The sequence below is a fragment of the Lepisma saccharinum genome, chromosome 9 (assembly GCF_977018435.1).
Source record: "Lepisma saccharinum chromosome 9, izLepSacc3.1, whole genome shotgun sequence".
Taxonomy (NCBI): domain Eukaryota; kingdom Metazoa; phylum Arthropoda; class Insecta; order Zygentoma; family Lepismatidae; genus Lepisma; species Lepisma saccharinum.
In genome coordinates, this window is record NC_139237.1 from 37,999,250 (window position 1) to 38,071,338 (window position 72,089).

The window sequence follows — 72,089 nt, forward strand, 5'->3', positions numbered from 1 at the left end:
GTCCCAGCGAGTCACGCATCCGCGCGCAAGTCAAGGTGAAATTGCTTTGTCTCGATCGTTTGAATTCAGGAAGTTGCGTTACGTGCACATGGCAGTGAAGAATAAGGTCAATACTCTGCTTATAACCCCCTCCCTTGAAAATGAATGTCAACCTAAAAAGTATATATTTCACACATAATTTAATTTAAGTCACGATAACTTACGTTAATTATTATGATGGTGTCGAAGAAACATGGTAATTTCAGACTGAAGAACTGTTTTTTGAGGGGGCATCACTTTTATGGGGAAAATATGCCTCCTTTGCCCCCCTGCAAAAAATTACCTTGCTTGCCCCTCCGTGGAAAAAATTCTGCGCACATCGATGGTACCCATGGTGCATAGGAAAGACAACTTTAGAACCGCAGAACGTGCGCTTGCTTTTGAGAATGTCTTCCTGCGAAGAGGCTGAAAGTAGTTTGTGATTTGCATCGCCTCAAGAACTATTTTCTTAGTACGATGACCCAAAAGCGTCTTAACTCTGTAGCACTGTGTGAAGTACATAAAAAACTGCATAATATTGACACTAAAGATATCAATGTTGTTTCCCTTAGTAAAAGTTGTGTAGAAGTTGAAAATATTCTATTATGCAATATATCACTGTTATATAGTTAATCAAGATTTACTATTTTTTTTACTTTTACCTGTAAACATGTGTGGGCTACTTCATACTGCATTGTTTCACATTTATATCACGCGTAACCAACGTTAGAAATAAAGTATTATGTTGCATAATTATAGTTTATCACAATGTAGTGATTTGTTGTAAAGCTAATCAAAATCGATGTACCTTGATATGTATAGCTATAATTATGTTTTCAAAGTAACTGTGATTACAGTTTTTCAAATGTTCACTCCAGTGTTTATTCTTAGGTCATTACCATTGATACACATTAAGTGCCAGACACCATTTCACAAATTTATTGTCCAGGGCCAGGTGATTTTTGAGACAAATATTAGTGTGTATAATATTTGATACACGCGGTCCCCTGAAATAAGTTTTTGTTATTAGAACTTTGTGAGGCCATGTGCATCAAAATTATACACATTGATTTTATTTATAATTACTTAATTTGCTTTCGTTCTTTTAATTTTTATTAAACAAAATTATAAAAAATGTAATAAACAGTATATACTGGTATTTTATACTAGTCTACTGATAGCAATAGATTATCTAAATTCAATGTAAAACATATACTTTACATGTATGGTTGTGTGAAAAGTATTGTTTTTATAAACAGTGCAAAAGAATGATAAAATCATCTGTCAAATATCAAACTTACAAAATAATATCATAAATGTGTTTTAGTGGCTACGCCAAGTGCTTTATAAAGAAACAGTCCAAACACATGAATTTCTCCTCCACACAGCCAGCACAGTTTGTGGTAACTTGCTTTGAATGTCTTGCTGCATATGATCGCCATTAGTTTCAGCAAACATCTTGTAGCATACAGAACAGCGTCCTCTATTACTTCCAGCTTCCTTCAGTACATGTGTACGTCCAGGAGAACTTCTCAGATCATTGTTTTGGTTTTGTGTGACGCCATAAATCAACGAAAGTGCCAAATTTTCACGGAAGTCTGTTATTTGTTCAACGCTTCCTGTTATCTTCTTGAAAATGATGTGGGCATTTACAACTGCTGTGTTGGTTAGTAGTTCAAATACAACTTTCCTATACCACTTCACAACCTTTCTTATTGTTGTTGCATAAGATGCCATCTGATCTGATACATCAATAAGCGATTTTTCTGCATTCTATTCCAAAATTGTTGATGGTTTTCTGGTTATTCCTTGTTTGTTGACCACCTCTATCATTTTTGGAACATCTTTAGTTGTAAGATAAAACACGTCTCTTTTGTCTCCCTATTTCCCAACAACAAGTTTTGTGTTGCTTTGCAAAGCTCTCATTTCACCCTTTTTCAATTCCGCTTGCACAACTGCTTTCGGATTTCCTTTTCTGGACATTCTCAATGCTCCAACAAGATACGTTTCTCTTTGAGCCAGAGAAAGATTAGTATAAAAATTGTCAGAATACAATGTTCTACCACTATAAAATAATGGAGCCAATATCTCCATAACTGCTCTTGCAGACATCTCTTCATATTTAGGGTATGTTAGTAGTATAGAAATACGATAAGCTCAATCGCTGCATGGGTGGTCTTTAATTTGCACGTACTTAGAACTAATTTGCACGTACTTAGAATTCATTTGCATGTACTTAGAACTAATTCGCACGTATGTAGAATATTTTACATTTATGTATTTGCATGTTTATAACTTTTTATGAATATATATTTATTTATTTTATGAAAAATATGTATATAGAAGGTAATTAGAGGTACTAAACGCTATGCATATGTTTTTATATTCATTACTGCAAAGTATGTAATGTATAAAATGTTAATATTAATGTTTATAGTATTGAAAATAAGTTTTCTATGGTTTATGAACCGCTTTGAATGGTGGTAATGGTACGAAAGAAGACGGTCCCGGTACTCGAACCCGCGATATGTAATATTATTAATTAGTACTATGTAATAATGTATGTTATTATGTTATAAAAGACGATGGTCTCAGACGCTAGACAGAATACTGTCTCCGAATCTCGACTCCGCTCTGATGCCAGACAGAGAGAATGAATTAATATTCCGCGCAGGTAGATGAGAAAGGAATTTGGGGGAAGTTATGGTCAAGGTCAAATGACGTCACAACGTCAGAACAAACAAAGAACCCGGTTGACCAATCAGAACCGATTTTTTCAAGGTTAACCAGTACGCAAGAACAGGGGAAAGCTATGCAATACTGTAGGGCAGGGGAGGGATTCAACCAGACAACAAAGAATGTCTGAGAATGCGCAGCAAGGGTCAAATCTCTGAAGCTATGCGTCGCTTGTAGAACCGGTTTCCGCCGCCAATTAATATTCCGCTCAGGTTTGCCTTCAAAGCACAGGACGCTTTAGCGCAGGTTTTTTTTATCTGTACTATGAAGAAGGGAGAGCTATTAGGGACGGGACCTACAGTTTTTACCATTTGCTTTTATCACGGGGTAACGAACCTAGGACCCTTTGATTATTGATTTAGGTAGTAAATGTATGTTACTGTGTGCTATTTAACTTAATTTTGAGTTTATTTTTTACCAAACTTTGACTTTGTCAAACATTTTCACAGCTTATTTTTATTTTTACAAAAATAACACTATTTGTACTATTCAGGCAACATTTTTTATTAAATTTTGGACTCGCAAAGATATTTTTACAACTTTTTAACTTATTATTTTACAATTTTATGTTAATTTTTTACCAAAATAACACTATTTGTACTATTCAGGCAACACTTTTATTAAATTTTGGACACAAAGACATTTTTTTCAACTTTTAACTTATTATTTTACAACTTTAAGTTAATTTTTTACCAAAATAACACTATTTGTACTATTCAAGCAACATTTTTTATTAAATTTTGGACTCACAAAGACATTTTTTTCTACGTCTAACTTATTATTTTACAACTTTATGTTAATTTTTACCAAAATAACACTATTTGTACTAATCAGGAAGGATTTGTTATTATATTTTGGATGCACAAAGAGATTTTTTCAACTTTTAATTTATTATTTACAAGTTTATGCCTATTTTTTTACTCAAATAACACAATTCTAACTGTTCAGGAAAGACTTTTAGTTATATTTTCGACACACAAAGTGTGTTTTTTCAACTTCTATCTGTTTATTTCACAAGTTTAGGCTTATTATTACCAAAATAATACAATTCAATCTGTTCAGGAAAGACTTTTAGTTCTCAGCTGCTATCTGTTTATTTCACAAGTCTAGGCTTATTATTACCAAAATAACACAATTCAGTCTGTTCAGGAAAGACTTGTAGTTACATTTTCGACACACTAAGTGTGTGTTCTCAACTTCTATTTGTTTATTTCACAAGTTTAGGCTTAATATTACTCAAATAACACAATTTAATCCAGTCAGGAAGGATTTGTTATTATATTTTGGATGCACAAAGAGATGTTTTCAACTTTTTTACTGAATTTTTCCAGGGTATGAATTAATAGTTATTTATTTTGTTTTGTATTATATATACATTTACAAATTTTTAACTTAGAGTTTAGTATTTATTTAAATCTTTTCAAAAACACTAAAGAAAAAGTACTTTTAGCTAAAATGTAAGCCACAGAATATATTATTATTATTATTATTATTAGGGTTTACTGATTTCCACTATGCTATTTTTGGTTCTGTATTTCTATATGTATTTATTTAGGTCAGGTTACGCCTGCTACCTAGGAAAGTTTGTTTATTTTAAAGTTTGCTGAGTATTTTGTTACTCTTATACCAGGTAAAGTTTCCTAAATATATCATGTAGGGCTCCATCCATATACTTTTGTTTTTGCTGTTTGGAGATGATGTGATCAGCATCACTCTCCATCTGCTTTTTATTTTATGTACCCAATATTATTTTGAGGCTTAGTGTATTCTAGAGCCTATTTATGCAGGAGAGAGGGCTTGAAAATTTTGATCTCAGATAACCCACAACTATTTGTCAAAGTATTTTAAACGATATTTTATATTTATTATGTGCCACTAGAATATCAAAGCTTGCTTAATTTTTATGTCTGTAACGCTGTTATTGTATTTCTAGCTAAGGCTTACTGGATAAAGTACACGAAATGTTTAACATTTCGACTATTTACCTTTATACGAGGCCAAATTTTTAGTGTAACGAAAATTATTGTGTGTCTATAAAGACTGAAATCCCTTTACCGATGGGTCCATAACTGGACGCTTACCAACATTGTTTTTTAAAAATATATAACCATTTATCAATATATTGACAATTCACAGGACAAGACGAAGTTCACAGACGACTGACTATATGAACCATAGGTCCACTTGCTAAAATTTTTTTCTATGCTAGAAGAATAATTTAGCCTTATAGCCTTTTTCAAGGTATTTTTGAAGTATTACTGGTTTTTTGGGTGCATCAACATTTGGGTTATTTCTATTTTCTTTATTATACGAGGCCACAATCACTATCTGAACACTGAAATTCTCTGATTGAAACTAAAACCTTAGGCTGTAACTAGGGATTTAGTATGTATATCGACAATTTATAGGACAACACGAACCTTACAAAGGATTATAGGTGATGTAGGCCCACACGCCAGAGCTTTGTTAACCTGCAAGAAGCATTTACAGCTAATGCTACGAGGAAATGAGGTTGATTTTTACTGTTTCACAAGAATGCTATTTTTTATACACCCAATATTTGCTTTTCAAGTAACTACATGTACCAGAAGCACTTACAGGCCAACTCTAACTAGACTTCGACTTATTCTATATCAGGTGCTAAATTTATAAAGAACTATGTGTATATTTCTGAGGAAGCACGGAAAAGCAGATTACCCGATTAAAGTATCTGAAAAACATATTTTTCTATGCAAGTATATTTTTATTGACTGGATTATTTAACAGATCAAACAGGAAGACTGCAAAATTCATTAAATGTAGTTCTATAGTATAGGTGGTTTCAGAGATATAAAAAGAACAAATATAAGATTTCGTTTTTTTTTTGCTTCTGAGGCTAATCGCGACGCTAAGGGTAAATGGCCAGGAAATGTAACGGAGGAGAAACAATCCCAAAAGTTATGGGCTGCATGTAAGTTAATACCACAGAGATATTACAGTAGGTGTAGGTTCTTCCACCAGAACATTTCTATCATAATAATACTGGTTATGCTGTACTGTTAGCTAAAGATGCTGATATTTGAGAAACTTAAAAGCTTACTCACGACTTACTGTTGCAAAAGATCGATGACAAAATTTAAAAATTGTTATCGTCCAGACAGGGACTCGAACCCTGGACAGATAGGTTAAAAGCCTAACGCTATACCAACTAAGCTATCTGGGCACAAGGTATTCTTTTTTGAAAAGTTAGTTATTTTAAGAAATATATTGAAACACTTGAGAACACTTTTGGTTTGGTTCGACAGACAAGGAGACAACATTTCTAAATTTTTACAGACTGGGTGTATTTTTCCACTATAGAGGCCTTCACTATATGTAATTCGAAACGCTAAAGTTCAGCTAGCTTCCAAAATTGAGGTAAAGATTGTGTTTGGGAGATTAACAAGTTACAATTATATCCAGTTACGGACAAATAAAGCTAAAACTCTTAGATTTACTGTACTAGCCAAGTTTTAGTAATATTTTCTTCACTTTAGTACAAATACCAAAGAAATAGGTATATTTTATTTATAATTTGACAAAATGTACTAGTATTTAATTTACAAAGTTAGGTAAAAAGCAGTATTTTTTAAAAATATTGTTACTGCCTTCAAATTTTATGTTATTTAGCCACTAACAACTGATTTACACTGTTTGGCATTCTTTAAATAGGAAAAGAAGGAATTATTTGTTTATTATTTTTACTTTATATTTATATTTATTTAAGAAAACAATTCTACAGTTTAACTTAATTTTAACAAATTGTTACTAATTTATATATCAAAGTTATGTTATTTAGAGTGTATCAAGGCGTATAAAGTTAATATTTGTACTTATCAGTTCAACTAACAATTATATTTTACACACAAAAGATGATGTTTACAGTTAAATTACTTGAATCAGAGAATAATATTTTACAGTAATTGATTCATTCAGCACTAGTCAGTACTTTTATGCTTCAGAAAGTTTTCTTAATTTTCTATTACGCATGCTATTTTGGGCTATTTTTAAAATGTATTTCTAAGGCAAACTGGTTTAATTTTCTGCTTATAATGCAAAGTTGACATAGTTTTCGCACAATGCATTGTACATTTGTTATATTCTCTACTTACAATTCAAATATTATGCTTATTTAATGTATAACTAACTAACTCTCTAGCCTTCTTAAACCCGAAGGTTCATGGCTGCAGCAACACATGCCTTTCATTTTTCTCTGTCCTGAGCAAGATCTATATACTCCTTTCCTTCCCTACCAATTTCCTTTTGGTCCATCTCTACATTATCCCTCCATTTTTGTTTTGGTCTTTCTATTGGTCTTTTACCATCAGGTTTCCCATCAAGAATCCTGTATACTCTTCTTTCCTCTCCATTTGTACCACAGGATCTACACACCTAAGTCTTTTTGATTTAATCATTCTAATAATATCTGGACATGAATACAAATTATGTACTTCCAAATTATGTAACCTTCTCCACTCATCTGTCTCCTCATCTGTTTTAGGTCCAAATATTTTCCTAAGGATTTTATTTTCAAATACTCTCAATTTATGTTCCTTTTTCAATGTAAGGGACCAAGTTTATTTACTGTATTTAACTTTTATTTTTTGTAATTAACAAAAATTAAAAGCTTATACTGTAGTTATTATATCTTTTTCTATCAGCTTATTTTGAAATTAATATTATTAGGTATAGTCTTTGATTTATAACTATATTGCTTTTTTTATCAATTTATCTAAGAGTACACGCAGACAAACACATGTGTTCACAATTTTATGTAAATAGATATGCCATTTTTCAATATTTTAGTATGAAGATTGCACTTTAGCTATTTAAGCAAGGGTAGGAAAGGTAGGATTTCTGAGAATTTGTTGCAGGATTTTGTTGTCCAAGTATAGATGAGAACTGAGCTGGGAGACTGTTTTGAACCTTTTCATGAGAGTTTGCATGTGAACTGTATGCAAATTGAGCACTATTGACTGTGCATGCTTCTAAGTTTTGCTGTTATTTTACATCAAGTCTGTGAGACTGTAGTCAGTTTTCCCATTTCAAGTAGTTTTTATTGATTGTATTTGTATATGTTGTGGGGACTTAGCAGTTTTATGTTATGAGTCAGTTTGTTGTAGAATATTTTTACATGATTGTTTTGAGATATTGAGTGTCTGCTGTTTTACTTGTAATTATTTTCCTTCTTGTGTTGTGTATTTGACTATATTTTGTCCAAGTTCGTAGTATTTAGAATAATTGTTATTGACTTGTAGATGTAGGGAGTAATAATCCTTTGCAAGATGCCCTAAACTTTAGTCTGAATATTATTCTTAGTGTTCACTTTTGAAGCCTTAGTATTCTGGTAGTATTATTAATGTAGAGGTAAATTAGGCTGAAACGTAGGCATTTTTTCTGATAAATTATACTCACTTAGTTGTTTCAGCAGGTAGAAGTTGCATGATGGTTTACTGCTGATGATGTTTATTTGCTCTTCTTATGTAGTACGTATGATGTAGCTTACTTGAGTAACTGGAATTTTCTACTGAAAAAAGAATTGCTTGTCTATTTTATTCCTATGTTGTTGAGTTTGTCCATAAGCAAGCCATGTTTTTTTACTCTATCCTATGTTTTGGAAGAATCTAGATATATTGTGTTTGCAGTTTTATGCTTCTCTAAGGTTTCAGTTATGTAGTTTTAAACTGTGCTATGGCTTAACTATTGATTTCTTTTTCTGGATGCCATGTTGGTTCTGTGTATTCCTTTTGCTGCTTGAATTTGACTTAGGTTGTTTGCTTTTTTTCTTAGATCTTTATTTGTTTATTTGTTCAGTATTTTTTATTTTTTAATATTTTTTTACATAAAAAATTCAAAGTACATTGTTAAAGTCAAAGTGTGTTAAAATTTAATTTTTCAAAGTTAAAGTTTTAAAAATACAATTTTCTAAAATTAAAAGTTATAATAGTACATTTTTGTTAGAAGAAGTTTTTATACTAGAGTAAATTATTTTGTTGTTAATTTAAAATTTGTTAGTTAATGTAAAATTAAAGTAATTAAAAATCAATTTTTCAAAGTTAAAGTTTTAAAAATACAATTTTCTAAAATTAAAAGTTATAATAGTACATTTTTGTTAGAAGAAGTTTTTATACTAGAGTAAATTCTTTTGTTGTTAAAGTAAAATATGTTAGTTAATGTAAAATTAAAGTAATTAAAATTCAAAAAAATAAAAAATACTGAACAAATAAACAAATAAAGATCTAAGAAAAAAAGCAAACAACCTAAGTCAAATTCAAGCAGCAAAAGGAATACACAGAACCAACATGGCATCCAGAAAAAGAAATCAATAGTTAAGCCATAGCACAGTTTAAAACTACATAACTGAAACCTTAGAGAAGCATAAAACTGCAAACACAATATATCTAGATTCTTCCAAAACATAGAATAGAGTAAAAAAACATGGCATGCTTATGGACAAACTCAACAACATAGGAATAAAATAGACAAGCAATTCTTTTTTCAGTAGAAAATTCCAGTTACTCAATTAAGCTACATCATACGTAGTACATAAGAAGAGCAAATGAACATCATCAGCAGTAAACCATCATGCAACTTCTACCTGCTGAAACAACTAAGTGAGTATAATTTATCAGAAAAAATGCCTACGTTTCAGCCTAATTTACCTCTACATTAATAATACTACCAGAATACTAAGGCTTCAAAAGTGAACACTAAGAATAATATTCAGACTAAAGTTTAGGGCATCTTGCAAAGGATTATTACTCCCTACATCTACAAGTCAATAACAATTATTCTAAATACTACGAACTTGGACAAAATATAGTCAAATACACAACACAAGAAGGAAAATAATTACAAGTAAAACAGCAGACACTCAATATCTCAAAACAATCATGTAAAAATATTCTACAACAAACTGACTCATAACATAAAACTGCTAAGTCCCCACAACATATACAAATACAATCAATAAAAACTACTTGAAATGGGAAAACTGACTACAGTCTCACAGACTTGATGTAAAATAACAGCAAAACTTAGAAGCATGCACAGTCAATAGTGCTCAATTTGCATACAGTTCACATGCAAACTCTCATGAAAAGGTTCAAAACAGTCTCCCAGCTCAGTTCTCATCTATACTTGGACAACAAAATCCTGCAACAAATTCTCAGAAATCCTACCTTTCCTACCCTTGCTTAAATAGCTAAAGTGCAATCTTCATACTAAAATATTGAAAAATGGCATATCTATTTACATAAAATTGTGAACACATGTGTTTGTCTGCGTGTACTCTTAGATAAATTGATAAAAAAAGCAATATAGTTATAAATCAAAGACTATACCTAATAATATTAATTTCAAAATAAGCTGATAGAAAAAGATATAATAACTACAGTATAAGCTTTTAATTTTTGTTAATTACAAAAAATAAAAGTTAAATACAGTAAATAAACTTGGTCCCTTACATTGAAAAAGGAACATAAATTGAGAGTATTTGAAAATAAAATCCTTAGGAAAATATTTGGACCTAAAACAGATGAGGAGACAGATGAGTGGAGAAGGTTACATAATTTGGAAGTACATAATTTGTATTCATGTCCAGATATTATTAGAATGATTAAATCAAAAAGACTTAGGTGTGTAGATCCTGTGGTACAAATGGGAGAGGAAAGAAGAGTATACAGGATTCTTGATGGGAAACCTGATGGTAAAAGACCAATAGAAAGACCAAAACAAAAATGGAGGGATAATGTAGAGATGGACCAAAAGGAAATTGGTAGGGAAGGAAAGGAGTATATAGATCTTGCTCAGGACAGAGAAAAATGAAAGGCATGTGTTGCTGCAGCCATGAACCTTCGGGTTTAAGAAGGCTAGAGAGTTAGTTAGTTATACATTAAATAAGCATAATATTTGAATTGTAAGTAGAGAATATAACAAATGTACAATGCATTGTGCGAAAACTATGTCAACTTTGCATTATAAGCAGAAAATTAAACCAGTTTGCCTTAGAAATACATTTTAAAAATAGCCCAAAATAGCATGCGTAATAGAAAATTAAGAAAACTTTCTGAAGCATAAAAGTACTGACTAGTGCTGAATGAATCAATTACTGTAAAATATTATTCTCTGATTCAAGTAATTTAACTGTAAACATCATCTTTTGTGTGTAAAATATAATTGTTAGTTGAACTGATAAGTACAAATATTAACTTTATACGCCTTGATACACTCTAAATAACATAACTTTGATATATAAATTAGTAACAATTTGTTAAAATTAAGTTAAACTGTAGAATTGTTTTCTTAAATAAATATAAATATAAAGTAAAAATAATAAACAAATAATTCCTTCTTTTCCTATTTAAAGAATGCCAAACAGTGTAAATCAGTTGTTAGTGGCTAAATAACATAAAATTTGAAGGCAGTAACAATATTTTTAAAAAATACTGCTTTTTACCTAACTTTGTAAATTAAATACTAGTACATTTTGTCAAATTATAAATAAAATATACCTATTTCTTTGGTATTTGTACTAAAGTGAAGAAAATATTACTAAAACTTGGCTAGTACAGTAAATCTAAGAGTTTTAGCTTTATTTGTCCGTAACTGGATATAATTGTAACTTGTTAATCTCCCCAAACACAATCTTTACCTCAATTTTGGAAGCTAGCTGAACTTTAGCGTTTCGAATTACATATAGTGAAGGCCTCTATAGTGGAAAAATACACCCAGTCTGTAAAAATTTAGAAATGTTGTCTCCTTGTCTGTCGAACCAAACCAAAAGTGTTCTCAAGTGTTTCAATATATTTCTTAAAATAACTAACTTTTCAAAAAAAGAATACCTTGTGCCCAGATAGCTTAGTTGGTATAGCGTTAGGCTTTTAACCTATCTGTCCAGGGTTCGAGTCCCTGTCTGGACGATAACAATTTTTAAATTTTGTCATCGGATCTTTTGCAACAGTAAGTCGTGAGTAAGCTTTTAAGTTTCTCAAATATCAGCATCTTTAGCTAACAGTACAGCATAACCAGTATTATTATGATAGAAATGTTCTGGTGGAAGAACCTACACCTACTGTAATATCTCTGTGGTATTAACTTACATGCAGCCCATAACTTTTGGGATTGTTTCTCCTCCGTTACATTTCCTGGCCATTTACCCTTAGCGTCGCGATTAGCCTCAGAAGCAAAAAAAAAAACGAAATCTTATATTTGTTCTTTTTATATCTCTGAAACCACCTATACTATAGAACTACATTTAATGAATTTTGCAGTCTTCCTGTTTGATCTGTTAAATAATCCAGTCAATAAAAATATACTTGCATAGAAAAATATGTTTTTCAGATACTTTAATCGGGTAATCTGCTTTTCCGTGCTTCCTCAGAAATATACACATAGTTCTTTATAAATTTAGCACCTGATATAGAATAAGTCGAAGTCTAGTTAGAGTTGGCCTGTAAGTGCTTCTGGTACATGTAGTTACTTGAAAAGCAAATATTGGGTGTATAAAAAATAGCATTCTTGTGAAACAGTAAAAATCAACCTCATTTCCTCGTAGCATTAGCTGTAAATGCTTCTTGCAGGTTAACAAAGCTCTGGCGTGTGGGCCTACATCACCTACAATCCTTTGTAAGGTTCGTGTTGTCCTATAAATTGTCGATATACATACTAAATCCCTAGTTACAGCCTAAGGTTTTAGTTTCAATCAGAGAATTTCAGTGTTCAGATAGTGATTGTGGCCTCGTATAATAAAGAAAATAGAAATAACCCAAATGTTGATGCACCCAAAAAACCAGTAATACTTCAAAAATACCTTGAAAAAGGCTATAAGGCTAAATTATTCTTCTAGCATAGAAAAAAATTTTAGCAAGTGGACCTATGGTTCATATAGTCAGTCGTCTGTGAACTTCGTCTTGTCCTGTGAATTGTCAATATATTGATAAATGGTTATATATTTTTAAAAAACAATGTTGGTAAGCGTCCAGTTATGGACCCATCGGTAAAGGGATTTCAGTCTTTATAGACACACAATAATTTTCGTTACACTAAAAATTTGGCCTCGTATAAAGGTAAATAGTCGAAATGTTAAACATTTCGTGTACTTTATCCAGTAAGCCTTAGCTAGAAATACAATAACAGCGTTACAGACATAAAAATTAAGCAAGCTTTGATATTCTAGTGGCACATAATAAATATAAAATATCGTTTAAAATACTTTGACAAATAGTTGTGGGTTATCTGAGATCAAAATTTTCAAGCCCTCTCTCCTGCATAAATAGGCTCTAGAATTCACTAAGCCTCAAAATAATATTGGGTACATAAAATAAAAAGCAGATGGAGAGTGATGCTGATCGCATCATCTCCAAACAGCAAAAACAAAAGTATATGGATGGAGCCCTACCTGATATATTTAGGAAACTTTACCTAGTATAAGAGTAACAAAATACTCAGCAAACTTTAAAATAAACAAACTTTCCTAGGTAGCAGGCGTAACCTGACCTAAATAAATACATATAGAAATACAGAACCAAAAATAGCATAGTGGAAATCAGTAAACCCTAATAATAATAATAATAATAATATATTCTGTGGCTTACATTTTAGCTAAAAGTACTTTTTCTTTAGTGTTTTTGAAAAGATTTAAATAAATACTAAACTCTAAGTTAAAAATTTGTAAATGTATATATAATACAAAACAAAATAAATAACTATTAATTCATACCCTGGAAAAATTCAGTAAAAAAGTTGAAAACATCTCTTTGTGCATCCAAAATATAATAACAAATCCTTCCTGACTGGATTAAATTGTGTTATTTGAGTAATATTAAGCCTAAACTTGTGAAATAAACAAATAGAAGTTGAGAACACACACTTAGTGTGTCGAAAATGTAACTACAAGTCTTTCCTGAACAGACTGAATTGTGTTATTTTGGTAATAATAAGCCTAGACTTGTGAAATAAACAGATAGCAGCTGAGAACTAAAAGTCTTTCCTGAACAGATTGAATTGTATTATTTTGGTAATAATAAGCCTAAACTTGTGAAATAAACAGATAGAAGTTGAAAAAACACACTTTGTGTGTCGAAAATATAACTAAAAGTCTTTCCTGAACAGTTAGAATTGTGTTATTTGAGTAAAAAAATAGGCATAAACTTGTAAATAATAAATTAAAAGTTGAAAAAATCTCTTTGTGCATCCAAAATATAATAACAAATCCTTCCTGATTAGTACAAATAGTGTTATTTTGGTAAAAATTAACATAAAGTTGTAAAATAATAAGTTAGACGTAGAAAAAAATGTCTTTGTGAGTCCAAAATTTAATAAAAAATGTTGCTTGAATAGTACAAATAGTGTTATTTTGGTAAAAAATTAACTTAAAGTTGTAAAATAATAAGTTAAAAGTTGAAAAAAATGTCTTTGTGTCCAAAATTTAATAAAAGTGTTGCCTGAATAGTACAAATAGTGTTATTTTGGTAAAAAATTAACATAAAATTGTAAAATAATAAGTTAAAAAGTTGTAAAAATATCTTTGCGAGTCCAAAATTTAATAAAAAATGTTGCCTGAATAGTACAAATAGTGTTATTTTTGTAAAAATAAAAATAAGCTGTGAAAATGTTTGACAAAGTCAAAGTTTGGTAAAAAATAAACTCAAAATTAAGTTAAATAGCACACAGTAACATACATTTACTACCTAAATCAATAATCAAAGGGTCCTAGGTTCGTTACCCCGTGATAAAAGCAAATGGTAAAAACTGTAGGTCCCGTCCCTAATAGCTCTCCCTTCTTCATAGTACAGATAAAAAAAACCTGCGCTAAAGCGTCCTGTGCCTTGAAGGCAAACCTGAGCGGAATATTAATTGGCGGCGGAAACCGGTTCTACAAGCGACGCATAGCTTCAGAGATTTGATCCTTGCTGCGCATTCTCAGACATTCTTTGTTGTCTGGTTGAATCCCTCCCCTGCCCTACAGTATTGCATAGCTTTCCCCTGTTCTTGCGTACTGGTTAACCTTGAAAAAATCGGTTCTGATTGGTCAACCGGGTTCTTTGTTTGTTCTGACGTTGTGACGTCATTTGACCTTGACCATAACTTCCCCCAAATTCCTTTCTCATCTACCTGCGCGGAATATTAATTCATTCTCTCTGTCTGGCATCAGAGCGGAGTCGAGATTCGGAGACAGTATTCTGTCTAGCGTCTGAGACCATCGTCTTTTATAACATAATAACATACATTATTACATAGTACTAATTAATAATATTACATATCGCGGGTTCGAGTACCGGGACCGTCTTCTTTCGTACCATTACCACCATTCAAAGCGGTTCATAAACCATAGAAAACTTATTTTCAATACTATAAACATTAATATTAACATTTTATACATTACATACTTTGCAGTAATGAATATAAAAACATATGCATAGCGTTTAGTACCTCTAATTACCTTCTATATACATATTTTTCATAAAATAAATAAATATATATTCATAAAAAGTTATAAACATGCAAATACATAAATGTAAAATATTCTACATACGTGCGAATTAGTTCTAAGTACATGCAAATGAATTCTAAGTACGTGCAAATTAGTTCTAAGTACGTGCAAATTAAAGACCACCCATGCAGCGATTGAGCTTATCGTATTTCTATACTACTTATGTTTGTTTCCCACTATATAGTACTTTGACGTGCCACGTGTAACCATGCTTTACACATAGTTTGAATAACTCGAGGTTATATTTGTGTCTTTTTCACTAAGAGCACCAAGAACACTAGGTTCACTGCTGGAGTTTTCTTCAGTCTCGATCCATCGTCGTATGTCATCGGAATTTGCCACTTTTCTTCAAAAAACAAACTTCTACCTACAAAACAGCAAACGCAAAACGTCACGACCAAGTACACAATGCTAAACAAATGAACAAAATGTTGATTTCCCAGCATGCACTCCTGCCATCTGTATTGAAAATTACCTGACTATTGTTATATATCGTTTCTGCAGGGCCAGAGGAAACTAAATCTGCATTCTGTTATTTGTGCATATAAGTGATACACAGGGCCTAGAAAACGGTTACACCGTGTATCATTTTGATGCACGCGGCCTGGTGGTAAATTTAATTTGTGTATCACATTTATGCACATGGCGCTTAACGTGTTAAAAAAAGTTTTTCGCCACTCCCCTCCCCTTCCCCGCCGCAAACATAATAAAAATTGGTATTCATGTTTTGCATAGTTTTGCCCCCCATACCAGAAGAAATTGACGCCTATGTACATATGTCGCATTTTTTCAGCAGTTCCAATGTTATTCTGTTATTATTTCTGGAGGAAACATAATTTTCTCTTTTCTTCAACAGTTATTAGCACTTGTTAAGTGATGTATTGTGTTGGTGTACTTGCCATTTTTAGGGATGCGATTTTAAGGATCGTTTGGAGCCCCTCTTGCAGATAAAGAGAAGCTATTGTTTACTTTCCTTTAGACGTTCAAAAAGAACATAACTATCAATTATAAACTTGAACGAAAGCAAACTCTATGTGTTATATGAAAGACTCGGAGGTATTTTGGTCATTATTGAGTTACAAAGTAAAAAGAGCCATTATTCAATTTTCGCGTGAAATTCCTATTCCAACGTCATACAAATTTGCATTGAACTCATTGAACACTTCTGGAATTGGTAAACACAACACGAAAATAATTTATTTACAATATTGCTTCTAATAATATTTATGTTTAAGAAACTCAATAATGACCAAAATTATACTTAGTCTACCAATGTTTTACTCCCGAGTCCTGCTATGATAACGAGGGAAGGGATCAGACTTCGTTACCGAAATCCATAAGGTTGTATTTATTACATTATGACATTCTGAAATCAATGTCACACTTTGTTGATATTGTTGTAATTTATAGAAAATTATGTTTACACTAATGCAAAACGATTTTCTTTTCAGCACATTATCGAATATGTCTTGGAAATACAGAAACGTTCCAGAAGATCATGATGGAACCACAAGGAGAGCAACAGTGTATTTATTTAAGCGGCCTATTCAAGGCATGAGTAGTAGTCAAGTTTCACATCGCCAAAATTGTCCTCCTTCATCTAATCTGGCCGTAGAATCAGCCTGGCATTGGATTCTAGTCTTTAGGTTTCATGGCGATGACTGGAGAACCGCAGAGGGTGAGTTTTTAATACATCTGTATATAATCACTCTATGCAGAGAGATTTAGCAAATACACGTTGATTGGCTTCCTGTGGTGTTCCAATGTAAAAGTTGGTTATCGACGACACTACAGATGGTCACAAATTTATAATCCCACCAGCTCCATGGCCGAGCGTGTTAAATTATCTATTTTCAATCTCGTCACCAAAGCTTCTCTGTCGTTCGTCACCGAAACAGTACTCTGAGCGAGACTACGAAAATCTTAACAATTTTTCTGATGGACTCATTGAAATGACATTCATTGATGATAACTCTGATATCAACTTCTTTTAATTTTATTCTTGGACAGCAGGTAGAAGTAGTGAAATATCAGCCAATAGGCTGAGTAAGCTGTAGACAGTGCTCAGTTTTTCCAGGTGTGTAAGTAGGCCGGGTCCAGCGAAGAATAGGGGCTCCGAAAGTCCGATAATGGGGTACCGTCATCATGTTACAATAATGAAATATACGTATCAATGGGTTAAAAAAAAGAGATGAGACAAGAAGGAAAAGAGGTGAAGAAGCTCGAAGATGATCATGTGATGCAACACACGCGTAGTTTATATATCAAAAGACTTCCACTTATTCTAATGTGTGCACGGTTTGCCGCATGTGCCTTACTGGGCCTGTCAGAGTAGCAAATACAGAGATATCGCTTTTTCAATAGACAATTATAAAAAGCTTTGTAGGTTGGTTGAATTGGTGTTTTAAGTCCACTTCATGCACAGTAAGGCTAATTGGGACTGGACCTACAGTTTAAAGTGGGATCCGAACCAGTATGTGCCTCCAGCGGGTATCGAACCCGGGACCCCTTGATTGCAATGCGACGACGCTACCACTGCGCCATTGGGGAGGCCCGAAAAAGCTATGTGGGCAGTGCTAAGAGTCAGGAACACCTCATGACTTTACTTTCAGTTGAAAATAACAGCACCATACACTACCTTAAAAAAAATAATAACAATAAAATAGATGCTTTTGCAGACAAAAAAATCACAAATGAAACCATTAAGTCCGTTATTCTAAATGATAATCAATTAATCAATAACGTAAACATTGAAATTAATCATTAATCTTAATTAATTAATGAGTAAGGAATGTAGTATTGGACAGTATCTATTTTATTAGTTATTTTATCCACATAACTATTATTAGTCTCTATCATTTCTCAAAAATAAATAAAAAAGTAAAAAAAAAAGTAAAGTGCTCCCCTGTGCTTAGCACCACGCCATGAAGGCGTATAGGGGGTAACGCCCCACACTTTCTTGATCCGGTCGTGAGTGGGGGTGATGTGATCAGCCTTTACCCCCCCCCCCAGGGTTTCCCCCAAGTACCCATGTTATTCGACGCTGGGTGGGCGCCGGGCCCGCTTCCAACGTTAGAAAAGTTCCCAGATTTGAACCGGCCGGCGATCGAACTCGGGACTTTTAGCATGGTAGTCAGACGCGTTACCGACTGAGCCACCGCGGCCGCCAAAAATAAATGCACACATTTTAAAATCACAATCAAGATAATTATATTTATTTAACGCGTATTCACCCGTTCAGTCCATGTACAATAAATTGGTGAAGGTAGTGATTTATCCACACACCCCCAACACCCTCCCAAATTTTCACCAACACCCCCCCCCCCAAGCAGTAAAGTGGACCCCCTCTGTAGGCACAGGAAGCCTGTAGGCGGGTGTAAGTATGAATTTTTGTATCAGTAATAGAATGACAATACTTCAACATAAAGGAACCATTTGTAGCTCTACATGAAGGGAAGTCCAATAGACCTTGCGATCAACTACAACCAAAGTGTCAAAGGAGGATGGAATGTTAAGCATGGTCATTCCTTGGAAACACCAGCTCTCTTGACAAGGCTTCGGTCAGATCTAGGGAAGAGGCACTCCCATCTGGAAAATGTCAAACTGACCTCTCACCCTCCTTCCAGGGAGATATACCGCACACAGTGTTGACAGTTCAGAGCTTGAATACCTAAATAAATATTTCTTTAATACGTTACAGATTTGTAAATTCAACCCCTGAGTCAATAAATGCACATTTCGTTGCATTTTCCTTTCGATTCTTTCATGTGAAAAATGTACGATAAAAGTAATGAAAGATATTCAAAGATACAGGTTTGTCTTCTTGTAGTGAATTGTGTTACCATGGTTAGCAACACTATTTTCTGTAACTTGGGCGAGATGGATGATTTTGGAGTGGAAGAGAAGAGAATAGTCAAATGCCTTAGGCCATAGGTCAGTCTCAATGTAGCATCTCAGTTCGTGTGTTGTCGTTCTGTTTGTGTAACAATGTCTGAAACTTTACTGCAAATTGGCTGCAGACAGAAGATAGAGAAAATGAAACCAGACAGAAAGAAACCAAAAGTGGCGAGTAGAAAATCAGTGACACTATATGTAGGTACAATTTCTTCCAACGGATATTCATAAGTACCAACATAAAATTTACTGGCCGAGTATTCGATATAAAACGGCAAGTATTTCATGAAGAACCTAAGTGATTCATTCACGTCTATAGTTGATGTATGTGACCATTTTTATGGCTCTAAGAGTGTTTACCTTTGTAAAATAAATTATATATTACAAAGAGAGTTGTAAAAGGGGGTCGCGTGGGGTTTGCCTGGGCGCAAAGGATAAATGGGCTGCCGAACAAGCAAAACAGATAAAAATAGAAAAGCATTAACGTCGTAATGCCCTGTGAAATTACTGGCACCCTATTAAATTAAAGTTATTGTCATTTTGCAAAGATATAGATTTAGTAAAATTTGTCTTCCTCTTTCTATCTAGTCTGTTCCCTGACATAATGCCATATTTAATTTTTTCCAACTTTTCAGAGGAAGCAAGGGAAGTATAAGGAAATAAACATAAAAAGAAATTTTATTTACATTAAGTCCCAAACTTATATCTGACCATAGGCGCACCAGTGGAGAGAAAAAATTCGCTTGTTTCATTCTGCTCTTTGTGTTGGAAAGTGAAATAAATGCTATTCAATTTATCAATAATTGAAAATAAACTATTATCTCAAATTAGAAGTGAAAATTCCTTACCTTACCCATGCAAGAGCCAACTCTAAATATATAGAGAGTTCCATTATTTTATTTCAGTTTGTGAATCATTGTTTAAACAGAGATTTCAAAACATCAGCAGAATTTGGAACTCACTCGCAACACAGAACTATTAAAATTATATTATTATATATGGATATTTTCTAACTGAAGCTAGAACAGAAGGGTGCAGAGGGCATGAGCAAAGGTCAAGAGGACACCGAACTAGCAAAGCAAGATTGTAAAGAGTAAACGGGATATTATGAAATGAAAGTATTGTCGCTATATTTAACTACTAATAATATGCATTATCAGTTTGCAAGGAAATAGTTCCAAAAATTTTTTTGCTCGCTTCGCTCGCACTTTCGTCATTTATTTAACAGTCATATTTAATCTGTACGTATTAGTACTACTTCAGACAGGCAAGAGCGCACGCACGCAGGCAGACATGCAACGCATTCTCATCGATACTTCATTAATGAATTGGGCAACCCGCAAGGTAATCTCTGAGTTACACCTACGACAAGAAACATACAAATACAGTAAAATAATATGGCGCAAGTGTTCCTAATTTCTTTATAACTAGCTTAAGAATTGCATGAAATGATACCTGGTAAAAATATCTCAAATTTTGCGTTTTTCAATGTCATCTCTTGCGTTTTGTCGAATGATTGATTAAATCAAGTACTGAACATTATTGGAAAGCAATACTTGAAACGTTTGACTGAAATGTTAATATTATCACAAAAATCTATTTTCCATCTTTTGACATATTTTTTTTCTGACATGTTACGTAAAGGGAAGGGAGGAGGGGGGTTAATCTCTGGAAACATCTATGATTGATTGAGTTGGTGATTTATGTCCACTTTATGCACAGTAAGGCTAATCGGGACTGGAACTACAGTTTAAATTGGCATCCAAACCACTATATGTGCCTCCACCGGGTATCGAACCCGGGACCCCTTGATTACAAGGCAATGATGCTACCACTGCACCATCGGGGAGGCCTGGAAACATCTATGAGCAAATTGAATTAGGGCGAACATTTTATAAACGGTCCACACACACCCAAAAGTTTCCAACCCCCCCCCCAAGGGAAAAATCCTGAATAAACCACTGAGTGTGGGTAACGTACGATATGCCCATCATCTATACATAGACAGACTCTGGACAACGATGACCGATTGTGTTAATTTTTCTTTTTTTATGCCTCCACGAATCATGTGTGAAAGAATGAGTTAGAGTGAGTTATTTTTAAGGCATATTACAACTGTGTTATATTCGCTCATGCTTATTTCCGTGAGCAGCATCCTGTCCAACTGGCGACACAATGCATTGCCGCTATTGTTGTTTTTTTTGTTGGTTTTTTTTTACTAATGCGTGTTATGCTGGGTTTGCTGAACTACCATATGTCCTACATTCAGCGTGGACGGCTATCTGAACTTTCCAGAACAGTCCTGCATTTTCTAAAACATTTTAAAAGAGAAAGGTGTGTCTGTGTTCTCGCGCAGACTGCAACCAGAGTTTGACGTGTGATTACGTGTGCTTGTCACAATCTCTTTTTGCGTCTCTGTTAGGTAAGTGCATTTTAAAAATATTTTCTGCATTGAAGTAAGCTATGGTGATTTAAACAAACAAACAGGCGCAAGTCTCCTGTTTCTTTTTCTTTCCCCACATATATTATTTTTATTCACATCGTGTGCACCGTGTATTGAAATTAGAATAGAGAGAGAAAAAGTGTGAGAAAGATTAAAAAAAAACTTAATAACTTCTTCGTCGGACCCTGTTTTCCCCCTCCAAATAGGGGAGAAGGGGGGGGGGTCGAAATTGGTGAAATATAAAGGCATTAGCAGAGAGGGAGAGAAAGTTTACTCTAAATACCAATTAAATAAATTCCATATTGTTATGTAGCTAATTTCCGAGGGTTTTTTTTTTTTTGTTTTTTTGCGATGTTATAGCCATATTGTACATTCGAGTGAGAGAGAGAGGGTTGGGGTGGGGGGTGGTAGAGGTGGTGGGTTTAGGGTGACAAGACGTCCTCTTTTATCCGGACATGTCCTCCTTTTTAGGTGTCTGTCCAGCATCCGAGCGGATTTTTTTAGAAATCGGTAAATGTTCTCGTTTTTGGGAAAGAGTATGGCATCGACCATAGCAAATGTGCTGCATAGAGAATGCTTCCACACATAGCGATCATCATATCACTTGGGGTGCGTAAAGTGTTCGAGCAATGCTCACCTAGCATCTGGGAGCCGAACACAATCATTTTCCCGACTGAATCATTAGTAGGGTGCGGATTTATAGGCACTAAAAACCTCTCAAATAGGCACCAAAATGATGAAACTAGGCACTAAAAATGGCACTATATACTAAAAATGTACGAAAATAGACACTCTAAAATTTTAAAAGAAAAACATTAAAGATGTACAATGCATGTGAACTTATCTCAAGTTTCTTCTTAAAATATACAGTTATACTGTATTAGCACATCAGTTTATACATAAAAGTGCGCTAACGATTAACAAACTATTAATACTTTTCTTGATCGAAATTCACTTGTGGGGAATCGTAAGTTAAAGTAATTCTCACGAAAAGAGTTTGTGCTTACGACTGTGCGGATTTGAACAAATGATGAAAAAAAAAACAATTTGCATCATTGTAACAAAATAAAATTTAAACAGTGTTCCAATTGAGACCCTCAATCTGGCGAATACCAGATAACATCAACAAAGCCTTCCTCAATGTAAAGAAAGCCAAAGGCACGTAATAAAAACTTGAAGTATGCAAAAATTGCAGAATAGCAATTAGAATAGTATTATTCTAACTTGTTGCTTCGCCTTTTGAGACTGTAGGAACTCATGTAGTCTCTAAAGTAAAGTGTTCCCCTGTCCTTTGCATCACGCCATGAAGGCGTATAGGAGGTGTGGAGTTAGGGCTCCGCACTTTCTTGATCGCGGCCGAAGGTGGGGGTTTCATATCCAGTGAATAAAAATTGATATTCATGTTTTGCATAGTTTCCCCCCCCCTAAATATCAGAAGAAATCGAAGCCTATGTACATATGCCGCATTTTTCAACAGTTACAATGTTATTCTGTTATTATTTTTTTTTAAAAAAAACACATTATTTTCCCTTTTCTTCAACAGTTATTACCATCTAAACTTGTGAAGCGATGTATTGTGTTGGGCACTCGCCATTTTTACGGATGCGATTTTAAGGATCGTGTGGGGCCACTCTTGCAGATAAAGAGAAGCTATTATTTACTTTTCTCTAGAAGTTCACAAGGAATACAACTATCAACTATAAACTTGAACGAAAACAAACTCTATGTATTATATGAAGGGCACGGAGGTAAAACATGGTGACATTTTGGTCATTATTAAGTTAAAAAGTAAAAAGAACAATCCTTCAATTTTCGTATGCAGGGGTGCCCATCCCCCAAGGGCCGTGCACGCATCCCCCCAAAGTCGTTCATCAAAATCCCCCGCAAAAGAATTGTTCATCACAACCCTCCACACACACAAATATAGTTTAGATAAAAACACAATAATTGATTTTTGCTTGAATGTCGATAATTTGTTGTTTTTTAATTAATTTTATTAAATTCGTAAACTTTACACCAGAGACGGTAAGCTTGGCATAAACAATATTTTATATATATATATATATATATATATATATATATATATATATAATATCTGTCCCTATCGCCCATGCTTTACACAACGAAAACTGATAGTATTTTACAATTATCCAGTCAGTCGTAGAATAGGAATGCATGCAAGCGAAACAAATCGTTCCTGAAATCATCCAACACTAAAACTGAAGTCTGCATGTCGGACGTTGCGAGCCGACTCGAAACTACCACAAAGAAAACACCAGACATTGTTTACCACTGGCCGAGATGCCAACAATCAAAACACGCATGACATTCGAACTTTCATTGAAGTTGAAATTAAGAGACTACATAAGGAAAAAGCACGGCTCTCTTACATGTTTGCTACAGAAAATAGTGTTCTTGTGGATGTTGTTAAAACCATGAAATAGATGCTGAACATCTAATAACCATAACTAAAAATAAATAAGAAGTCAATGAAATGAAAAGATCCCCTAATTTTTGTGTGAAGATATGGTAGCTAAACTATAAAATTTTGTCCCTCCTTCCCCAAAAAATTTCCATGACGCAAGCGCGTCGTGAATCCCCCTGCGGGCGCCCCTGTTCATATGTATAATTACCATTCCCATGTCATGCAATTTGCATTGGACTCATTGAACGCTTTTGAAATTGGAAAACACAACACGAAAACAATTTATTTACAATGTTGCTTCTAATAATATTTATGTTTATGAAACTCAATAATGACCAAAATGATATGTAGTCTACCACAGGCACGTATCCAGGAATTCCTTTCGAGGGGGCTCAACACCATTTTTTAAGGGGTATAGTAAGAACCTCACAATTGTATATTCAACGCCAGTGGTGGCAATTGGGTTCCAAAACGGGGGGGGGGGGGGGGTGCGGAGGGCGTTGCAAGGAAAGTTTACTTTCTCTTGGTAGACAACGCTTAACATTAAGAGGCCATAATGTTGAGGCAAGAAAATAAAAAATGGGCAGCAACTATCCCTTAAATCGTCGCCACTGTAAGGCTGTCATTTTAATCAGAACGTGAAGTCGGAACATTTTTTACCACTCGACTCCTCTGTTTCCATGCATTAACATTGTGTGCCGGAACCATCTCAGTATGTGTGTTTGTCCATTTCTTCTCATCAGACATAAAAACATCTATGGTGTCTTTGAGTGTTTTTACGAAGCTGTTACACATGCACGGGATGGATAATCCACTCGACTATGTGAGATTCAAACTGTGGGCTGCGAACTGGTCGCAGACAGCTCTCTGATTCGAGCCTGAACACCACTAATGTGTCTTGTCCTCCCATGTTTGAAGCTCTTATAAAAGCCGAAACCCACCAAATTGTTCCGATTCAGACCTTAGCACTCACAAGTGTTCAAAAATGCCTGTCACAGCTTCCGCTGTCTTGTCATATATCGGCACCAAACAAAGGACGTCTATTCGAATACAGGTGGATCACGAAACAATTAATGCACAGTGAAAACCCTTCCGTTCCCAACACATCTAATGTTTCGTCTCCCAGTATGATCAAATGCTTACTCATTTATCTCCAGTGACGTGCCCAAGGGAGGGTTGGTGAGGTCATAACCTTATTTGACCCAGTATTTATTTTTTAAAAAAAGAAGAAGAAGAAGAAGAGGAACGTCAAAGACAGGAAAAAAATGGCAAAACCAGGAATGACAACCAAAAATAATATGCGTAACCCCTCTCCCTTCCGAAAATCCTGGGCACGCCTCTCTTTATCTCGGACACATTTTTTAAAATCAACTCACCAGAAGTTTTTATTATTCCGTATTGGAGGTTGAAGTAAGATGCGTTCTTCCTGCAGGTTTGGATATGATCCTTTAGGGTGCTGTTGTCTGCCTGCCATCACACCAAACTTTAACAAGGCCCTAATTTTCCATTCTTGTGACTTGGATTTTCAAGACTTAGGAAGGTTTCAGACCGAAGGGACACACGATACATGTCGATTGGAATGGGTCAATCAACAGCAACGTTTCACACCGTAGCTACACAAATACAGCCCAAACCTAATTTCGACTTGTGAAATCCTCAGGCGAGACGGTGTGAAATCTCCCTTATTAGGCTACTGTCATTGTCACCTCGAAGTAGTAGCTCTTGTTGACCACAGAAGAAAAAATTCTAGAACGTTCCGCAGATAAAATGATTCGTTAATATTGCCAGTAGTTGACTCCTTCTCTCATTCAAGAACGTACCCTCTCCCGCCTTCCAGAGATTAGAAATTACAATGAATCGCCCTACGTGTGGTGCTACCTTTGTTGTGCAGCTTCCAAATGCTGACAAGTCTCTACATAGTGCTCAAGTGCGCTGCGACAATACCGAAAGCGCAAGAAAAGTTTACGTGCAATATTATCAACAACAGGGTTATAGAACATTCTCCGTCTTGCCTCGATAATTGTCTACCTCCTTAAATCATCGTCACATTATTCAAAAAGCCATAAACCTAATTTTATCTAGTGTAAAATAAAAAAATTCCTGCGGGAGGTGGGGGGCTCGAGCCACCTCAACCCCACTTTGGATACGTGCTATTAACAATATCAGGGTTATAGAACATTCTCCGTCTTGTCTCGATAATTATTTCTCCCAAATTATCATCACATTATTCAAGAAGCCAAAGTCCTAATTTTATCTAGTGCAAACAGAAAACATTCCTGAAGCGGGGCTCGAACCTCCTGATTCCCACCTTGGATATGTGCTATTGACAATAATAAGGTTATAGAACACTCTCCGTCTTGTCTCGATAATTATTTCTCTCAGATTTATAAATTTATTATCTTCACAAAACTCTAATTTTATCTAGTGTAAATTGAAATTTCCTTAGGGGGGAGGGGGGCTCAAGCCACCTCATCCCCACCTTGGATACGTGCTATTAACAATAACAGAGGTATAAAACAATTATTTTCACATTATTCAAGAAGCCAAAAACCTAATTTTATCTAACGTAAACTGAAAAATTTCCTGGGTAGAGGGTCGAGCTCCCTGTGCCCCATCTTGGATACGTGCTATTATCAATAACAGTGTTACAGAACATTCTCCGTCTTGCCTCGATAATTATTTCTCTCCTTAAATTATTGTCACATTATTTTATTTCACACCACAAGAAACCAAAAACCTCATTTTATCTAGTGTAAACCTAAAACTTTCGGGGTGGCTCGAGCCCCCTAAGCCCCCTCTGGATACGTGCTTTACTTCCGAGCCCTGCTATGGTAGCGAACGAAGGGATCAGACGTCGTTACAGAAACTCATAAGGTTGTATTTTTTACATTATGACATTCTGAAATTAAATGTCACACCTTGTTGATATTGTTGTAATTTTATTTATAGAAAATTATGTTTACCTCCGTACACTAATACAAAACTTCTTTTTTTTTCAGCACATTATCAAATTCGTATGTCTTCTAATAACAGAAACGTTCCAGAAGATCATGATGGAACCACAAGGAAGGCAACAGTGTATATATATAAGAGGCCTATTGAAGGCACGAGCAGTAGTCAAGTCTCACGTCACCAAGATTTTCTTCGTATTCTTCTTTCACTTAATACGGTAGTACAAGTAGCCGGGCATTGGGTTCTAGTCTTTAGGTTTCGTGGCAATGACTGGAGAACGGCAGAGGGTGAGTTTTGATACATGTGTAAAATCATTCTATGCAAATTAATTGCACTAACAAAACTTACTACTTTACCTTGATTTCTCTCTCTCTCTCTCTCTGTGTGTCTTTCATCCATGTCATGTTCGCCCGATTCTGAACCCCCTGTAATTTATGTTTCATGGTTTGGTATTAGTGCATACAGAACACACTCTACGCACACACACACACAGACACACACACACACACACACACACACACACACACACACACACATACACGCATATACATATACATACATATACAGGCCATATTATTGGAAATTATTGAAAAAATTAAACACAGGTTAACTCACTTTATGTAGAGAAATTTGACAGATTTAATGTTTTGTGATACACATTGCATTGTTATACACATTGGCTCTTTTTGAGCCCATTTTAATCACCGTGTGTATACAATTCCTCTATTACTCTTATTTCTAAACTTCAAACCATGTGGTTTATGAAATTACGTGTTGCTCTGGAGATACAAATAAAGAACACCCTTACAGCAACCAGAATTGATATTATTTCCTTTGTTATAACCAAAAAGTAGCATAAATAACACGGTAAACAATGTACGCATTGTTCCAGGCATTTTTGCAAATGTGCAAAGAATCGTGCTGCCACATATTCTTGGGACACAGTAAAAGAAAAGATTATGGGAAACAAGATTATATCGAAGCAGATAAACAGTTTAATCCCATAAAAAGTTATAGCAATTGTCAAATATATTTAGTTAGAACACTTTCAAAACAAGGAAATGTGCTTCTTTTTTACAATGAGTCCAATAATTTGGCCAATACTTTATATATATGTATATAAAACTACTCACCGGATCATGCGGCATATAAATGCATCTCTGAGCGTGGTATTGGATACAGTCTGATACACATTGATTAGCTACAGTGCTGTTCCAATGTAGAAGTACGGGCTTCTGTCTAGGCATACTCTAACTAACTTGGACTTGTTGCAAGTTGGAAGGTCCAAAGTCCATCTGCTGGTTGCAGGGAAGGCGCCTAATTGCCCACCCAAACAAATCCATGAAAAATATATATGTTTCGATAAATAAGTATATTGTGATATTGACTTCATGCATATATTTTTTTCTTTTTTTGTAAATGTCATCGACACTACAGATGATCACAAATTGTAATCCCACCAGCTCGATGGCCGAGCGTGTTAAATAATCTATTTTCAATCTTGTCACCAAAGCTTCTCTGTAGTTCGTCACCGACACAGTACTCTAAGTAAGAGTAACAATTTTTATGATGGACTCATTACTTAACACCTGTGAAGTGACATTGACGGCAAATTTTATTAGACGACAGCAGGTAGATGTAGTGCAATATCAGCCAATAGGTTGAGTAATCTGCAGACAGTGGTCACTTTTCCAGGGGCGTAAGTAGGCGGCCCCCTGAGTATTGGGGCCTCGAAAGGCCTACATTGAGGTTCTGTATCCCCTCAGTTTTAGATTTGAAACAATCGTAAACCTATTGTACTACATTGTGGTAAGTAGGAGAAATCCGAGATATCGTCTTTTTTAACTGATTATCTGTCATTTTTAATTCTAATTAATGGGTTCTATATGTTAATTAATCAAGAGTAGCGTGTAGGGGGGAGGGGGAGAAAGATGAGTCATGGATGACTCATGCGCACGTGTGAGCTTGGATTTATTGATTTTGAATTTGTGTACAAAAGACACTATTATGAATCCCGTTTTTATCCTAATGTAACCCTATTGTTGTACTTTATATAAGCGGTACAGCCGGATATGACTCATGGATGATTTATCCCGACGAGGGAGCTTGGAATTAATGGTTTTCCATTAGTGTACAAAATATACTATTATGGAACCCGGTTCCGGCCTATTCTAACCCAAGGAACCCAGTTCCGGCCTATTCTAAGGCAGTTTATGCTTTTCTTATACGCGAGGATGAGTCAAGGCTCATTCATGCAGTCGGGGGAACTTGAAGTTAATGCGTTTTATTCAGTAACGAGGAGACGATTCCGGCCTATTCTAAGCCAATTGATGGCGTCAGGCGAAGTTGGCGGGCGTCGATGACGTCACGAGCGGCCTTTTTGGCGTCGGTGGTGACTCATATTTGGTATAATTAAGAATCTGGATTTATCCGGAATCAACCGGCCCTGAAGTGATCTGGGGTAGAAGATATTATAACTCAATATATGGTGTTACCCTATGTTCGCTTTAAAGGCGAAGAAATTGAACGAAGTATACAGGCAGAATGCATGTTATTAATAATAATTGCTCTTAAAAAGGCAAGAACGCGTCGAGTGCAGAGTCCCCTAGCGGACGAATTTGCACCAGAAAAGAAGAATATTTCCCCTTCATCCCGAACCGCGAAGGTTCGCCCCCGAGCGAAGGGGAGAAAAGAGTCCATTGTTAGGTTCCCCCTCGGTCTTTTACCAAAGCTGAATGGGATAATGTCGCGTGCCGCCAATATTTTACCATGCTTGTATTGATTTTTTTGAGTTCCTGGGTTCGAATCCCGGACTGGTCGTGTGCGTTCTTCATGATGGTCCTCTCATCAATTTCACATCCCTCATTTTCATCTTCATCTTCACGATTAGCCAAAAAGTGTCAGAAAAGCGAAGTAAAATAAACCAAATCAATCATTTATATATTTCTATATTACGCCGCTTTTCTACCTCTTGGGTTAAATGCGACGATGAGAATGAATGATGAGCCGAAGGAATGGCGATGGGACAGACATGTCCAATGTCCGAACCTTGGACCTCTGGTTTCGTAGCGTGTTATACTCAGTGGAATTCTTTGGAAGAAAAACTGTAAAAGTAGGGTGAAAAGAAACAAAGTTGTACGATGCATAAAAAGCCATGTTTAGTTAATCTAAAACGTTCCAATTATCGAATTCGTGTTTTAAGTCCACTGTATGCACAGTGAGGCTAATCGGGGATCCGAACCACTATGTGCCTCCACTGGGTATCAAACCCGGGACCCCTTGATTACAAGGCGGTGACGCTACCACTGCGTCATCGAGGAGGCCAAGAAAAACTTACAATTAGTCAGTAAAATTAATATTGAGGGACAAGGTCTGCGAAGAGTTCTTTCATTCGGTTGCGCCTGGTCATCTCATAAAATGACATAGTTTCGAGAGCAGAACTTGCTTCTATATCGCTTGCAAGTTCTTCCCAAATTGTCCTCACGATGTTGGAACAGCATAGAAATTTTGGAACTAATACAAGCAGGCACATACCCAGGGAAGGGGCTCGGGAGCTGCAGTCATTTCTCGAAATCCTTCAAATATCTGATTTTAATAATGTGTAGTAGTAATTAAATTTACTTCATTAATAGGATTAAATATCTTGTATATGGTAAGTTGCAATATACCAAGAAATTAATCTTCAGCGCATTTACTCCTCCCCACAACCTTTTCGTCTTTAGATGGCTGCTGCCGATAAGGGATAACCCTATTCCGAAATCAAAATCTGGCTACCGGCCTCACCATCAGGGATCGAACCTTGAACGTTTCGATTGATTGATTAATTGAACTGGTGTTTTGAATCCACTTTATGCACAGTAAGGCTAATCGGGACTGGATCTAATGATTAAAGTGAGATCCGAACAACTATGTGCCTCCATCGGAAATCGAACCCGTACAGTTTGTTGAACCTGCCGAACCAAAGACGAGAACGTAATTATTTGAGCGTGTGGGAACTTTGTTTTATCCAGTGCCATGATATCTTCAGTTTTCCACACACAAATAAGATTAATTTTAAGAAACTAGACGTCTGCATATAATTTTTTATCGTCATAATTTACAAGTGAACAATCAGATGCCATAGAAGACTCGGGCCCGCCCTTTAGAACAGTGCTTAACGCGGTCGCCTTGAACTAAGTGATACCGGATTCGATTCCGGTATGAACTGTATACATGAGATGCCATGCTTGAACTCATTATGCACACATTTCATATTTGCACTGTTGCCAATACTTGTAAACCAGTGGCGAAGCGTGCTGTCTCGGGAAGGGTAGGCACAGGACGGAACAGGGTTTGGGGGGAGGGGAAGATGTGATTTTTTTTAACAGTAGTATGTTAAATATAAATATAAAATACTTTCCCTCTCTGAATCGAGATTGGTGTGGGGCACATCCAGCAGCTAACACTTCGCGAAAAGCTGTTCCTCAAAAGAGCTGAAAGCACCAAACTTAACACTGGTAACCAACTTGCATGCATTATTTGCAGTTAGAATTCTAATCATGCCTACTTTGATAGGTTAGGAGACCAGGCTTAGAGGTGTTAGCAACACATTTTCGCTACATGTTAGCAGCTGGGTGTGCTCCGCTCCCGGCACAGCTCTGAATCTTCCATGGAAACACTGCTTCAACAAGCTCTGTACGTCCACGCCTGCTTCGTCACGCGCTCGTACACGATCGGCACTCTTCGGAAGTCAGGGAGAAAGGGTGAGAGAGAGAAAAGAGGCCGGCCTCTGAGGTTACATTACAGGCGAACGTACCCCTGAAATTATGCTTTCCCGCACGAATCACATAGGTTGTTATGGGACCAGCTGAGGCACTCTTAGGCGGGCCTCGCTGAATGCTCAGATACGGTTCCAGGCAGGGTTGCAAACTTGCGGTAATTATCGGAAGACCAAGAATTTCAGTTTTCTTTTATTAAGCGTCGTTTAATGAAATTTATAAGTAATAAAATAATCCGTTATAGACAAATATATTAGGGTAGGCCCGGCCTCCGGGCCTCATAGGACGCTTCGCCACTGTTGTAAACCTGGTTCCAGCACTTGATATCTAAAACCACGGAAAAGGGTTTTATCTACTTCTCAATTTCCTTCCAACAAATTTACAAATCTAAAGACTAATAACATTGTTCTTGGTGTATCAGCCATTAAGCTAATGAGTTCATTCTGTATTTAGTTTCCCGAAAAATGGCTGTGGATTTCGCGAGAGTATATCCGTAGACTGTTGGGGGCTACAGAAGAAAATGATGTTCCTATCCAATTTATTGATTGATTGAGTTGGTATTTTAAGTCCACTTTATACACAGTAAGGCTAATCGGGACTGACTCTACAGTGTAAAGTGGGATCCGAACCACTATGAGCATCCACCGGGTATCGAACCCGGAACCCCTTCATTACAAGGCGACGATGCTACCATGCGCCACCTTGGAGGCCCTTGCTCCTTTTCTTTACAAGACTGTATATATATATATATATATACACACACAATTTATATAATGTATGTATACAGTATATGCCTATATGGTGTATAAATAGCTTGTTAATTTATAATACTTTGCTTTGATAGAAAAAATCTTACGTTTGGGCCCCCCAAACTGATCAACCTAGCTACGTCCCTGTTATTTAACAACTTTATGTTATTTTTTTAACAAAGAAACACTATTTATACTATTCAGGCAACATTTTTTATTAAATTTTTGACTCACAAAGACATTTTTTCAACTTTTAACTTATTATTTTAAAAGTTTATTTCCACTTTTTACTCAAAAACACTATTTATACTAGGACCTCCCCCATGGCGCAGTGGTAGCGTCATTGCCTTGTAATCAAGGGGTCTCGGGTTCGATACCCGGTGGAGGCACAAGTTGTTCGGATCCCACTTTAAACTGTAGGTCCAGTCCCGATTAGCCTTACTGTGCATAAAGTGGACTTAAAACAACAACTCAAACCAAACCATACTATTCAGACAACATTTTTTAATAATTTTGAACTCGCAAAGAGATTTTTCATTTTTAACTTACTATTTTACAACTTTATGTTATTTTCTTTACCAAAATAACACTATTTATACTATTCAGGCAACATTTTTTATTAAATTTTGGACTCACAAAGACATTTTTTCAATCTTTTAACTTATTATTTTAAAAGTTTATTTCCATTTTTTTTACTCAAATAACACAATTGAAGCTATTCAGGGAAGAGTTTTTATTACATTTCGCACTTACAAAGAGATTTTTTCAACTTTTAACTTATTATTTACAAGTTTAGGCTTATTTTTTTACTCTAATAACACAATTTCGTCTATTCAGGCTACATTTTTCATTGCAGTTTAGACTCGCAAAGAGATTTTTTCTACTTCTTGTATTAATTTTTCTATTTATTGCGTTTTTGTATCTAATTTTTAACATAGAGGTTTTTTTATTTATTGAGTTGTGTATCTTATATTTACTAATTTTTAACTTTGAGTTTTTTTATTTAAATAATTTCTCTAATCACTAAGGAAGAAGTACTTTTAACTAAAACTTTAGCCACAAACTTTATTACTATTATTATTATTATTATTATTATTATTATTATTGTTTTTGATGTAGTTGTTGAATGTGTTGCTGTTGTTAGGGTTTATTTACTTCCACTATGCTATTTTTTTGTTTTGTATTTCTATATTTATCTAAGTCAGGTAACAAATGCTACGTACGAAAGTTTATTTATTTTAGAGTTTCATTGGTGTATTCCTACTGTTAGGGTTAGTAAAGTTTCCTAAATATATGAGTAGGGTTCCATATATTCTTGTTCTTGCATGTTTTGAGATGATGCAATCAGCACCACGCTCCAACTGCCTTTTACCACCTATGTCTTCATTTTATTGAGGCTTAGTGATTCCTAAAGCCTCTTTATGCATGAGAGAGAGCTTAAAAATTTTGATCTCAGATAACAGACATCCTTATATCAGAGGATTTTAAACTACATTTCAGACTCATGATGTGTCACTAGAATATCACTGCTTGCTTAATTTTTAAGTATGTTACGCTGTTATTGTATTTTTAGCCATTGCTTACCTACTAGATATACTGTACGAAATGTTTAATATTTGTACTTTTGCACTTATAAGAGGCCAAACATTTACTGTAACTAAAATTATTATGTGTCTATGAGGACTGAAATCCTTTTACCAGGGGGTATTTAACTAGAACCTTATTAATATTGTTTCTTTCTTCCCTTAAATATAACAATATAATGACAAATCACAGGACAAGACGATGCTAGCAGATGACTACGTATATCTTAAGAAGCCCACCTGCCAAACGTTTCTTACCATGCTATTTAGCCTTATAGTCTTTAATTAAGGGTAATTTTCAAGTATTACTGACTTTCTTGAGTGATAGACTTAATATCAGGGGTTATTTGTATCTGTTATATCATGCGAGTCTTATTTTTACTACAATGAGGACTAAATTCCACTGACTGAAGCTTAAAGTTTAGGCTCTAAAGGGGCCATTTAACACTATAGTGACAATTCATAGGACAATATGAACCTTACAGAGACTTCTAGGAGGCATAGAAACATACGCCAGAGCCTTATTAGACCGCAAGAAGCACTTACGAGGAGTACTACGAGGAAACGAAGTTGATTTTTTTAGGGCTTTACTATAAGGTTACCAGTTACACAGCCAATATGTGCTATTTCAAGTAACTACATGTACCAGAACATCTTACAGCCCAACACTAACTAGACTTCAATTTATACTATATTAGGTGCTAAATGTAGCAAGAACACTGATTGTACATACTTTTAAGAATTCAACTATATCAGGATTTTTCTATGTAAGTATATTTTTATTGATTACTAACTTTAACAGACCAATCAAGAAGACGTCAAAATTCACTAAACATAGTACCATAGTGTAGGTGATTGCATGAAAAGTAGAAATTATAACAATCACAAGATTTCGCTTTTTGCTTTTGTGACTAATCGCGACGCTGAGGATGAATGGAAGGACAAGAATCTTAAGGACTGGATATATTTTACCATTACAGACGCCTATGTAGAAACACTAGAGTAATTAGAAATTAGATACAAAACGCAATAAATAGAAAAAATAATACAAGAAGAAGAAAAAATCTCTTTGCGAGTCTAAACTGCAATGAAAAATGTAGCCTGAATAGACGAAATTGTGTTATTAGAGTAAAAAAATAAGCCTGAACTTGTAAATAATAAGTTAAAAATGAAAAATCTCTTTGCGAGACCAAATTTTAATAAAAAATGTTGCCTGAATAGTATAAATAGTGTTATTTTGGTAAAGAAAATAACATAAAGTTGTAAAATAGTAAGTTAAAAATGAAAAATCTCTTTGCGAGTACAAACTTTAATAAAAAATGTTGCCTGAATAGTATAAATAGTGTTTTTTGAGTAAAAAGTGGAAATAAACTTTTAAAATAATAAGTTAAATGTTGAAAAAATGTCTTTGTGAATCCAAAATTTAATAAAAAATGTTGCCTGAATAGTATAAATAGTGTTTCTTTGGTAAAAAAAATAACATAAAGTTGTTAAATATAAATAATAAGTTGAAAATGAAAAAATATCTTTGTGAGTCCAAAATTTAATAAAAAATGTTGCTTGAATAGTATAAATAGTGTTTTTTTGGTAAGAAAATTAACATAAAGTTGTAAAATAAGAAGTTAAAAAAATGCAAAAATCTCTTTGTGAGTTAAAAATAAATTGAAATGTCTTGCTTGAATAGTATAAATAGTATTATTTGAGTTAAAATAAGCCTTAACTTCAGCTAAAGTTGAAGAAACACACTTTGTTGTGTTGAAGAATACGCATTAACAACCATCCTGTAGCTTATAAAGAAATAATCAACGGGTCTGTAGTTCGAAACCTAGAAATAAAGGCAAATAGTGGATCGCATCCACTTTGACCTGTAGGTACTGGGCCGGATTGTTCCTAGTGCAGCCAAATTCTTTACGCTTTAGGTCAAACAGTCTTTACAATGCTACGAAAGGAGGAAGAAAACTTCCGCAAAAGAAAATTGAATCCTCAAAAAAATCAATACAAGCATGGTAAAATATTGGCGGCACGCGACATTATCCCATTCAGCTCCGGTAAAAAACCGAGCGGGAACCTAACAGTCGACTCTTTTCTCCCCTTCGCCCGGGGGCGAACCCTCGCGGTTCGGGGTAAATGGGAAATATTCTTCTTTTCTGGTGCAAATTCGTCCGCTAGGGGACTCTGCACTCGACGCGTTCTTGCCTTTTTAAGAGCAATTATTATTAATAACATGCATTCTGCCCGTATACTTCGTTCAATTTCTTCGCCTTTAAAGCGAACATAGGGTAACACCATATATTGAGTTATAATATCTTCTAACCCAGATCACTTCAGGGCCGGTTGAATCCGGATAAATCCAGATCCTTAATTTTACCAAATATGAGTCACCACCGACGCCAAAAAGGCCGCTCGTGACGTCATCGACGCCCGTCAACCTCGCCTGACGCCATCAATTGGCTTAGAATAGGCCGGAATCGTCTCCTCGTTACTGAATAAAACGCATTAACTTCAAGTTCCCCCGACTGCATGAATGAGCCTTGACTCATCCTCGCGTATAAGAAAAGCATAAACTGCCTTAGAATATGCCGGAACTGGGTTCCTTGGGTTAGAATAGGCCGGAACCGGGTTCCATAATAGTATATTTTGTACACTAATGGAAAACCATTAATTCCAAGCTCCCTCGTCGGCATAAATCATCCATGAGTCATATCCGGCTGTACCGCTTATATAAAGTACAACAATAGGGTTACATTAGGGTAAAAATGGTATACATAATAGTGTCTTTTGTACACTAATTCAAAATCAATAAATACAAGCTCACACGTGCTTATGAGTTATCCATGACTCATCTTTCTCCCCCTCCCCCTACACGCTCCTCTTGATTAATTAACATAAAAAAAACATTAATCATAATTAAAAATGACAAAATCGATGAAAAAAGATTTCTCCTGCTGTGGTACTCGTTAGTTCAACTGATCTGTTCTCTTATAAAACTTTTTAAGGAGATGCAAGCTGTTTAAGATGAGTGTAAAGTGATGGAATAAAATAAGATGCAGTTTAAGTAAGTCGAACTAGAAGCTTATGTCACTTTACGTAATGGTGGGTACATATTTTCAAAACAGTAGCCGAATGTAAGATAGGATAGGCCTATGGATCTGGTTTAGAAGAGTTCCACTGACCTTTAATTTCGATTATTTTTTTCAAACGACTCTTTCAAAAACTAAATGATTCTACTAGAAATTATTTATTACATGTTATTCAAACCATACAGTAAAATTTTAAAATCGCGATTTGTACAAGGAATTTCAGGAAATGAGATATAAATAGCCCTAATATGCTATCAATCACCTGTATTTCTCTCTATTTCCTCCCACTTTTGTGCTTTGTGGTAGCAGGGGTACCCACATGGGGGTTTGGTCGAGCAGATTTTATACCAATTCTATATATCTTCACATAAAATGGGGGGATCGTTTCGTTTGACTTATTGATTTCTAGTTTTGATTATTATGTACAGTTTTTCTACGTACCTGTGGGTGATCGCGGCGATGGAGTTGAAATGAAACACCACCTCTTATGCCTTTAGAATTGGTTTGGATTGTGGGGGCGTGCTATTGGCATTAATACAAGTTTAGTCGAACACACAAACTGTGAAGAATAAGGTTCAGTGCACTAACAATGGCAGTGAACCTGAGGACTTTTGTATGTTTTGTTAGCCATAGGGATGGGTGCCCCTGTAGAGTGGTACTACAATGGTATCACGTATGACATTTTCCCGTCACATGAAATATAGCCTATATAACACACCGACTTTTTCTGTATGTGTTGTTAAGAAGCTTGCAACGTCCCCCGGTTGGACACCTGTCGTTACAAAGTTAGTCCGTTGCCCCGTTCGTTCGTTCGTTCGTTCACCAAAGTTCTTTTAGTGCTAAATTAATAGATTCTACAGAACTCTTTAATTCTTGAACTCTCTCCGGAGGGTCACAATCATATTCTCTTCCAAACTGGACAATTTCAAGACAGGTTTCCATATTCTTCTTCAATTGCTCCTGTTCTTTCTCTATCCGTCCTTGCCGAACTGTTAAGAACTCTAGCTGCTCTTCGACAATTTCCTTTACCCTTTTGTCAACCTTTTCAGTGACTTTATTACTTAGCTTTTCTATTTCTCCTCTGATGCCCTCTACCTGTTCAAGTTTGTGCTGAGAGAATAGAGCCTGTAACTCTGACCTCAGTTTCATATCTTCCTGTATCATGCTTTCTTCCTGGTTTTCAATCAATGCACGGAATACATCTGTCTTCTTTTTTCTTTCTCTCTTCCTCCTCTTTCTCTTTCCTTCTCTTTTCTTCTTCCTCCTCTTTCTCTCTCCTTCTCTTTTCCTCTTCCTCCTCTTTCTCTTCCCTTCTCTTTTCTTCTTCTTCCTCTTTCTCTTTATTCTCTTTTCTTCTATAGACTCAACTATTAGTTTAAACTCCATCATCTCCTTTTTTCAAACTTTCTCTATCTGAACCACTTACGCTTTCTTACGCTGTTTCTGTTCCTCTATCCTTTCCTTCTGTCTACGCTCCTCAACCTCCTTTTCTTTCTGGATTCGTTCTGCTTTATCTTTCATCAGCGAATCAAGTAACCAATGATCTGACAAGGGTTTGGTAGGAACGCTCGTTTCTGTTTCTGTTTCTGTTTCTGGTGCTGACAAGCATGATATGCATCGCATTTCTTTATTTGATGCCGAGGTTACTTCCTGCCCATCACAACTACTATGACACCTTCAAACATTGGCAACACTGGAAGTATTCACTATCATCGGTAAGATCATCACAGCATCCAAACTTGGTTTCTGCATCCATTGTAGCTCTTCCTCTGCTTCGCAGATTCATTCCCGTCGCGTCCTTCTCCATTCTACTATACATTCTATGGCTTTTCCCAGTTAATACCTTCACCTCACTATCACACTCTTACCTTCGTGAATTCCAAAGACTTTCAATATCACCTTCATGAATTCTATGGACAAATATTTTCCCTATTCTGGACTCGCACTAAATCGGGCATCACGTTTGAATTGCTAAAATAATTCTGTACTCGAGCCCCACGATTGTACGCCAAAATAACTATGTACTCATGACCCACGTTGGTGCGCTATAAATAACTATGCAACGTCCCCCGGTTGGACACCAGTCGTTACAAAGTTAGTCCGCTGCCCCTTGTGTCGGAAACATGAGACTCTCTTAAATTCACTAGGGATTGGTGGGTAACAAGAAATACAACACGGTTTTCAAAGTTAGACGCAGTTTTATAATTACTTATCGTATGCGGATTCACAATCAATGTGCAGATTTACACATGTTTCTTTACCTTAGTTTTGTCATTTTATGCCTGAGGATGCGAAACGAAACCATTCTTACATCATTTCACATCACAATCACTAACACACAACGTTACACAAAACAACCCAAAATACACGAAGGTTTCTGTACGTAATCATTATTTCAGCGTATCGTCTTAAAGAAATTCAATTAATGCAAACCAATAATATATATTCTTGCATTCCATTTTCCCGTTACCACATGCTTATTGATTCCTCTACCTTCGCCTGTTTTCCAAACCAGTCCGTCGTCAAGAGAAAACATTCAGGCGGGTTCATACACTTCCTCAGCCGAGATAGAAAAATGACGTCAATGCGAATAGATTATGACGTATTTCCAAAACATATATACAAATTCCAACCACAACTGTACCAATCTCACTAAAGTGGTCTGCGACATCTTGCACATAATTTGAAATAAGAAACATTTAAAAATCTTAATAGCTCAACAAATATTAAGCAAACATTTAGATTCATTACAAGCTGCTGCTCATAGACACCTGAAACTTCTCTAAACGATGCCAGAGCTGTTACTAATCGTTTTACTGCATGACCTCTCAGTTGAGAAATGATTTCCTAACGATTTATACATTTTGGAACAGCGGTACAAAGATCATCGTGTTGACATTACATTGTTGTATATTACACCTCGAATATACCGCTTTGGATTTACAGACGTCTTTGCATGAGAGAATCGGTACCAATTCCTACATTTTCCACAGATCTTATTTTATGTTGAACCTGAAATATGTTGCTGAGTAGTTTTACATATGAGGATAACCTTTGTGATTGCAATGTAACCGTTTGGTCGGTTTGTACGTAAATTCCCCATTATGTTAATAAAAGTTCTTCCTAATTTCTTTTCCATTTTGATTATTGGAATATTTCCATCAGCTTCCGCTCCACTTTATATTTCTTATGAATTTACATCTGACGGTAGGCCGTATGTCAAACCCATTCTCTGTAATAGACTTTTCGAAAATTTTACATTTACTTTATATTTCTGAACTGAAATTTCTTGTTCAGGGAAAAGTTAGTTGCATCTTTGTATGTTAAAAAGTAAACCTTTGCACCAGTAAGGCCTGATTACTTAACATAATGGCACTGAATATACCAACATTGTTTTCGACGCCTTCGACCAATACAATATATGGACCTTCTTGCCCAAAATAGTATAAGTCATTTATACAGTATTCATAGTGTCTTTTTATTTCATTGTTCGCTCTAAATCATTCGCTTTGAATATTTTTGGAGTATTTATAGTCATATTTTCCATTAACTATTGTTCGACTTTGTTTTGTATTCTGGTGTTTATGTTGCTTAGCGACCGATTCAACATTCATGTTTTCCCAGTATTTACTTGTAGTAGATGCATCCTTTTTTTTCCTGCCATCATTTCATTCATTTCCATTTGCACTTCCTCTTTATTTTGATTATTATGTTCTTCGGTAGACATGTTTCTGACACTTTTACGAAATTTGTTGAAATTGTCACGTGCAGAAAATTTTATCCAGGTGGCCTGAAAATACAAGTGTACTTAATATTGACTTAAGTTTTAACAAATTCACTGTCTTATATTTACATAGAACACTTTTATAATTAAACCAATCTTCAGGTCCATAATTAAAGTTTGATTTTGTCTGCAATAATATAATACCTAGTCATATCATAAATACTGTCACAAGGATTGCAGGAAATAGTCACAATATGGTTAGGGATAGTGTAATATCCACAGTAGAATGCTGCATCGAGGCTTTTTTGCTCGATCGTCTAATAGTCTAATAGATGGCTTACGGAATTGGCAGTTTCTTCGCTCGAGCGAACAACGCTGGAACCGGCAAATGATCGAATACGCTCGAAGTCCAATAACCGTAATTTGTCTGTGGTAGTGGAACTTCAGATATGGATCATAAAGTGAAAGACTATCAGAAAATCACGCTCCAGATGAAAGCTCCTTTGCGTAGGGGGGGGGGGGGGTACACTTTTCTAAAGAAGTGGTCGCGTCGATTCTATATAAATCTTCATCAGAAGAGTATATGACTGACCTTTTCTTTTGAATTTATCAAATGGAATTTTCCGAAACGAAATACTTACACAAATGAGACGAGACATTGGGGGTACAATGTACTCCTGTACTTCAAAACTTTGTAAGAGGGAAAACTATACTTAAACCTATATACAGTAGACTCGCGATTAACCGAGTCCGGATTAACCGAGGCTCCGGGTTAACCGAGGGAGTGGTTGGAAAACATCGCGCTTCATAACGCAACCCCCTGTTTGTTTATGGAGTCAAGTCACCATCCGCGCTGCACGTGTTCGTTACATTGTCGGTGTATCCGATTGTTACGGTGGTGTTTAAGTCTGTGTAGGCCTATTCTAAGCGTAAAAAGTAATCTTCTCATTTATGTTGTGCTAGTAATAAATAATTACTATACAGTTTTAAGTATTGTTTCGTCATTTACGACCTATTAGCACATTATCTCCGTATTATCCGTTTTTCCGTATCCGAGGTAATCTCGGTCCCAATTAGCTCGGATAATCGCGAGTCTGCTGTATTAAGAGATTTTTGAACATAGAGATGATACTGAGACAAGAAAAGTCTGTGTTTCCTCTCAAATTTCGGAACGAGACTGAAATAAATCTCTGCAAAATCAAAGCAAGGCGATACTTGATGTCCGAGATGAGTCCTTCGAAACTCTGATATCATATTTGAAGAAATTGGTAAAAATAAATTTAAGTTACTGTGTGTCTTATCAGACATACCAAGCGTATAATTTATTGACTTATTTTTTTCAAAATGTCGTGTATTTTGTTTACTGTAATTGCAAAGTTAATGCATTAGTAACAATTGCGAGTCATAAATGTATAATATAATTCCATATTTCGACGGTTCACAGCATCTAAGCAAGATATTAAGAGAAGTTTTGCTTTAATGACATATACGTTGTGAAACTTTGAGTGGTGACACAATGTACGTGTTGCTTATACTAAACATTTCGTAGGTCAGGACGAGATATCTCGTCTTGTAATTGAAGGGTCCAAAATGCACAGAGCTTTGGATTCCACTTTAAACTGCAGATTCAGTCCCGATTAGCCCATGAAGTGAATATACATAGAATAAGTTTTAACAACTCCTGAGTGGACACCGAAACAAAAGAAAAGCACAAACAAGAACGACAAGGACCTCACCACACAGGAGGGCCTCCCTGATGCGCAGTGGTAGCGTCGCCGCCTTGTAATCAAGGGGTCCTGGGTTCGATACCCGGGGAAGGTTAAGTCTATAATAAAAGCAAGTAAGAATTCAGAATGGAAAATAAAAGATAATTCTGTCGAAATCAGTGGCGAAATTATAAAACAAGAAGAGTTTGAACTTAAACTTGAGCCAAAACCAGAGTAAGCAATGGTAATATAGCTAAACTTGGCAATAGCAATGATGACGAAAATTAGTGTATAGTCACTAATTATAGTACTCATTGTTCCATCTGCTTGCAGTTTTACCATAAATCCTGCAACAAATACTGGAGGCACATGGCACAGTGGTTCGGATCCCACTTTAAACCGTAAGTCCAGTCCCGATTAGCCTTACTGTGCATAAAGTGGACTTAAAACACAAACTCAAACAAACTCAAACTCACCACACAGGAGACGAGATGAGGCTGTGACAATTCTCGACTCGTCTCATCTCGATGTCATTCCTAGGTCAAATGAAAGGTTCCCCTTTCCCAGACATTAGAACAGGGTGCAATTTGTGATTTTATCAGAGGACGAAAACTTACTTTTACCATGGCCGTATTTAGAGGGGGGTTTCTAGGGTTCAAACCCCCCCCGAAACTTCTGACATGTTGGATTAATGGAAGTTCAGAAACCAAAATGGTAACAAATTTTTAATTTTTTTTTTCGAAGCATCACAAAAATACATGGAGACAATGTTGAAACGATCGAGCTAGAATTTTCATACATTTGGAATTCTTAAACTTGAGTGAAACAGGATTTATTCTCAGAATCATAGCCCACCCGCGAACCCACCATTATCACTTCTGCTGTCATCTTTCCAGTGTTGCTCCCGCGTCACAAGGAATATAGACTGAAGATTCCCTTATGATTGTCCCAAAATTCCCTTTCCAGCTTTGAAATTCCCTGTCCGATAAAGTCAAAAATCCCCCTTGATAGGAGTTCAAACCTAGGATCTCCAGTTTTGTAGCGCATTACGTTCGCGATTGAGGTTACAATCCATGAACCAGGCTAAGTTTTTAAAAAGAATAACTGGTTCCACACTTTTCAAAATTCCAAAAATTTAATTTTAAAGTCAAACAACAAAAACTTTATGACTAAAATTTCCATCTAACTTTTAAAGCTTTTCTCTTGAAGGTATCTAAAGTTTAATGATGAAGTATAATAATTGTGCATTTCAGTACACACTGTATGAAACGTAAAAAAAGAAAAAAAAGAAAATTGTGCTGGATATTCACTCATCTGTTGGATTGAGTAAGCCCCCTCAAGGATATAACAATAATATAATTATTATTATTAGTAGTATTATTATTATGGAATAAAATTGTTTTATTATTATGAAATTTTAATTATTATTGTGCAATTATTGTTATTATTTATATTATTTAAAATTTCTGGCGACGCCCATGGGAACAATTATGAATGAACCCCTCCCGAAATTTTTTCCTGCCTACGGCCATGACTTTTACCTAAGCATTAGCTATAGTACTTAGAATTGGACATTAATCGCTTAAAAACTAATTTTGATATCGAATGCAACACAAACACAACTCCATTTGAAGTTAAACCCTAAAGTCAAACTGGAAGAAAATTACATTATTCAAATGAATGCAAGGGATAAATGAGACTCACTGCAGGTCCTATGGTTTGCCAGTTGGCTTGTCAAGGCCACTGTGTTATCTACACTAGACTTCATTCAATTTATTGCAATTTTTCTGCATGAAAGCAATGCACTGGGGGTATAAGGAAAGTAAAAGTATGTCTAAAACTTCTAAATTATTTTTCTAATCAGTTAAGGTTAGGTTTATGACATTTCACATTCGGTTGGTAGATATTGGTAGATTTTTGATTGAATTCACAAGGTCTTTGAGCAAGATGGGAATGTTTGATTGAGTGATTTGGTTTATTTTACTTCGCATTTCTGCCACTTCTGGTTAATCGCGAAGATGAGGATGAGTGATGGTATGATGAAATTGATGAAGGGACACTCACAAATAACACCCGTGTCCAGGCCGGGATTCGAACCGGGGATCTCTGGCGTCGTAGAACGCTATGCGAGGTGAGAATGTGTTTTGGATATTCTTTGTAGATGCGAAAATCTTTAACTGTGATGCGTACATGCTTTTGCTTACATTAAAGTTCACCTTTTCACATAAACAAGGAATTGACAAGTCGCCTTAAAACATGAATGTATATGCATTTAATACTACTAAATACGAAAAGAAACCTTGGCCGGCTCTTCATATTATCAACCGAAGATTGAAAAGAGAGATAAAACAACTTTCGAGCGTTTGGCTTTCCTTGTTTGCTTTGAGATCTGAAGGATTTCGGTTTTGTATATGTAATGATAGTACTTTCAGTGCTTGAAGAACGTCGTTAGGTACAAATAATTATGTTACAAATAAATGCTTTGTCAAATGTTTTACAAATATTCCAAACTTAGACCTCTTACGAGTTGATTCGGGAACCATCTCAACTCAATATTTCTTTTTAGAAAAGTACGACACCCTATAGATGTATGAGGAAATACCGGATACATGGCTTCTAAAATGCATTGGATGTGGTACACATCTGCCATAAATTGTTTAAAGATATTTTTATGCTTAGCTATGGGACTATAAAATTAAAATGAACTGAACTGATGTGGATTCTATAAGTATGATATATTCAATAACATGGTTTCTATATCCAGTTGGTGAGAGACGATTATTCCTGGTTGGGATGGCTGAAGATAGAGGAGAGGGGGGAATCCTACTCACCCCCTTTAATCTCACCCTGCATATAAAAACCAATAGATGTATCTTTGTTCGCAATTTTCACGTTTCGAACTCCTGATATTCCGTTTCGTTAAATTCAAAATGAGCCCATGAACAAGTTCCAGAGCTTTATATTTTTCGGAATTGTTATCTGGTTAAAATCTGTTTTTAAAATGACCATAAATACTAAGGAAAACAAAGAAATAAAAATTATTTATGCCAATTTTTAATTTTAAAAAAACAACAGGAAATTCGTGTGTTGTTCTAAAATGGAATATTTCCGATGCCTTCACATTATACCTATAGGTACTACCTTTGAAGTACTATATGCGTAGTATATATATGCGCGCGCGCGCGCGTGTGTGTGTGTGTGTGTATATATATATATACAGGGTGATTCTAAAGGTATAGTACAAACGAAAACCACAGATACCTCCCATGAAATAGAGACGAAAGTTCCCCTTCCACTTTGCCGAGAGATGCCTCCGTGAGGAGCTAGACAACGCCGAAAACGTGTGAAAATGAACTTCACACCTCTGTACAGCCAGTACCAGTGAAGATAGAAAGGCGGAACAAACGAAGTCAAAAGGAACACCAAAGTCGCCCATCCGAAAAACACTAGGCGGCAGCTGCGCAACGCATGCGCATGGGGTTCCACAAAGGAAATAGGAGTGTCCCGCAAGACAAGTGAAGGGAAAGGGTAGCGATCGACAACGGTAGGGAGAAAAGAAGCTATGAAGCATGAAGTAACAATTGCACAGCGGGAAACAAACACTATGACTGAAGCAGTGCAGTCGAGAAAAGTAGTGCGGGGTTGCAGAACCACGGGAGGACGACGTAGGATGTAAAAACACACCGAGAATGCAAGCAAAGTGGTCCGTGACACTCGACAGGCAACAGACGCGTACATGGTTCGGGGCAGAAATGGCGGCGCTGGCGGTGCAGCGCAAGGGGAGTCCCCAAAACACAGTGGGGAGACACCGCAGCAAGAACAAAGGACGGTTCAACAAAAGAGAAAGAGGACCGGACGGGGAATGGTACCTGCCAAGGAGACAACAAATGCGGGACGAGGGATTCCCCGTAGCAGCACCGAGGGGATATCACACAGAGGTCGTGCGCCAGCAGGACAAACACAGGAGGTTATTGCTAATGAAAGGTGCACGTACAGATAGGACCACGTACCCCGTACTGACGTTGTAACAAACGTCGTGATGGGGCCCAATCAGCCTCTTAGAAATGAAGCCGGAGGCACATCGCTGGGTGGGAGCGGGCGAAAGGCTGCTGGAGTGTCGTACGGACCCCACCACTCCGTATGGTGGACGACACTAATGGACGAGGTCGGAATGTTTCCATCCCGATCACCAGGTCCACCGTTCCCAGACCTAACGCGGCTGCTTGCTTCCGAGCGCAACCCCAGCCGAACAACTCGAGTCCCTCCTTGGCCGCAGCCTTCCGCTCCGAAAACAAGCGTGGCCTCACACCACCGCAGCCGCACACTGCCGCGTGGGTGTGAGACCGGGCCGAGCAAGGCTGGACAGATAAACTGCGTAGGACAATCGTGTAATGAAGCTACGTGGGGGTATGCACGTCTGTTCAACTGCTGGGTTACCCCACATTGGTGTACAGAAACACCACACGATCGTACGTAGTGCTCCCCGTCGGCTCGAGCAAGACGGACGAAGTACGTGTTGTGGGTGAATGGGGCAAGAATGAAGGACGCTACATGTGTTCCACGATGACAAGGCCCCAGAGTACATGGCCCCACCTGACGGCAGTGGTCAGGTAGTGAAAAGCACAGGCACGGGTGGCTCAGGAACGTCAGCTGATTGTACCACAGCGCCGTGCGGACGTGTGGGCTGATTGGAAGTGCAGCGTCAGGGAGCGTGTCAGTGAAAGAGCCGGTGCGGTGGTGGTGTGCTTGACGTACGACAATTGAGTACGTTGTTTCGAAGCCGTTGTGACCAGTGCGTGTGTGTGCGCCACCTGTGCACTGCAGTACAGTATTCCATAATTGGCACTATCCTCACCGTACCATGGAACGCTACACATTTGTAGAACTGAGGGACATGCATTTTGTCTACGGCCTTGCAGATGGCAATGGCCGAGCAGCTGCACGCCTTTATCGCCGACGGTATCCGGAGAGGCGACAACCCGACAGCAGGTTGTTTTCGAACGTGCACCGTACCCTTGGTGAATCGGGTGTGTTACGTGCAGGCCATCATGTCGGTCACCCAAGACATGTGCGCACCGCGGCGGTCGAGGAGGACGTACTTGCTCGCGTGGACGACACACCGTCCACTAGCACCCGTAGCATTGCACGTGCAGTGGGAGTATCACAGTCGACAGTGTGGCGTGTCCTTCATGATGATCTGCTGTATCCCTATCATCCACAGCGAGTCCACGCGTTGCAGGCTGGGGATTACCCACGACGTGTGGAATTCTGTCAACGACTGTTGCAGTTTTGTACCGACGATCCCCGTTTTTTGCGCCATGTGCTTTTCACGGACGAGGCAACATTCACCCGTGAGGGCATCTTCAATTGCCGAAACAGCCGAGGCAACATTCACCCGTGAGGGCATCTTCAATTGCCGAAACAGCCATGTGTGGGATTATGAAAATCCACATGCAGCAGTCGAGGTGCACCATCAGACCCAGTTTGCAGTGAATATCTGGACAGGTATCATCGATGAACAGATTATCGGTCCATACCTGCTGCCACCACGTTTAAATGGCCGCCTCTATCGCACCTTTCTTGCATCAGTCCTTCCAGAGCTGCTAGAAGATGTACCCCTCAACGTGCGACATCGTATGTGGTTTCAATTGGATGGAGCGCCTGCACATTTTGATGGCACAGTGCGAACCCTTTTGCACCTTACCTACCCACAGCGCTGGATCGGCAGAGAGGGCCCCGTCCCCTGGCCCGCCCGTTCGCCTGACCTCACACCAATGGATTTCTTCTTGTGGGGCCATGTGAAAACACTCGTCTACGAGACCCCGGTGCCTGACAAGGAAACATTGGTAGCGCGGATACTTGCAGCATCGGCCGAGGTGTGTACCATGCCAGGGATTTTTGATAGGGTTCGCCAGAATTTCCTGCGACGCTGCAATGCCTGCATTGAATGTGGTGGTCGTCAATTTGAGCAACTTTTGTAACAACGTCAGTCCGGGGTACGACTACGTACTACGTACTATTCCTATCTGTAAGTGCACCTTTGCGTGGCAATAAACCTCCTGTGCCCGTAGTTGCTGTGTTTGTCCTGCTGGCGCACGACCTCTGTGTGACATCCCCTCGAAGCTGCTACGGGGAATCCCTCGTCCCGCATTTGTTGTCTCCTTGGCAGGTACCATTCCCCGTCCGGTCCTCTTTCACTTTTGTTGAACCGTGCTTTGTTCTTGCTGCGGTGTCTCCCCACTGTGTTTGGGGACTCCTCACGCGCAGCATGTGTTTGTTTCCCGCTGTGCAATTGTTACTTCATGCTTCATTGCTTCTTTTGTCCCTACCGTTGTCGATCGCTACCCTTTCCCTTCACTTGTCTTGCGGGACACTCCTATTTCCTTTGTGGAACCCCATGCGCATGCGTTGTGCAGCTGCCGGCTAGTGTTTTTCGGATGGGCGACTTTGGTGTTCCTTTTGACTTCGTTTGTTCCGCCTTTCTATCTTCACTGGTACTGTCTGTACAGAGGTGTGAAGTTCATTTTCACACGTTTTCGGCGTTGTCTAGTTCCTCGCGGAGGCATCTCTCGGAAAAGTGGAAGGGGAACTTTCGTCTCTATTTCATGGGAGGTATCTGTGGTTTTCGTTTGTACTATACCTTTAGAATCACCCTGTATATACACACATATATACATATATACCTATATATATATATATATATATATATATATATATATATATATATATATGAGGCTGAATTTGGTACCCCCCAAATGAAAAACGTTCCTGTGCCACTGATAACGATGGATGGAAATGAATAGATGATTATGGGCAGAAACTATCAGGACGGATTTTTACATGTATATTTGAACGCTTATTGTCCCATTGAAATGGTATTTGATATATTATATATTACAGCGTAATCACGCTCGAGCGTGGGAGATTCGATCGAATATTTTCGAGCGAAAGTGGTCCAATGCAGTACTCTAATCCATAGAATATGTGGTACGTGGATATGTGAGGAACACAAAACACCTATAGCTACTCAAAATTACCACCTCTAGCACACACGCAGTCCTTTAGTGTCTGTGGCCACGCATCACTTGCATTACGCACGATATCTACAGGGAAGTCCGCCGCTGCCTTCACAAGAGAGCTCTTCAACCTGGCCATGTTGCGGTGTCTTTTCTTGCATGCCATTTCCTGAATATGAATCACAGCCCACAATCTGTAGTTCAGAGGGTTAAGATCAGGGCTAGCAGAGGGCCAATCAGAAATGGAAATGAAGTCAGGCACAGTCGTCTGGAGCCATGCTGGATTGTCTTAGCCTTATGGGCTGGTACCGAATCCTGCTGTAAACTCCAGGCCTGACTGCGAGAGAAGGCGTTCGTGACTTCCTTGACCACACCCTCAAGAACAGTCTCTTCGTACAGCTTGGCCGATGTTTTGATGCCTAGCTCGCAGAAATGCAGCTCAGTGGTGCCATTTGATCTCACCCCCCCCCACCACACCATAACTGACACTGACCGCTCTGGACCCTTGGAGCTTTGTCGGCAGCTTCTCGTGGACTTCTTCCATATACCCTGTCGTTTTGGGCATTGAATGCCTCAACATTAAACAGTTTTTGATCGGTGAAATGGATTCGTCTGTGCCCATTTGCTGCGTATCGCGTGAGTAGGCGCTTTGCTTTGATCAACCTCTGAAGCTTTAACGCATCAGCGAGGAAATGACTTGTACGTCGTGGGTCCCAGGTCACGAGGCAACATACGAGACATGAACATTTTTGACATCTTATCTGACTGTATCCTGGCAGGATTTCGTCGCGCACACGTCGCCATTGCATTAACAAACTATGGCGTCCATACAGTTTGAGGCTGCAGTGCCCTGGGCCTGTCGTTCACAGTTCCAGTTCCAGTGTATCGCTGGAGAGTGCGATAAACGAATATCTTTGAGATTTGAAGCTTCTGGAGAAGTTTGAAAATCTCACGTGCTGCTTTCCCTGCCCTATATAGTTCAATGACAGCCACTTGATTTTCATACTCGTCCCATTCCATTCTGACCTGTATCACAATCACCTTCTCCGGTCTGCAGCTCACCACACAATGACTCAGGTCTTACAATTCCTCGTGGGCAGGTGCTGCCCTTGTGCTGAAGGTATCCAACCAGCGTCCAAAGTTGTGACAGTATTTATGATATGACTAGGTACACTGTGTAAATTTGAACCAAAGGTGCCTACGAATGGGGCTGATCAAGCCACATTGCGACATATGCTCATAAGCTGTTCCTTGTAAAACCACATTTCCATGGTAACCTAGTCCAAGGTAATATGAATAAGTATAGATTAAACAGGCGAGAATAAAATTTCCCTAATTCCTTTAATTAATTTATTAAATATACTAAGTGCATTGGTTTAAATAACGTTCATCTCATGAGTCACCTCATATACGTATAAGTTATGCACGTTTGCCGAAATAACTTCTTGTCTTTACAAAGGTTCCTGCTACTGTTGGTTTCACACTGTTCTAACATTTTGTGCAAATCTTCTTTTCTTTTGTAGGGATAAATTGCAATGGCAGGGTTTCTCCTAGATACCAGAAGCAGCGCCCTTATGGAAAATATGACAAGTACAAACTTGGAAACATAATGATATCTCCAGCAGATTTACGAAACCGTGTTCTTAATAACAGGTACAATGGTAGGGAATACAGCATAGTTGGAGCAAACTGCCAGGAATGGGTCATTTCTTTGTGTGAATCGTTAAGTTTTGAAATTGCCGAGGAAATCAGACAGCATATAACAGGCTCTGACATGGTAACGATTTTAACAGACCCTGAAATGACAATGGGTTTTGGATGTGTTTTAATTTTAGATGTGCTTGCGGAGTTACTTCATAGAACGTAACACCATTAAGCCTTGTTTCCATGATTATGAAAAACTAAATATGCTGGCCAAGGCAGTAATTTATTTTATTAAAAACATAAACTAAACGTAACGTTTCAACCTTCTAGCAAGGTCTTCTTCAGACTCTGTATCAAGTACAAATGTAACAAGATACAAAACAGGGCATTATATATACACAAACATTACTCCCTCCAGACTATTAGAAACTTGTTCTGGTGTATCTCCCTTGTCAACTGTACTTTCACCTAAAAGGCTAAACATATTTACTTCCATATAGAATGTGCCTGGACTTTTCATCTCACGCTCTATTTCCTTCATTTGTCTTCCTTCTCCTTGGTCAGCATATTTAGTTTTTCATATTCATAGAACAGCTCTGTCTGGTAAGAAAAAATGATGTGTGTAATTCCGCCAAAATCGGTTCTTCAAAATCGTCTCCGCAGTCTTCACTACTGCTTCTGACAATGGGAAATGTCTCCCTCTAAGACGTTTCTTCAAATTGGGCAAAAGAAAGAAGTCACATGAAGCTAGGTCTGGACCATAAGGAAGATGAGGAGCACACTTTGCATCGTTTTCGCCAGAAATTCAGAAACAATATTTACGATGTGCACCCGGGCATTATCGTGTTGTAGCATCAAACCTGTTGCACTAAGATATGGTCTTTTGCGTTTGATATGACCGTGAAGAATTTTTAAGTACGTCCCTACAGTAGTGTCTAGTTACAGTTGCGCGTGCAGATACGACATGCTGATAAACCATTCCTTGAATATCAAAGAATTAGATGACCATAACTTTCCCAGCGGAAGCCACGACTTTTGCTCTTTTATTGTTTGCGATGCCCGGAAATTTCCACACAGAGCTTTACTGTTTGCTCTCAGGACCAAAATCATGTAACCAAGTTTCATCTGGAGTGATTACCTTTGAAAGAAACTCCTCGTCTTCCTGTAACATCATCTTCAATTTCAACGCAGCGTATCGTTCGTCACAGTCACTTAAGTAAAATATTGCCGTAGGCGGAACTGAACCTGTTTCAACCTGCTGTCACAGGCGCACAAGTGAAGTCAAAACAATGTACCGCGTGTACATTACACATTAAGCTAACAATATAACATAAAATTTAATTTGTGCGCGAGAAATTATGTGACTAATACAATAATGATCTTTCTTTACTGAACAGCCCAGTCCAGGGTGCGAAATCCTGGGGGGACGGGGGGGATTTCCCCCACCAACAATCTTAGCCTTAATAATCCCCCACACCAAAAATTTCCGGGGGGGGAGAATTTAACAAAAGATAAGCAATTAGTTTTGACTTCAAATGATAATATCGTAAATACACAAAGTAATGTGTATGTGAATTTTGAATGCTATATCTCTCTCTCTCAAGAGATCATTAACAGATCACCAATAACAATTTGAGCACAAAAAAAGTAAAACAAGAATGCAAGACCAAAATTACTGTGAAAGCTAATTGGTTTATATTAATAGAAAGCAGTAACTGAACAAAAACTTAAACGTACTTCAACTATATTTTGTAATTTATTAACATCTTTAACCAGTTAGTAAGAACATTAGTTTGCTACTTTGTAAATGTCTGATACATAAGTAACGAATTAGTTTCTTTATATGTATTTTTAATAATAATAATGTATTTTAAATTATTTAGTTGTACATATTTTATGTTATTAAATGTAAAAATATTATAATATAAATTATGTATATATACACAAACACACACACACACACACACACACACACACACACACACACACACACACACACACACATATATATATATATATATATATATATATATATATTCTGGTGTGTGTGTTTGTAAATTAAGATCTTCTCTCCCCCCCCCATTCTTCAATGATTTGGCACCCTGGCCCAGTCTATGGAAATGTAATGTTCGGGTCGAAGTTGGGACTCTTGTCAAGAAAGTTCAGCTATCTGCAGACGAAATATAACTAGAACTTGCAATAGGTGTAGGTTCCAGTTTGGACCCAGTTCCACTCCGTGAAGATCACCATACATAATAGCCACTCCAAAAGACAACGTTAAGTAAATGGGAATATTTTAGTGATTTTCATAATAGAAAGGTACCTACTGATATAAGAAATAAACATTTGGAACTATTATATAGCCTATGTCTGGAAAAAAAAAATAATGAACAAAAAATTGTAATTTCCATTTTTCCACATTTCAATCTTGAAAATGCATATCTTCTTTCCTATTTACGTTGTATGTATATATAATTAATCTACACAAACCTTGGACTAATATGAATGCAAATTAGGTAATGTAATTTTTTGTGTTTTTGTTTATAATGCATTTACCAAAATCTTTCCTTGAATGAATTGAAAAATTGATGTCGATTTTACAAAGATAGATTATTTTCATGAAAACTGGAATTTAAATATCAAAATACAATTATTCTAATTCTTAGACTCATACATTTTTTTTTCTATTTGCGTTCAGTACTGAAGAAACTATGTAAGGTTTTATAATTTAAAAAGAAATACACTGTATGTTGAATGTAAGATAATGTACGAAGGGTACAGGGTAAAAACCTAGTAAGTCCAGTTTTATCGATTTCCTGTTGTTGATAGCATTAAATAGCACCATCAGTGTAGTTTTACATAGTGTAACTGTACAGACGAGAAACTCATAAGGTCCTGAGAAATGTGGAAGTTTAAAAATGATATACAAGGGAAGTAATGAGTCTTGAAAGTTTGCATTTTTTTCTCTTGTAAATACTGGAAAATGTGACTTATCAAGTTTGTCCCCTGGACTTTTTAAATACAGTAGTTAAGTTCATCAAGTAAAAATCTGTAATCTTTTAATGTAAAATAGTTATTTTGACTGTTATATTTGCAATTTGGTTGAATCGTTGTGATGTTGACAAGTAGAACTATGTACTTATGTGACCGTGCTAGTGCATGTATTCGTTTCTCATTCTTAACAGAAAAAACTGGGCAGATTTGTCATGCATGAAATTAAATAAAGGCGTTTACAGTTTTGCTTCAGTGTATATATTTTTCTTGAGATTATTACCAGTAGCGAATCGTCCTATGATGGTTGGAGGCCGGGCCTGTTCTAATATATTTGTGTATTACGGGTTTTATTTATCGGAATTTCACTAAACGACTTTCAACAAGGAAACTGAAATTTTTGGACTTTATTATAGTTATGGCAAATTTCCATCCCTGCCTGGTAAGAGATCTTCACATGCAGTGAGGGATTCATCTAGTTCTATAAGATTCTACGTAGTTCATGCGGGAACCTAGTTTCAGAGGGGTGCGTGCCTATAATATAGGGTGTCCAGGCTAGAGGTATACAAAAATAACTGCTTATAAAGCAAAAAATACTCCTTACATGGTCGATAGATCATCGATTCCAGATTTCAGTAGTCCACTTGTACGATCAATCGTGCTGTTGAGTCACGCATGCGCAAAAACTGCCTGGCCACCGAGATCCCCAGATTTGTCAACATTAGACTTTTTTGCATGGGGCTTGAATAAAGATGTTGTGTAGAAGAGGAATGTTCACGATTTGGGCGATTTGAGACAGCGTATCGTTGCGCTAATAACGCCTCAAATGCTGGTCAACACTTGGCACGAGTTTGAGTATCGTTTGAATATCTGTCGACACATTGGTGCACACAAGAAAGTTAATAAACTTTACAGATGCTAAACTATGTGTGTGTATTTTTGTCTACCTCTAGCCCGGACACCCTGTATACAAATGACGCCGGCGGTGCTAACTTCTGAATCACCTTCTTGTGTATTTATGCTAAGACCCCTGACCTGAACCTAACATGCCTAACCTATCAATGAAGTCAGAAGACGAAGAATGGAGCTTGACCAAGAGAGATAGTTGAGAAGCGTGTTGTCAGTTATATCTGTAGCCGGCCTCACGGTGCTTTCTACTAGGACAAATAGACATCCTGCAACGTTCATTTCAGACTATGGAAACTCATTGCGACATATCATAAGACACTGTTAAGTTAGTCTTAAGATTAAAAGACATTACGGTGTTACTGTATGACTGATATTTGTAACACTTCTCTCCCGTAACCAGGATCTAAGATAGACTGGAGATTTCACTGATGTTTACTAGTGTTTGGGCGAAAAGAAATGTAGTGCTTCTTAAAGCCACCCTGTACACTACTTTGATTTCAACTTAGAAGGATATATTTAAGTTACTTCATGCTCCTGCTCGTCTCTGAATAACCTTGGTTGATTGTTTGATTGATTGATTTGCTTTATTTTACTTCGCTATTTGTGCTACTTTTGGATAATTTGCGAAGATGGGGATGAGTGATGATATGATGAAGTTTATGAATGGACACTCACGAACATCCATGTCCAGGCCAGGATTCGAACCCGGTACCCCTGGCATCGTAGCGCGATGTGCTAACCACTCCGTCACTGGGGCCGGCGTTAATAACCTTGGAACGGAGTGGATATCATAGACTTGTAACTTGCATGATTTCTACTTGTTTAACTGAAACGCTCATTTTCTAAATTCAAATTATGTGACGCTCAAAATGTCTAATTTTTTTTTCATTCCTTCCGGACATCGGACAGGAATTTCCGGTGTTCGGAAGCAAGACACCGGACATTAGGCTAAAATGAAGGACATGTCCGGGAAAAAGAGAATGCCTGGTAACCTCGGGGCAATTACCGTTTACTAACTTGCAATGTGACATGATATTAAGCATTTTGCTTTGGGGGGGAGGGGGTGACCACCCAGTGGCGTGTTTGTCATTTCAGGAGACGGCTTTTTTGGGTATGCAAATTTGTATATGTCACCAGTCAGTAAACTAAACTATTGCGGTTCTAAGCAGTGGTTCCAACCTGGGTCAATAGATTCTGACGCGTCTGACTACCATGCTTAAGGTTCCGGGTTCGATCCCCGGCCGGTTCAAATCCGGGAACTTTTCTAACGTTGGAAGCGGCCCCGGTTCCCACCCAGCGTCGAATAACATGGGTACCTGGGGGTAAAGACGGTTAGGGGTGTGATGCTGATCACATTACCCCCACTCATGACCGGATCAAGAAAGTGTGGGGCGTTACCCCCACACCTCCTATACGCTAAGCACAGGGGAGCACTTTACCTTTTTTATATATATTTACATGTAATTACATTTACATTCTAAGAAACGCCAAACTTGTACACGAAGGCTTGGCAAAATTTCTATTGCCAAGTTCAAACTTAACAGCCATCTAACCTGCGTAAAACTTTCTTGTGAACACTTTAATATATGCATAATATGAGCATTATGTTATGAAAACTTAAGTGGGAAACAGCCTGCTGTAGGTTCGGTGAGGTTGGCGAGTTGCAGAATGGTGTCCTCCTCTAATCCACAAGGCTGCATGCTTGGTTTTTTTTTTCCTTTGCAATATTCTTCCGGACGAATCCTTGATTCATACATTTGTTTGCTTCCAGCGCGCGAATGTTTTCAACTCTTTGCCGCTGAATGTCCGAAGAGGCTTTCTCCAGCTGGTGGAATCACATCAGGATGAGATTCTACCGGCTTCCTTTAAAATCCTTTGGCGGGAGGGAGGGGAGAGGGGAAGGAAACACTGCTTCTGATGCTCAGTGATTCCATGGTCAGGGTAACCTCCTTCAGGAGAGAGTCCACCAGTCGCACACTCCACCCCAGAGTCTTTACCGTTCTCTCGGCTGGCGCCCTTTTCTGCCATTCTTCCCCGATGGCGTTTGTATCGTAGAAGCTGTGTTGTTTACGACAGGGAAATTTCTCAGGAACGGGAATTCTGGGTTCACAGATTACGTACTGAAAAGGAAAACAGGGAAATCTGAATACATTTGTAAAGCAATTCCATACTAATTTTAATTTTATATTTGCTTCTTCTGTCTTCCTCATCTCTGCTATTTGAACAGAATTTGTCAAAGGGGAAAAGCTTAAATACTGAAGATGAAGATAATTAAATAAATCAAAATTTAAACGAAAAATTCAAGAAATTACACCGACCTCCGTGGCGCAGTGGTTAGCACAGCTTCCTACGACCCAGAGCTTAAGGGTTCGAATACCGGCCTGGGCATGGGTGTTACTTGTAAATGTCCCTTCATCAATTTCATCATATCATCACTCATCGCAATAAGCCAAACGTGCCAGAAAAGCGACATAAAATAACCTAACTCAATCAATCCAACAACATGGATTATTTCACTAGCACATTCCTTTCATATTGTATGTTACAGATTCATAAATCCTGTATGGAACTGAGGTAAATTTGCAGAGAGACTTCAGGAGTGGCAAGATGAATCAAGTGTCGGAGATTACCCACTAGTTAAAACCAGCATACGCCACTGGTGCAGTTGCTTGGTATAATTCGATTGATGATATTTGCTGTATATTTAATAATGCGGGGCAGGCATTTGCTATACATTCTCAGGTAATAAATACTATTATAATTACTGCTGTAAATGATAGAATTGATCCTAATCTACGAGTACATAATATTTCATGTTGTGTAAGCATCCGGGTAGTCTGACTATCGTTGTGGTATTTCTCTTAATCCTAGAAAATGAAGTTATTGTATTATCTTTATGTTTATATATAACTCTTAATATTTATTGGATTAATTATGATTAGTGCTGCTGTTAAAATTATTGATGGTGCTAATGCTTGAATTAACAAAATTAGCTCCAACTCCAGCTATAAACATTGTTAACCCAGACAACAATAATAATATCCTACCAAAAACAGTAAATATAATTATTTCCCCAAAGCGAATTAACAAATAAACCCAAGCAGTAACCACAGTAGAAGAGTGAACCAGTGCAGAAACAGTTTATTACATCTAGTTGAGAAATTTCATTTTCTATGAGAAGACTAAAAACATCCCTGGCAGGGATAAAAATAATTAAGGTACCTGAACCCAATATGGCCTACCTAAGGTTTGCGATTGTTCATAATGGTGTACTAATGCCAACATTCAATAGAGGGAACATTTCTGAACGTTTCCTGTAAATTGGAGTAGGTTTCATAGAATGACATGGGCGGGGGAAGATTTTATTAAAAAGTAACGTTTAGGTCATATATGGTACATATGTACCCAATATGGCCTAGTAATACAGGGTGTATCATAAGTATAGAGCAAACTGACACAGTTGAAAGTACATGACAACAGAAGCAAAAAAGTCTCAGTAAACATGGATCCGCAAACGAACTGTTTTCGAGATAATTGCGAATGTGTGGTTACGAGGCGCCACTCACTTCATTGTTTGTAAATGTCGTCATTGTTGGTAAAATGCTAATAATGTGTGCAAATGTGTGGTTAGAAGCCGTCACTGATTGCATTTTGTAAACACCGAATGCTTTACTCCTTGCGCGGTCCGAGGTTTGCTTCTTGTTTACAAAACAGAACATTTCCGAGAAGTGGCATTGTAATCAAACAGGATGGATACAATCAGTACAGAGAATTGTACAATGTACATGCTTGTGACCAATTCCGAAATGAACCGGGGGTGTTTGAAAGAATTCGCAACTCATGCGGAATCGCATACAGTACTGCATCCAGATGGAAGGATGACACTTTGAACACCTCCTTTAACAGGTACGACTGTACAGTAATAGTAACGTAGAACTTACTAAAGTAGTGCTGTATTGCTTGTTAAAGTAAGTAGAATGTTCAATAAAAGCAACGAAATCTCCTGATTTTTCATACTGTATTATTGGTATTTTACCAACTAGGACGACGTTTCCAAACACTGAAATCAGGGTCGGCTTGTAAACACACATTCACACACATTATTGGGTCATCATCCAGGCCATTTCAACGAGGTCATGACACCCACCAACTCCGATTTCGATGAAATTTGGTATACACCCTTCCTTTATGGTTGAAAGAAACCCCCCTTAATGTTTTTCACTCTATCTCAAACGGTTTTCATTTTACAGCACTTTGAAATGTCATCAAATCAGTGTTGTCTGTCACTCTTGAGACCCTCGACACAAGATACCCTTGCTTACATTTTATTTCTTTTCTCCTTAACCAATCATCAGATCTCTTTGAAATTTTACACAAAGTTCAATGAAATAATGAGGATTTCAGAAAAAAATACATCAGCACTCAAAAATTTTTACAAATGCCTATAAAAAGACTAATAATGGATTTGTAGCCTAATTTTGTGGAGGGAAAACTAAGTTAAGAAAATATCAATTTTCATCATGTGGGTATGATGGAACCAAAAACTTTTGATGTTGTAAATCATTGCAAAGACATGCTCTTTCTCTACAAAAAATAAAATATTTGGTTTTTTTATTCCTTCTAACGAAAATTTTACGTTTCTTGGAAATTGCCTAAAATTACAGGGTCAATCCGTACCAAATGGTCCAGCACTGGTCGCTCGACCATTTTAAAACAATTTTATTTGTTTTTCGTTGTAATCCCTGTACAAGTGTTGTTCAAAATAGGCATTATTTTTCTAAAACTAGACTTCGTTTGAAAATGGCGGAAATTTTTGTTTCATGACTTGCAACATTTCTGGCCTATGCAGACAGTTTCAAAAATTATGATAACTCAGCTAAGAAATATTATAGAAATCTGGGGTAAAAAACATTGTTTTCAGTACATTTCAGGCTACATTTTATGTTCCATATCTTTTTTCACCACATCCAATGCAAATGGCTGAAATTTAGGGTCAAAACTGACTGACATTCAATTTGAAGGGAAATCAATGTATAGGATATTTTTTTTAGTAGGTAAGCAATGAAATATCAGAGCTATAATTTATTTTAGAGGAAACATATACATCCAAAATTTTAGCAGAAAATATTTGAGCTCTGTTACTGGTTTCCGCATTGAGTTAAAGCTCTTTGAAATTGCTCATTTTTCTCAAAATTTGGGCCCCAAATATATGTCTGGTTGGTAAGGTCTTCCCAATGGCATAATGGTTACGTCGACGGTTTGTAATCAAGGGGTCCCGGGTTCGATACCCAGTGGAGGCACATACTGGTTCGGATCCCACTTTAAATAAACTGTAGGTCCAGTCTCGATTAGCCTTCCGTGCATAAAGTTGACTTAAAACAGAAATCAAATCAATATCTGGTTTGGAAACTAATAAAATTTTATATTTACTTCATAAAGATGTACCTGTTAAAAATTTCGAGATTGATATTACATGATAACAAAGTTACAACAGGGGGAAGTTTGGCAAAAACAGACACATTTACGTTATTAGTTACAATTATAATTATTTACTTTTAATGAACTATCATGAATTACAATTATTGTACGTATTAATTAATTGCAACATACGAATGGCATAGTAAGCCCGTTAGTAGCTATTATCAAGGAAAGGTATGTACGGCTGTGTGTCAAATATTTTCTGCTGAAACTTTGGATGTATATGTTTTCTCTAAAAAAAATTATAGCTCTGATATTTCATTGCTTACCTACTAAAAAAATATCCTATACATTGATTTCCCTTCAAAATTGAATATCAGTCAGTTTTGACCATAAATTTCAGCCATTTGCATTGGATGTGGTGAAAAAAGATACGGAACATAAAATGTAGCCTGAAATGTACTGAAAACAATGTTTTTTACCCCAGATTTCTATAATATTTCTTAGCTGAGTTATCATAATTTTTGAAACTGTCTGCATAGGCCAGAAATGTTGCAAGTCATGAAACAAAAATTTCCGCCATTTTCAAACGAAGTCTAGTTTTAGAAAAATAATGCCTATTTTGAACAACACTTGTACAGGGATTACAACGAAAAACAAATAAAATTGTTTTAAAATGGTCGAGCGACCAGTGCTGGACCATTTGGTACGGATTGACCCTGTAATTTTAGGCAATTTCCAAGAAACGTAAAATTTTCGTTAGAAGAAATAAAAAAAAACACAAATTTTATTTTTTGTAGAGAAAGAGCATGTCTTTGCAATGATTTCCAACATCAAAAGTTTTTGGTTCCATCATACCCACATGATGAAAATTGAGATTTTCTTAACCTAGTTTTCCCACCACAAAATTAGGCTACAAATCCAATATTAGTCTTTTTATAGGCATTTGTAAAATTTTTTGAGTGCTGATGTATTTTTTTCTGAAATCCTCATTATTTCATTGAACTTTGTGTAAAATTTCAAAGAGATCTGATGATTGGTTAAGGAGAAAAGAAATAAAATGTAAGCAAGGGTATCTTGTGTCGAGGGTCTCAAGAGTGACAGACAACACTGATTTGATGACATTTCAAAGTGCTGTAAAATGAAAACCGTTTGAGATAGAGTGAAAAACATTAAGGGGGGTTTCTTTCAACCATAAAGGAAGGGTGTATACTAAATTTCATCGAAATCAGAGTTGGTGGGTGACAAAATCTTAGTTTTTTGCGTTGATTTGGTGTGGAATGACCCTAATTAGCATTTTACCAAATAGGACGACGTTTACAAACAATGAAGTCAGTGTCGGTTTGTAATCACACAATCGCGATTATCTCGAAAACGGCTCATTTGCGGTTTACTGATACTTTTTTGCTTCTATATTGTGTACTTTCAACTGTGTCAGTTTGCGCTATTACTTATGATGCACCCTGTATATCTTGTTCTTTCACATCAAAAAATACAACAGAAATTGTAAAGAAAGTACCACAATGTTATTTTTATAGGTAGATAAGTAAATTGATACACATACGTTTTATTTACATGATATAATGAGATTACACAAATAAATAACATCATTTACAAACCAATAAACAAGGAAGTGACATGTCATAACTTGTCACCAGAAGACCATGGATTACACATCATAGTGGGGACCTAATGAAAGATCCTTCATCATCTTTAGTGACTCTCACACAATCTACGTGAACATAAAAGTAACAAATGTTACATTTGCAAATTTCCTTCACTATATATTCCTATGTAGGCCATATTGAGTCTACTTTACATATTGTTGTTTCGTTATAAACAAGACTTCAGATAAAATTGTAAACTAAGCACATTGTTGTAAAGTAGAAATTGTGAGCTATCATTATAATATGGCCTAGATTCTAGATTTACAAATAACTAAGAGAAAAGTAGGGGGGAAACACCTAAAAAGTGTTCAACTCTATACTATGTCCTCCCAGGAGTCTGTGAGCAAATGGTGATTGCTTGATTGATTTTGGTTTATTTTACTTTTATTTCCTGTCACTTTTGGCTAATCGTGGAGATGAGGATGAGTGATGATATGATGAAATTGATGAAGGAATACTAACAACTGACTGGGGCAAGGCAGTTTACTGATTCCTCTCCTGGAATAAGGAAAAATAGCCTACTTATTCTCCTCTTCTATTTCTAACTTTCCTTCCCATTTTTTTCGGTTTTGGGCTTTGCTTCCTCTTCTGATAATTTCTATACTTTCCTTCCCATTACCTATTCCATTTTCTTCTTTACTCTCTCTCTCTGAATTAAGTTTTCCTTTTCACCTTCTCCCCTCTGTATTGCTTCTCTCTCTTTCTGCGTTTCTATGTTTTCTCTCTTACATTCCCTTCTTTCTTTCTCTTCCCTGCTTCCTTATCTTTCATCTTCTATCTCACATATTTCTTTCTCTATCAATCTCGTTGTTTCTAATGATGTACTAATGGAAAAATTCAAAAGATGGAACATTTCTGGACGTTTACTGTAAATTGGAGTCTGTTCCATATAATAACATGGGTGCGGGGAACATGGCTTCTTTTCATCTCTACATTTCTTTCATTCTCTCTGTTTTTGTGTGTGTCACTACTTCCTTACTAATCTTTCCTTCTCATTTACTCTTCCTTTCTTCTTTCTTTGTATCTTTCTTTTCCCTCTCTCTTTGCTTGCTTTCCCTTGACTCTATTTCTATTCCTAACTTTCTCTCTTCCTGTTTCTTTGTCTCTCTCTCTGTCTAGTTTTTTCTTTCTTTCTCTTAATTAATATTTTTGCTTCTTTGTCTATCTTTCCATTTCTGTTTTGTTTCATCCTTATTTATCTTTCTTTCTCTTTTTTTTATTCTTTTCCTGTCTGAAGATTCTTTATTTCGCTTTATGTCTCTAATTTCTTTCCTTTCTCTCGTTTTATAGTTCCCATTGTGTCTACAGAATAGCACAGTGCACACATATCTCAATACAGTAGCAGCTATTGGGTGCCAAAAATGCAGGGGCCAGAATTATAATATACTATTATAATATGCTATTAAGGCCATAGTGCGGGGGCGTAAGAAAGAAAGGTAGCTGGGTGTGTGCGTGTGGAGGGGGGTGAGAGAGAGAGGGGGGGGCACTGACTCAATATATGTGTGCAAAGAAGAAAGATAAATATTCCAAAATATTTGAACTGAAGAAATTAACGTTAAAAACTTTAAAGGATAAAACTAGTGAAGGGTAAATTTGTGTTCATATTATTGATTCGATTACAGACTTGTATTTGGTTAATGAAAGATTAAAGTCTACATTTTGATTGTTGTTACAATATGGTTATACATGACATTCATCCTATAGTATAAAGGCAGATGCATAAGATTGCTGCTTCGCAACTTCCAGATATCAGCATTGAATTGAATTTGAGAAATTACATGCTTTTCTACCACTTTTGGCTATTCGCGGAAATTATAAAGAAATGTTAGTTGAGTCTAATACTAATATGCGTCGTCACAGAGACAATATCTACATGGGTGTGTGCAAAAATCAAAATAAACAAATGGTATGTAATGAAGTAGGATATACCTATTATGTCTTGATTAAAACATACAAACCGATTATACACAGTGGAAGATTTAGGTCCTAGGTATAGTTACTACTTAATTGTTATGAGGCAGTTATGCTTTATGAATGAGGCGAGTTTACTTCCATAATGCGCAAGTGCCATAAGACTAAATAAATAAATATTTCTGATAAACTCGCTGCAACGAAACTATTATCTCATCTTCATTTTCCAGTTTGATTGGTAGTCATGCAACAGAACAAACGTAAACTAAATGAGTCTCTCGGCTATAAAGATCAAAATAACAGTGATTCACTGTTAAAAGGGTCATGCGTCTCTTTGGCCTTCTGTACAGATTCACTGAAATCCAAAACCAATCCATTAGCATATTTTTCAAATCCTATATCTTCCCTATTCTTGAATACTGTTCCCCAATCTGGTCCATGGCTTCTAAAACTAATCTTTCTAGTAAAATATGTGTTGAATTTGGGTTTTCTGTATCTGGTGGGCAGGAGGCGAGGCAATATAATATCATTTTGAAATCAGCATATGTCACAAAGGGATGTCGTTCTAATGCTGAAAAATTAAATTTTATTGTTTCGGATGGAATCAAACGTTGCTGCAGCATATCGATAACAATTGTTCACGTGCTCCTCTAATTGTTATTTACATGTCTTTTTGCCTCTTGGGCCTCCCCGATGATGCAGTGGTAGCGTCGCCGCCTTGTAATCAAGGGGTCCCAGGTTCGATACCTGGTGGAGGCACATAGTGGTTCGGATCCCACATTTAACTGTAGGTACAGTCCCGATTAGCCAGCCTTGCCAGAGTGGCTACAAACAAGCAGAAATGAAATTCCCTGACTTTTCCAGGTTTTCCAGGACAAAATTTACATTTTTCCCTGACAATTACAAACTAAACTAAATCGATGTTTTTGCAAATGGAAATAATAAACTCATACAAATCCAGGTATGGTTTTGTTAAGTACCAATATTATCTTCTATGAAATTGACTTAATTTCTCTATTCTCTATGATTTGAATTCAAACTGCAAAATAGTGAATTTGGAAAATTATTACATTTCACAAGCTAGGGAAGGATTACGGAATTTTGTCAAACGCAGTAAGTTTAAAATGGAATACTTGATTATTTTAAAGTTACGACTAAATGAGATAAGAGTGAAGAGTGATTGATTAAGAAATACAATTTGTAATTTATCAGTCTCCTTATACATTCTCGATATTATATGTTGGTATTTCCACTGAGGTTTGGAACCCTCTGCTTGCAAGAACCATGAGTGCGGACTCATATTTCAATGCATAAAGCTACTTTCTCTTCTCTGTAAAGCAAACAACATAACTCTTGCATATAAGTGAAACAATTGAATCGAACAAAATAAAGTGTCATATTTCCTTACATTATCAATGGGATTTCTGCTTCAGTACAGTATATCCAAGTGAAGTACTGTGAAACTGACAACATGCAGTTATACCATTAATGCTGACGAAAAGTATATGTAGGTATTAGAAATTTAACGCAAGGAATTTATAGAATTGCATTGTATAGGTACCTGATTTAGCTAACCACACATTAAAACAGGAAAACACTAATAATAAAAGCTTCTGAAAGTTCATATACGAGGGACATCCTGAAAAAAGCTCCAATGGTGCCTATACGCAGCACTAGTGGTCGGAGAGCGACACACACACATGCAGGCAGGAAGAAGTGGCATGTAGCTGTAATCTGGTACAGTTGCAATGCAGCCGTTTTAGGACAGTTCTAGGTTAAAGACTACAGCTCTCATACAGTCTCCCACCGACTGCGATTTAGACTGCACGCTCGGAATTTGGCACAGAGCCACCAGCAATCGTGTGCGGTGTGCAGACCGGACGTCGTGAGTGATAGTATGGTCAGACGATGGTGCAGACAATTCACGGAAGGCCAATCGAATGTGCACAACCCCATACAGCTGAGTACAGCCCTTTGCATCACTTCAGGTGAGATATCTTGGACCACTCCCTGTACAGCCCTGGCCTGGAATGTACCGACTTTCATCTCTTTGTTTAACTGAAGAGGTTTCTGGCAGGGCAAGGATTTGACACCTACACTGCGGTAGAGATAGTTCCAGTCTTTGTTGTCAGACACATATACCACGGGCATACAAAATTTAGTGCCATGCTACGACAAATGCCAGAACAACGGTGGTGATTTTGCCGAAAATTAGGTTAATACTCACTGTTACTAAAGCAATAAATTACAACTGATATTCATGTTTAATTTATGTCTAATCGGTAGGGACTTTGATATTTTGTTATTCCTTTTTCAAATTGGTGTATTTTCTTATTTTTTATTTTTTACTATACGGTGTTATTTTCCCCAAAATTCACATTTTCATTTTAGCGCATTTTCTGGCAAATATCTGAAATTATACCTTCATGGTGTTTTTAAACTACTGTTTCAAATTGTAAGTCACATCGCTTATGCCTCTTCGTGAGAGTTTGATATATTGAAAGTTACTTTGGGAAAGTTATTTTCCTTTTTTAGATAATGGAATTTTCCCCGTATATACTGATGGGTGCATAATGACCATAAGTGGCGACGCACCCAAAAAATTAAAAGCAATCAATCTCATGTGCCAATGGCAAAAATTGGCATTATCTTTTTTTGACTTGTTAGTGTTACGTTTCTCAAAATTCGCGTTTATGTTTAGAACATTTATCTGCCAAATATACCGAAAATTAATACTCCATTGTGATTTTAAACTTTTATTTTAAATTGTAGGTCACATGGTCTACGTATTTTCGTGACAGTTCGATATGTTGGAACAGATTTTTGAGGAAGTAAAAGTAAAGTGCTCCCCTGCACTTTTCCATGAAGGTGTATAGGGGTGTGGAGTTAGGGCCCCACACTTTCTTGATCACGGCTGAAGGTGGGAGTGATGTGATCAGCACCACGCTCCTGGCTACCTTTATCCCTCAAAGTATCCTCAAGGTACCAGCTTCATATGATGCTGGGTGGGTGCCGGAGCAGTTTGAATAGGTGGAAAACATCCCGGTTCTCCCCCGCAGGGGATCGACCCAGGATCTCTTGCATAGTAGTCAGACGCCCTAACGACTGAGCTCCATTATTATTCGTCCGACAAATGCCGATGGTGGCACTTAGCTTTGTAATTCAAAACATATCTCGTGCGACAAATACGAAGATGTGGCTCCCGTGTGACGGTACATACGCACTCGATCTCCTGTTAGAACCCTGCCACTTTGCTCTGTGATGCAAATGGTTTTGATATAATTTGAAAAAATCGTGGGAAATACATGATTTAATGTGGCTGTCGGAATTATTCCATTTACGTATAACTCTATAGTTTACTCTTGAGTAAAATGTTGGAAAACTTGCATGTTCTATGTACACAAACATGGCCTAGAAAAGACAAGAATGTTGGATTTCATGGCATTTTTTGTTGTTTTAGGACATTTCTTTAAAAAAAAATCGCTAAAAACGGCAACAATTGGCATTTTATGCCAAATTCGCATTATTTCGATATTTCGAACGGGCGAAAAATGTGTTCAGACATCACTGCACATTCCTAAACATAACTTCGAAGCAATTACCATGTTTCAAGGTTTTGGCGTTTGCGAAAAATCAATGTCCCTACTAATCGGAAATTACTTTCTGGTTACCCCTCGTATAAACAGTAGATGAAAAGTGAAAATTTAGCAGGGCTGGCAGAGAAAAGTCAATTCTTGAAGCAAGTGATTTGCTTTTATGATTGAATGATTCAAGTAAATATGATATTAAAATATTTACGTATTTATTATTAGTATTTTATTCCATAATATTGGACATTAACCTTACTCAGTGAGAGATTAATGACAATCTCTCACGAGTTTAAACAGACAGGACAGAGAGTGGCGTTAATTTCATTGCAATACTAGTGTTGCAGTAAATTTGAGGTTGGGAGCATGCACTTGCCAATTTTTATAACGTTCACCAATGCAGATTTATGTTTCACTTTTTCGTGATAGAATTCAATATATATCTTTGATTCCTTTTGATATCTAAGAATAGTGCAATGTAATTGTAAACGTATGTTAACTTGTGTGAAACCAGTAATACGTCAGGATGATGAAAGAAAACCTTCGTAAGCACTGCTACATTAAATAAGGTGAAGTGAGCCAGAAGAGTAATAAAATTCCAGCAGCATATTTGCAGACTAAAACTCTTCTTGTTTATGCATGCGATATTTGTTGGATGTTGCAGTCCATGCAATTTCTGTCGCATGTTGTAGTGAGATACTTTGTCGGGTGGCGATATCCGACAAAAATCGTGTGTATCAATGGAACCTATTTGTTTCCATGTTCCTTCTGTTTGCTCAACAAAATGCCTTACTACGACGTCCGACAACTATCGGACGGCGCCACCTGCTCTTATCCCCTCCATCTGTTGACAAGTCCCCTTACTACTCCCATACGGACAAGAAAAAATGATAATTTAATGCGTTTTCCACGTAATATTTAGAAGCTTAACCTTTACTCCCCCGATGATACCATATGGTATCATCAGAGTAATGTCGTACTGGCCCGATGATACCATATGGTATCATGGTGCTGATTACGAAATGAATGTGCTTTTTGGACCTTCATACTCTTATGTTTGGGTGGAAACTCTGACACAGGTCTGGAGCAAGCCTGGGAAATTCATATTGATGACCAACCTCCCCCCTCTCCGCAACATATCCATGCCACATTTCCGAACAGAGTTTCACATTTTGGCTCATTATTTAACTTGTATGGCACCCAGGAACATGAAACATGTTTCAATCTCTTGAGAAATGTCCTTTCTTTAAAAATAATACTAAAGTTCACGCCTTCTTCCCAAATAGCGGGAGAAGAGGGGCAAACTCCAGATTTTTATGTTGTTTTTTTTTCATTGAAATTCAGTGGTCGCGCCCCCAAACATCCTTCCTCGGTTCAGCGTTCTGAATTGTGCACGGTTGCATGCTATGATGTTTTAGCTGCAAAACAAAACTTATCCGCAGTAGATTGCTCCCATAGTGTCCGAGTTATAACAATTTTCCTCCAAAAATCCAAATTACCATATATATATATATATATATATATATATATATATATATATATATATATCACATTTTGCCTTATTATTCAACTTGTATGGCACCCAAGAACATGAAACATGTTTCATTCTCTTGAGAAATGTCCTTTCTTTAAAAATAATACTAAAGTTCGCGCCTTCTTCCCAAATAGCGGGAGAAAAGGGGGCAAACTCCAGATTTTTATGGTTGTTTCATTGAAATTCGGTGGTCGCGCCCCCCAAACTCTCCTTCCTCGGTTCGGCGTTCTGAATTGTACACGGTTTCATGCTCTGATATTTTAGCTGAAAAACAAAAGTTATCCGAAGTAGACTGCTCCCTTAGTGCCCGAGTTATAACAATTTTCCTCCAAAGAGTGTTCGAATTTAAAATTCCCGCCGAGAAGCCCGGGCCAGAGAAATTTCTCTCTCTCTCTCTCTCTTTCTCTCTCTCTCCTCCTGCCATCACTGGTTTCTGGCGCCGTGGTTGTGTTGCGCATAAAAGGGGCCTAAAAGTTGAGGCCTAATCGTACGAACGAGATTTCCTGTTCCCGTACACAGTTCCATAACGATATCTTTAAATAAATAAATAAATAAATAAATAAAAAAGTCAACGAAGGCGAAATTCCCTGACATTTCCCTGACTTTTTTGACACCTCAAATTCACTGACTTTTCCCGGTTTTCCAGGTCTGTCGCCACCCTGCTTACTGGACTTAAAACACAAAATCATTCATTCATTCATTCATTCTTCTTGCCTCTTCCATGAAATACGGAAAGGCATCGATTGTGATTGTGATTTTACCATGATGTATGGTAATTTGTATTCTTACCAAGCGTTCCAGATTTTGTGTAAGACAATATTGTTTCTTATTTTGCTATGTAACCTATAAAAACCTAATAATATCTGCATTAGCTGGTGATGGATTATGTCTAAGTACATAGATGTTAAAATATTCATCGTAGCTGTAAACATACACAGTTATGGGCTACCCCTTGTCCTGCTGGTATTGCTTTTAGAACTTGCCAATGTCTGAAAAATCTACGGATATTTGATATCAGACATCGCTTTTTAAAACTCTGTTATGTATTAGGTGCGATTGTAGTGACAGACACGATGTATATTATGTGTTGCTGGATGAAAATATGTGATGATGCACCAGAGAAAACATTTGTTATCAACATCTTGTATTCATTCATTCATTCACTCCTTTATTTGGAACCTAACATCTTTTATGCCGTTTTATGTCCATAACAATACACATATAAAATGTACACAATTACAATAAAATTATCTGTCCTTCCCCCCTATTTTACAGATATTAGATATATTTTTTAAAAAAACACTTTGTCTTTACAATTGTATGTTACACTTCCTTAAAAATGATAACAAACTATAACCAATCCGCACATCTGGATTAACAACTAAACTTAACAAATTTGTTGGAAACTGAACCTTTAGATTATTTAAAGTTTTATACAAGATATTTCTCTCTATATAATATTTTGAGCATTCCAGTATTATATGTTGTGCATCTGCACTTTCCCAGCCACATTCACATTTCTTATTGTTCGTTATTCCAATTTTGGATAAATGTTGCCTAGTACACAAATGGCCCGTTCTCAGTCTATTAATTAATACAATTACATTTCTTGTAGCACTTACATGATGAAACCATGCTTTTTGTGTTTTGAATTCAGCAAATGGACTGTATGATTCTCCAACTGTTGTAAGTTCATTTCGACACCAATCAAACCATTCATTCAGAATTTTCTACTTTACTCTAGGGAGAAGATCCGTATAGTATAATGATAAATTCGTAATATTTGGAAGAAGCACTGCTTTCTTTGCACATTCATCTACATGAGAATTACCTGTAATATTACTATGAGCTTTAACCCAAGAAAACTCAATGGTTTTCCAGATTTTTGTATTGTTTGAACTAATTGTATGCAATTTATAATATAAGGGGATAATTTGTAAAGAGTCTTGTAAGAAGATTTAAGAGCCTGTAATACACTTTACGAGTCAGTAAGTATTAAGAACTTTCGTAAATTTAATTTTTGGACATATATTAAAGCTTGGTAAATTGCGTAAGATTCTGCTGTAAATATTGAACAGTCTTGTGGAAGCCGAAATAATAGGTCTATTTTATGTTGTGGATCGTACACTGCACATCCAACTCCTGACTCACTTTTAGATCCATCTGTGTATATGAAATAAAAACTTGGCCATTGAGTAAAATATTCCGATATGTGCGAATAACGAGGGAAATAAATATTATCCAGAGACTGTTGAGGATAATCTAATGAAAAAACAGACCGTGAACGCATCTGTAGAACATCCTGGTATTCTTGACAAAAGGAATTATACAATTCTATCCACATAGCAGCTTTTCTGTTTGTTATTTTTCCTGTTTCATATAAGTGTATCATATTTGTTAGTACATTGTTGAAAGGATGCTCACAATATGATTTCACTTTGAAGAGCATATTTGCTGCTAACATCTTCTGTCTACATGAAATGGAACATTCACCCGCTTCCATGTATACTACTACGTTTGGAGTGCTGTTCATAACGCCTAAACATCTTCTCAAGAATTTCCTTTGTATGACATCAATGGAATTCAATTTTCCTTCTGTCAATTTACACATTGCCAATAGAGAATAATCTATCACAGGCCGAAAATAATTCTTGTAAAATAAAAGCATAACTCCAGGATGACATCCCCACTGAGTATTTGCTATTGCTTTGAACAATTTAAATACTTTTTCTGATTTGACTTGTATTGCTTTAATTTGGTCCTTCCAAGTTAGTTTTTCATCCAAGATGACACCTAAATATTTTACTCTGGATGTAATGGGAATTCTTGTTTTT

At 36.7% G+C, this 72,089-nt stretch overlaps 1 protein-coding gene across 1 annotated transcript; it reads left to right on the forward strand.

Annotated features, from left to right (window-relative positions):
- Positions 1–21,539: 21,539 nt before the first annotated feature.
- LOC145992619 (uncharacterized) lies at positions 21,540–52,913 on the forward strand. Its single transcript, XM_083128978.1, has 3 exons — positions 21,540–21,581; positions 27,027–27,266; positions 51,118–52,913. Exons 2-3 carry the CDS (start codon positions 27,044–27,046, stop codon positions 51,459–51,461), a joined length of 567 nt encoding a protein of 188 aa, XP_082985104.1. The 5' UTR covers positions 21,540–21,581; positions 27,027–27,043; the 3' UTR covers positions 51,462–52,913.
- The last annotated feature ends 19,176 nt before the right edge of the window (positions 52,914–72,089 follow it).

Excerpts from the sequence above, each read along its gene's own strand:
- LOC145992619 (XM_083128978.1), top strand. The coding sequence starts at position 27,044 with ATGTCTTCTAATAACAGAAACGTTCCAGAAGATCATGATGGAACCACA. Across the intron at positions 27,267-51,117 it reads TGACTGGAGAACGGCAGAGG|GGATAAATTGCAATGGCAGG; the intron begins GTGAGTTTTGAT and ends TTTCTTTTGTAG.